This window comes from Squalius cephalus (assembly GCF_949319135.1).
Source record: "Squalius cephalus genome assembly, chromosome: 1".
In the NCBI taxonomy this organism is placed as follows: Eukaryota; Metazoa; Chordata; class Actinopteri; order Cypriniformes; family Leuciscidae; genus Squalius; species Squalius cephalus.
The window spans coordinates 13281616-13350689 of record NC_137122.1 but is presented as its reverse complement, the minus strand read 5'-3'; the positions used below and the strand labels follow the sequence as shown (position 1 = coordinate 13350689).

The 69074-nt window shown below is 37.6% G+C and overlaps 3 protein-coding genes across 4 annotated transcripts; 2 read left to right on the top strand and 1 right to left on the bottom strand.

Moving 5' to 3' along the window:
- Positions 1-412: 412 nt before the first annotated feature.
- On the top strand, positions 413-3454 carry LOC307155085 (uncharacterized protein). The gene is made up of 5 exons (XM_079865442.1): positions 413-566; positions 740-888; positions 1253-1297; positions 1741-1773; positions 2292-3454. The coding sequence occupies exons 1-5, from the start codon at positions 423-425 to the stop codon at positions 2569-2571; spliced, it is 651 nt and encodes a 216-aa protein (XP_079721568.1). The 5' UTR covers positions 413-422; the 3' UTR covers positions 2572-3454.
- On the bottom strand, positions 3389-6201 carry LOC307165978 (uncharacterized protein; the record flags this gene model as incomplete). Its single annotated transcript, XM_079884062.1, has 3 exons — positions 3389-3438; positions 4068-5031; positions 6169-6201. 3 exons carry the CDS (start codon positions 6199-6201, stop codon positions 3389-3391), a joined length of 1047 nt encoding a protein of 348 aa, XP_079740188.1.
- A 22090-nt stretch (positions 6202-28291) lies between these two features.
- On the top strand, positions 28292-54181 carry LOC307163844 (uncharacterized protein). Of its 2 annotated transcripts, XM_079880095.1 has the most exons (5): positions 28292-28762; positions 29039-29144; positions 49644-49791; positions 49880-49927; positions 52485-54181. In XM_079880095.1, the coding sequence occupies exons 3-5, from the start codon at positions 49746-49748 to the stop codon at positions 53027-53029; spliced, it is 639 nt and encodes a 212-aa protein (XP_079736221.1). In that variant the 5' UTR covers positions 28292-28762; positions 29039-29144; positions 49644-49745; the 3' UTR covers positions 53030-54181. The 2 variants fall into 2 exon arrangements, with proteins under 2 accessions (XP_079736221.1, XP_079736222.1); XM_079880096.1 differs by lacking the exons at positions 28292-28762; positions 29039-29144 and adding an exon at positions 49423-49543.
- The last annotated feature ends 14893 nt before the right edge of the window (positions 54182-69074 follow it).

Here is a 69074-nt window from a genome sequence, read left to right as displayed (position 1 = left end):
TGCTTTTCCACTGCAGTTAGTACCGCTTCAAAGTGGGTGGGACTGATCGTTATATAGTTGCCGTCTCTACTACCATGACATCATATCAGGGCCGGATTAACCATTAGGGCAACTGGGCACTTGCCCAGGGGCCCATGACATCTATGGGGCCCTGACAGGTAGGAAATACACAGAAATTTAATAAAGTTATCAAACTCTTTACAGTCTTTACTGCATAAACTGCATCTACGCGGGTTCACGCAGACTTTCCTCCCTCCCCGCTGAACGTCAGCGATTACTAATTCGTGAAATGCACTCCCGCTGGTTGAGCGCGGTAAAGTTCGTTTCAGATTCGATATTAGCCGGACATTTGTTCTATACGCCTTATTCAGCCTGCCGCCATTTTGATTCCAGAACGAGGCTGTGAGGGATAGAGCGTTCATATGGCGTACTGTTGTGTACCGGGATGCCGGTCATTCAGCCGTCAAAATAAAGAAAATACATCATTTCACAAATTTCCACAGGACAAAGAACTTCGCAAAACATGGATTGTTAAAATTAGACGCGACATTGGACCTAATTTTCAGGTAAGAGTACTGCATTGTTTATATAATATCAGTTCTAGATATTAGCCTGTTGGCTAAGCGCTAATTTCTATGTTTTAAGCAAGTTTACCTTCCTTTAAACTAATAAATTGCTAGTTGTTACATCATGATATTTTACAACAACAACTAAGTGCTAATATGTCCTATTCGTATAGATTACAAAGAACACAAGAGTGTGTTCCAAACACTTTTCTCCGGAAAGTTTTTCAAGAACATTGACTGGGATCAGGAAGCTAAAAGAAGGTTCAGTCCCGTCAGTGTTTACCTGGGCTCGACAGTCATGTGAAAGGACTTCCATGCGATCGTAAGTAACGTTAAATATGTTTTACAAAAGATATTATATAGAAAAAGTTGTTTAATAATTTGTGACAAGAGCTACAAACAAGCTACAATCGTCAATGCCGTTCAACGTTCATACCTTTTATTGAATTAAGATACACATTTTACCATAAACATAGGACCAAGTTTAGGTCTGTAATCCAATATTTACAACAGTTTCAAGCAGGGTTAAGGTCGTATTGCTGGTTCATAATTTATAATTAATGTGATAGCTTATTGTGCACACATTGTCAGAGGTAAAACCCTGTTTGACATCTCATAATCATGTACAGGATGATGTTATTATTTTTTTAGGAATTAATCCTGCTTCTGTTTCTGTTCGGCTCTAGACAAGGAAGATGTAATTTAGAGGAAGAACGTGAGGAAGATGAAAGGTGAGCAGAAATGGGGAAAATGAGTTGAATACTGTTTAAACTAAGTGGTTTTAAATGAACATGTAAATGCATTTCTGTCAGTAAATGTGATATGTAAACAGTATATTTCAAATAAAGACAAACAATTAATTCATATGTAGTATTGTTTTCCCCCCCGGTTTCACTGACAATGCTTAAACCTAGTCTCAAACTAAAATGTGTTTTTAACTCTTTTAAATGAAAGTATCTCTTAAAATATGTCAGTGCCATTGTTTTGTCTCAATATGCACAGCAATTACTGCTGTTTTTTTTTAAGACATGTTTATAAAATATACTTTTTTTTTATAAAAAGATATGTCCTAACTGAACTAAGGCCAAATCCTGGTATAGGCTAATCTAAACCCTGTCTGTGAAACCAGGCCATTATATGTATGGGTCTTAATGTTCTCTTCTATTCTCTGCAGTTCTTCTAATGATGGACCAAGCAATGAAGAATGGTGAGCACAAATTTATCCAAGAAAATTAATGTGTAATAAATGCATCAAGTGAACAATAAACTGGACATATATAGTCTAGACCAGTGGTTCCCAAACCTGCCCTGGAGTACCCCCCACCACTACACTTTTTTTTTTTTTTGTCTCCCTAATCAAACACGCCTGATTCAACTCATCAGCTCATAATGAGCTGATGAGTTGAATCAGGTGTGTTTGATTAGGTGGGAGACAAAGAAAACGTGCTGTGTTGGAGGGTACTCCAGGGCAGGTTTGGGAACCACTGGTCTAGATCAGTGGTTCTCAATCCTGGTCCTGGGGACCCACAGCTCTGCACATTTTATATGTCTCCTTTATCTGACACTCCCAGTTCAGTTCATAGAGCTCTTTCCTAACGAAATGATCTGAATCAGGTGTGTTAAATAAGGGAGACAAACTGTGCAGAGCTGTGGGTCCCCAGGACCAGGATTGAGAACCACTGGTCTAGATGATTAGATTTAACTTTCATCTCTCTGAATCTACAGTCATGCTACAGAGATGCCTCACCCCGATCATGACTACTCTGTGGAGCCCATGACTTCTGAGGAGCAACTTGTGGCGGCACGGGAGGAAATTTCTCGTCTATCTGCTGAGAATGAAATGCTCAAAAACCAACAGTTTGGTATACAACATTTCAAACGTAATCAAAAACTCGTCCAGTTTTACACAGGATTCCCCGACTATGACACTTTAGAAGCTGGTTTTTTTGGCTCTACAGCCCACAGCAGAGAGCATGGCCTCATGGGCTCAAGCGCAAAGAATTAGTGCAACCAACCAACATACACTGAGACTTGGATTCCAAGCACAACATCTCTCACTGTTTAATCAGTTTTTCATGTTTCTTTGCCGCATTAGACAGGGCCTTCTTGAACAAGATCTAGCTGTGCGTTTCAATGTTTCACAAAGTACAGTTAGTCGAACCTGTGTTACATGGGCAAATTATTTGTATTTTATGTTGGGGAGTCTGCCAATATGGCCAAGTAGAGCTGCAGTTGATGAGCTAATGCCAGATCATTTTAAGACTCTCTACCCCAAAACCAGAGTCATCTTAGACTGTACTGAAATTCGAGTCCAAACAGCCAGCTCAAAGGTACTGAACTCCGAAACTTATTCACACTACAAAGGCACTCACACACTCAAGTCTCTGGTTGGAATTTCACCTGATGGAAGCATGACTTTTGTAAGCAGTCTTTACACAGGATGCATTTCTGATAAAGAGATAACCAAATCATCTGGCATTCTAGATCTTCTTCAAGAGGGCGATGCAGTGATGGTGGACAAAGGGTTTTTAATTAAAGACCTACTGGATGAAATTCATGCCACACTAGTTATCCCACCGTTTCTTGGCCCAAGTGGGCAGTTCAACAATGAGGAACTTGCACGCACACAAAACATAGCTCGTTTGAGAATCCACATTGAACGGGCCATTCGACGAATTAAGGAATTTCACATTTTCGATCGTGTGATTCCTCTGTCATTGGCTGGTTCTGTAAATCAGCTCTGGACAGTGTGTGCTATACTCACAAATTTCCATGGTCCACTGTTTTGAGTGAACAAAGTTTTTTGAGTGAACATTTAAAGGTCACACAGACATAGTACACATGGATTTAGGTGAATTTCCTGTAACTATCCCTATAAGTGGACATAAGAATACACATTTTTACTGAGTATGTTTACCTTTTAATTTATCTTTCTTTGTAAAGACATTTGTCTATTAACATTTTTACATTTTGCATTTAAAATAATTATATAAAAACATATGAGAGAATATTACAATTGAAAATATAAATATTTTAAAACAATAAAGAACATTTCTGCATTAAACTTGACTGTTTGATTTGTTTGATCACATTTACACTGTAAAGTGGATAAGTAAAAGATGAAAAATCATGTACATTTAAAAATAGTTTCACAGACAGAAGTTAATGACATAAGGTGAGTATTTGACAAAGAATACAACAATATATATTTTAAAACAAAGAACATTTCTGCATTAAACTTGACTGTTTGATTTGTTTGATCACATTTACACTGTAAAGTGGATAAGTAAAAGATTAAAAATCGTGAACATTTAAAAATATTGTTTCAGACAGAAGTTAATGACAAGGTGAGTATTTGACAAGTACAACAATATATATTTTAAAACAAAGAACATTTCTGCATTTTACTTGACTGTTTGATCACATTTACACTGTAAAGCGGATAAGTAAAAGATTAAAAATTATGTACATAAAAAAAATATATATATATATATTTCTTGCATTTTATTTCAAGAAGTCCGTGGACTGGATCCGCTGCCACGTCAACTACTTTCCTGTCAGGAGAGGCTCCTAGATGTGGGGCATGATGATTAATTATTAAGCCACAAGGGAACACTTTGTTTCCAGTGTGTGCTTCATAATCTGCAGCAGCAACAGGTTCAAGTTGTATGCCTCTTTTCATTGCATTTGTTTGAACTGTTTTTTTAGCAAGCATGTTAGCAGCTAGCTTTTCAAAGTCTTTAACTCTACAACAGACTTGCTTGAAAGATGTTGATGTAATCCTCTCTGCACGTAGTCGATGCCAAGTGGTGCTGCTTTGGTCCCTCGTTCCACTTTCCAGGTGTAGTGATTCCTCTGGTGTAATGATCAAACCTCCATAGAAATCATGTTCTCTCTGGTTTAAAACAGTTGTGTAGGAGCATGGTTGTGGAGGCAGAGGCAGTGTAGGGTGCTCTTCAAAGGACACTGTCTTCTGGGGTAACTGGTAGGTTAAAACAGACCCGAAAGGTAGCTCACCAAACTCTGTGGAGACCAGTTCTTTCTGTTGCTTTCCAGCTGTTAATAATTTTAACATGTGGCTTCTGCTTCCTAATGTTTTTAGGTTTTCCCTCAATTTATCTTCAAATTCACCACAGGGCAATGGAAGAGGGACTGGGCAATAAACATTTGGGAGAATTCCAGCACTCGTTCGGTTAACTCTTTTGGGATTTGCATTTGGTGGTTTTATTTTAGAAATTGATACTCTGCTGATTGACTTTGGCTTCAGTCCTAATGTTCTTGATGGCACATGCCATGTTTGAGGCAAAGAGGTTTTACTTGCTCTGGGCGGTACAGATTTGTGCCCCATTTTTAGGTAGTGAGCCAGTGTGTACAGTAGCCCCAGTAAGTGGTTGCAGTGCCCCAATCCTGCTTTACAAGTGCAGTGGGTGTCTTGGATATATGGGCTTTCTGAAGACAGATCCACCTGCAAAAAAACAGCAAAAAACATTGTTAGTAAAAGTCAGTATTAGCACTGAAGGGGTGGATTCTTGAAACATTTCAGGACTTGCCAAATACCAGTGTTTTTCAGAGTAATAACGTAGGCTAGTAATACAATTCTGACTTCACTACTAACCCATGAACATTTCCTGTTTGTTTTTCAAACAAAGTTGAAGACACTTCAGTTCTAACCAACATTAACACGACTGTCATAATGCTATTATCCAAATGTGGAACTTTTTATAATTTTAATGGAGAAATTAAAATAGTAAAACAGGAAATGTCAGCCTGTTGCTATTGTTTACATCCCTGGAAATGGTTTATAAATACATTAAATTATACTGGATGTGTTTGTTTAAATGTATACAAGTACATGCATTTATATAAATAAAAATAATAAGTGTGTGTGGTGGGGTGTGGGTAATGGTTAAAGGAATAGTTCACTTTTAAATTGAAAATTCTGTCATCATATACTCACCCTCATGTTGTTTCAAACCTGTATGAATTTCTTTCTTCTGCTGAACAGAAAGGAAGATATTTAGAAGAATATCAGTAACCAGACAGTTTCTGGTCTCAGTATATTTTTTTCCTACTATGGAAGTCAATGAGACCAGAAACTGTCTGGTTACTGATATTCTTCTAAATATCTTCCTTTCTGTTCAGCAGAAGAAAGAAATTCATACAGGTTTGAAACAACATGAGGGTGAGTATATGATGACAGAATTTTCAATTTAAAAGTGAACTATTCCTTTAAGCTGATAGTTTATGTTTTGGAACATGATAACGTTAGCAGGTTTAAGCTTAACCTGTTTTTTTTCCCACTAACTTGTATAAACAAATGTACTTAAATTGGAACAACCACTTATCCATATAAATAACCTATATTCATATCACCTGTACACTCTGTTATGACTCGTTATACCCGAAACACCTGGTATTTAGTAACGTTATGAACCAACACAAAAAGGTTGAAAAAACAAACTTAAAACCTTGAACTTCATATGAACCATCCTGAACATGGAGGTTGCAGAACATTGCAAAAAACGAACTAAAACCTTGAACTTCATATGAACCATCCTGAACATGGAGGTCGCAGAACATTGCAAACAAAAATACAGAATACCTTCATGGTGTAAGGTACCTCGTTCTTTCGCATCGAGCGAAAGGACCGGGCCCTAACACTACAGCCTGCTTCGTTTCTCTTCACTGTAAACCACAGGTATCACATACATCAAATACTACAGTTAACTGTTTTTGAATTGGCTAATATTGTCATCACATATACAATCGGTACATACTTTCAGCATAATTTTACTAGCCCGTTCGACAATATTTTTTTTTCGGAATTTTTCATTCCGTGTTTCCCCATCCACTCCTCGGCAACTGACGAGAGGAAGGTCTGCACCTCGTCCACTGACCACGATTCATCCATTTCTTTTTTTTAAGTTTAGGCTATACTCTTTTTTTGAAGCAAATACTTTTAAAACAGGTTGGCCGTTGTCTACTGGCTATTTAAAACTAGCGGGTTTAGTGTCTCGTGTTGTAAATACAATGACGTTGGTAGAGATGATTCTGTCTGACCAATCAGTGATCTGCAGTGTTTTCACGTCACATTTTAGTATCGGTACGGTACGCTTGGAACCTCAACAGAGGTGGTACCATTTAAAGCGAGCTGAAGCGAGCCGTACCGTACTGTACCGTACCATGCAGTGGAAATGCGCCAAAGTGTGCCGTACCGAACCGAGCCGTACCGTACCATGCAGTGGGTAGCGCCAAAAGTTCACTCTCAAAAGGAGTCGACTCTGAGTCAATTTAATGAATCGTTTTTCCAATGAGTCATTTTCCTTTTCGTTGTGACGTCAAGACGAAAAATTACCAATTTGGCCGCACCCACTCAATGCGCGCGCAGACACAAAGGGAAAACTTGAAAACATCATGTCGACAACAAGACGCTGTGTTCTGAAGTGCGAATCAAAAGCAACCTTTTTTTTCACTGCCCAGGGACGAGCATGTGAAGAATCAGTGGCTAGAGTTTATATTTACAACTATACCACACAAGTATAGCCCGAACCTTGTGCTGTGTTCGCGTCATTTTAATGATGATTGCTTTACAAACATAAATGTGATGCGATCTGGGAAAACCCACCACATGGTGAAATTTTACCTATTACAGGTTTTGATATCATATGGAAGCTGGTATCAAGCCCTTTCCAAATCTGTTTTTATTTTTATCATAGCTTGTTGGTAGCAAAAGTTATGTTTATCTGAAGTCGGACGATCGCTATGATTTTCTGGAACGGAATTTTGAGAAAAACAGGTTTAATTAACTGTCACCGTCGAGACGCGTCCATCTCGCGATTGTTATAAAACTGCGTGACGTTATAGTTTAACCCTCTGAGGTCTGAGCTGTTTTCTGGGCCCTGGAGGTGTTCTGACATGCTCTGACATTTCTGGTTATTTCTGTTACTTGTGACATTTTCATGGCTAAAGTCTAATTACACTGTATTCAGCACAAACCCTGCTACAATAATATATCAACAGCATGTATGTAAAAGTTTGTAGTTTTGAGATAATGACATTTATGCGTGGTTTGTGAAAATACAAAAAAAAATTCTCACTGAAATAAGGCCATGAAACCCCTACTGATTATTTCTTCACAAGACTTTTGAAAGTTGTATGACGTAGCCTAGAATATTTGCTGCAAAACTATGTGAAAATCACCCTGACTGCTCATTCAGATTAGACAATATATTGATTTAAAAATTTTACGACGTGTTTTGTGTGAATAAGCCTTATGCGAAGGGGCGGATAACCTCATTAATATGTAAGGCTTTTCTCACCTGAGAAAGACAAAGAACCTCCCTAATGGCCCTATTAGGAGCTTATCAGGGCCCATCATTCTGAGCAACCTTGCACAATACTGTAAATGAGGAGATTTAAAAAATAATGGCTTTTAAATTGTTTGGATTTATTTACACAACATAATCCAAATAGACACAACAAATGGCAAAAAAGCACTTATTGAAAGACAGAGACCTTTGTGCCATTCCTAAAAACATTGTACATACCTTCAATTTCCAAGGTGTTTGATTTTCACTTTACCATGTTCATGTTCCAGAGACTCATGTGAATGTTGAAGTCGGCAGGACTCATCTGGGCCCTGAAAAAAAAGTGAACATACTGATATCAAGAGAAAGGTCTGCACGATTTTGGAAATAAATATTAGATTTTTCTGGTTAAAATTGCTTTTTAAAGTTCACAAAATACACACACACACACACACACACACAAATGTTTCCAACAATATATAGTAAATGAACACCAGGTTTGTTGTGCCTTGTAGGCATAGGCTATGCGCAGTGCTGGGTAAAATAATAATAAAAATATTTCAGTAACAACCAAGCTAGAGAAAAATATATTGATTATCATGTTACTTTAAATGTTTCCATTCGTTATGATGATATGAAATGAGATAATAGTAAAAACATGAAGCCGTTTGGTGTGTTTTGCTTTTCAAATTTTCAAATGATACATTCAAACGCGATCGCGCTGCAAAATCTGATACATTCAAACGCGATCGCGCTCAAATATAAAACATTATGGTTACCATATACATATCTACGTTTGACCAGATAGCCACAAACACAGTAGGCCTAACAGTAAACACGGGTCTAAATATTATAATATTCCCCATATATCTAGCAACAGTTCAACTGCAACGTGACATTTATGCAACAATAACAAACATGTAAGAATTTCTTACCTTAAATCTTTCTTGTCTTCAAATTGCGTTCTTCTTCTTCTGAGGTAGCCTAAATCCAATGTAAGCTCAGGCGCGTCTTTCAAACTCGACGAAAAGTGAAGTGAAGTGTTTTGGTGTTTTGTTGTTGAGGTAACGAGCGCGTTCGCGTTCCATGTGGAGATTTGCATGTGAATATCTTTTGCGCGAGTGGGCGTGGCCAAATTAACTGTAATGAGCAAGCGTTTGAGAAGCTGGACATCTTGTTGGTTTTATACAAATTACTTAAACAGAAAATATTTGTTTTCGTTTTGAACCCGATCATTTAAAAGTACACACTTAAATGTTTATAAAGGTGTATGGCTCATAAATGTGTGACAAGTATTCGCTGAGTTTTGTTTCAGTTTATAGACGTGCTCAAGAAAAAAAAGTTCACTGCGACGGAGAGGCAGAACGCACACCCTGTTTATATTCTTTATTTTACAAAAGCACAATGTTTTGATTTGATTGTAAGTGGACACATACAAAAGTAGAAATATCACAGATTCTTTTTTTATATTTCTTTTTTCTGTATGACCATAAATGACGGAGTAATTTAAGTTTATAGTGCTACAATGTGGAGAAAATCCAGCAAAACGCGCCGGCGCGTTTGCCGACCTCAGAGGGTTAAACAGGATTGGCGCGAAATGCGCACTATACACATTCACTGCACATGTATGTGGTTTATTTGAAAGGTAAACTATCTTTTTAGTGTTAAGAGACGGACAGGTGTATGGGATATACGGCGATTGTTTTTTTTTTCACCTCTGCCGGGCGTTAGAGAAAATGGTCGCATAGAATGCATTAGAGAAAGAGAGTATTTTCAGCTTGACACTATAAATCGCTGTTTTTCTGCACAAAACAAGGGAATTTTGCCAAGATATTTTCAGAGATAAGAGAAAAGATGTTATAGAATAATAATTTAATGGAAAAAAAATTGACAAAAAAACTGACATTCAAACTATTTAGAAATTTACTGAAAACGGCCCAGCGCGACATCCGACGGGTTTTCCCAGATCGCATCACAAATGCTTTCAAGTATGAATACGCGAGCCGGTTGCCTGTCACAACTGACTGGGTCATCTGACCAATCACCGCAGATTAGCGTCACGCAAAGGAGGGGTTTGGAAAAATGAGTCGTTGAACGAATCATTTGGGAGTCGGTGAGCAAATCGGGTAAAAATAATTGCATATTATAAGACAACAAAAGTGTTTTTTGTTATTGCATGCATGTAAAACTGTTTTTGGGGACTCCCAAAACAACATTAGGAACATTTTAAATGCCATAATAGGTGCCCTTTAACTCTCCACCCATCCATCATTTCCAGCTCAGATCTCCTGCAGTCAGACTCACTGTTTTGGACGATGTCCTGCATCTTCTTCAAGACTCTGAACGGCAGGTTGCCAAAGTATTGCGGCACATGAATCAAAGCAAGTAATGTTTAGGTATGGAGTAGGATTACTTAGGTCTTTCAATATTATGTAAAGTACCCTTAGGATCTTGAAAGGTGCTATTTAAATACAACATTATAATTAGCCTACTATTATAATTTGGAAGAGACTTTGTTACTCAGCACATAAAGATGAACTACTTACTGTGATTTCAGACTGTGTTGATGTGTTTTTTTTCCACTGTATGGATCTTCATGTGTCGCTTCAGTTGAGTTTTTTAATAGAAACTGGTTCCACACTGATCACACGTTTGCGGCTTCTCTCTGATGTGGATCCTCTCATGGGATTTTAGGTGTGATGATCGACTGAATCTCTTGTCGCAGTGTGAACACTTGTAAGGTTTTTCTCCAGTGTGAATTTTCTGGTGCCGTTTTAAAACGCGCATTGAGGTAAAAGTTTACACACTCAAAGCACACATGATCTCTCACACCAGTATGAATTTTCTGATGTGCATGTAAATAGGGGCAGTGAAAAACTTTCCACACACAGAACATGAATGGGGCTTCTCCTTCGTATGAACTGTCAGGTGTGTCTTCAGGTTTGATGCCACAAGAAATGTTTTCCCACACTGATCACATGTGAACGGCTTCTCTCCGGTGTGGGTCCTCATGTGAGCAGTGAGGTGTGCTGATTGTGCGAAACTCTTTTCACACTGATCACATGAGAACGGCCTCTCTCCCATGTGGATCCTCATGTGACTCTTAAGCTGTGATGATTGTGCGAAACTATTCCTGCACTGATCGCATGTGAACTGCTTCTCTCCAGTGTGAGATCTCATGTGTTCTTTAAGGTGCGTTGACAACGTAAAACTCTTCCCACATTGAGTGCATGTGTACGGCCTCTCTCCGGTGTGGATCATCATGTGACACTCAAGTTTATGCTTGCTTGTGAAACTCTTTCCACACTGAGTGCAGGTGAAAGATTACTTGGCTCTTCTTTTCTTTAAAAATGTCTTTTTAGTTTTTGAGCGACTCGTTTTTTCTCCAGGTTTGACTTGATGTTCCTCCTCCACTTCACTCAGTTCTTCACTCTCCTACTTCACTTCCTTCTGGTCTAAAATGAAATACATAGAGTTAATTTCATTTTAAATAAATCAAAATATGAGAGAAAAAAAATAAACGGCCATAAAGTGTAAACTATTAAATACATTTAATCAACAATTATCTAACATAATTACAAAAATATAAATACAATACAGCTGTATTGTACCAACGTTTTTATTGCTGTTTCATTTGTTTTACTAAAAAGTAATGGCTGGTCACATAAGACTTTTCCTTCCACTGAGTTCATGTGCATGTGAATGTGGGACAATAAAAATGTTTACAGAATCTGTAGAGATTTCACATACTCAAATCTAGTGTTAAATTTACCATTTCTTAAGCATTATCTGTGTCCGACAATTTTCACTCAACACCAGATATACAATAAATATAAAATAAAAGAGCTTAAATAATATTTAGTTTGACCTGATGTTGACAATCAATCTGAAATTCTCAAACCTCCTTTTCCTGAACATTTGTTGAAAGCCAAAATTTTGTCTGATGTCCTCAGAGTTTGTATGTGAAGTTTCAGCTCAAAATACCTCACAGATCATTATTTATAGCATGTTAAAATTGCCACATTTTGGGGGTGAGCAAAAACGCACAGTTTGTGTGTGTCCCTTTAAATGTAAATGAGCTACTACTCCCCGCACCCTTTCATGAAGTGGGTGGAGCTTCAAGAGCTCATACCAGTAACAAAACTGGACAATCTCATGCAGTGAAAATGTCAGAAACTGTCAAAAGCCAGTTCAGCCTTATATGTTTGAACCGGAGTCGGACAATGATGCCTACAGAGATGCCTATACAGTGATTCAGGAAAGTATTCACAGCACTTCACATTTTCCACATTTTGTTTTTAACAATACCCCATACTGACAACATAATTACATTTAAAATTACATTTATTATTAACATAATTCAACAAACATGATGAGGTGTGGGCAATCTGACCCAATCAGCAACATCGGCTGCACTTTATCCATCTGCTGCAACGGGAGGCCAGTTAGATGTCTGTATCTCTTCTTTAAAGGGTCATGAAACCCTAAACCAATTTTTCTGAGATTTTAACAGAGGTAGGTGTGTTGAACACCATAGAAGACAATGTTATAATCTGTAAAATTTAATAATAGGATATAAATGGTTAAATTTGAGTTTGTATCGGCTATTTTCGTCTTCCGGGTTTGAAATCTTCATCGAGTCCACGTCACAGGATGTGACGTTTTTCTGTACGGATCGTCCGGTGATGACTCATCGTTCTCTCATAATTATTAATGAGGCTGAGCCTTCATATCCAATGAGAAGACACTTCACTGAATTAATCATGATACCACGTGGATCTTTCCAAAGACAGACATGTCAAACTGTGATATCGCGTAGTAGATACGTTTGTTTTCATGGTGCAAAAGTTCCAGTGCATCTTTCCCCGCGATGCTGCCAGGGCTGGACTCTGACTGCGGGCGGTTGGTTGGCCGGCCATCAACCACGGGCACATCTAAACTATGTGTGTGTAGCAACCATTCAACTGGAGAATGGTGGACTTCAGCCTTGTACACCAATGCAGGTTTCGTCTTGCTAGTGATGCGGTCCCGAGGACTTTTCTATCGCTTCAGAGGTGTGTGTGTGTGTGTGTGTGTGTGTGTGTGTTTGTGTCTAAATGTAACCCTGACCGTTTTTACTTGCCTTTTGTTAAATAATCACTCGTTATTAAAATGTAGATATTTCGATAATACATCAACGCATGCTTAGTTTGTGCAAATTTATGTCACATTCATTGTCCATCTTTAGTGGGTTTAGGGGGCGCGTAGTCTAGGCTATTTACGGAACGTTTTTTTTTTTTTTTTTTTTAAGCAGAAAATTTATTATTTTCAAATATATGCATTTATAGTGTTAGTGTATATAAACAAATATATATTTTATAATGGCCGATATGCATGTACATGTATGTTTTAAATAGAATGATTACTGTAGTAGGCTATGTGTAGCAGGGCATTCAGTTACTTTTTAAGGACAAAAATAAGGTGTCAGTGTATTTCATTAGACTTTAACTTTGCCAGCTATAAAAAATCTAGCATTTCCTCACGTTTTACCACTGACAGTGACGGTCGATATGCATTGGCCACTGGCTTTGACCACACCCACTCCCCTCCCTTCTTCTCACAGCCACCACGCCCATTTAAGTTGCATTTTTCAAAAAGATTATGAGCTAGACTTGAGCTGAAAGAGGGGGGTTTCATGACCCTTTAAGGAAGCCAACCGAGTTGGTGTGTTCAGCAAGACCTAGTCTCTCAACTGTAAAGGCATGTTGGATGAGGTATTTCTAGTGGGGATGAGACACAGATGATACTGTGAAGGAGACGGCCACCCCATGAAGCACCTGCTGATCCTGTCTCACTGTTCTCAGTATCAGGTCTTCTGGCTGTCCTCTGAGGTTCAGCTGCTGTGCGGCTGCTTGAAGGAGGATAGTCCTCTCAGACCTGTCGTTGAACACTGCATATGTCTCCAACGATGCATCTCTTTTCGTAATGATCACCTTGCTCACTTTTAGCATGACTATACGGCTACTGACAAAACGGTCAACGTACAAGATGTCTTTCGTGGTACTCACAAGACAGGAGTTCTCTGGGGGTTTGGGCGCTGTACTGGCAGTCACAGCTCTCTCGTTCAGATCGTGCAATATAAGGAGGTGTTTCTTGTTGCAGGTCTTGCACAAGGCTTTCTGTGTGCATCTGGATGCGCGATGATTGCGGCCGCATCTCCAACAACGATTATTCTTACGAATCCAGGCCTCTTTCTGGTCCCTAGTCAACTCTTTGGAGTTGTGGCATCCATTAAGAAAATGACTGGCATAATCACAACAAGGGCAGGAGGCACGTAACTTGGTACTCTTGGTACCTGGCCGAGCTGGGCCAGGACTCGGAAGCAGACACTCTGTGTTCACTGTCTGCAGCCGGCTTCTCTGTACCCAGTAGGAAACTCATAGATCTCCCAGGAAGCTTGGGGTCGTGACGACCTTCTCGCTTCTTAGTAGTTAAAGGGATACTCCACTTTAAAATGAAAATTCTGTCATCATATACTCACCCTCATGTTGTTTCAATCCTTTATTGATTTATTTCTTCTGCTGAACAGAAAGGAAGATATTTAGAAGAATATCAGTAACCAGACAGTTTCTGGTCTCAGTATATTTTTTTCCTACTATGGAAGTCAATGAGACCAGAAACTATCTGGTTACTGATATTCTTCTAAATATCTTCCTTTCTGTTCAGCAGAAGAAATAAATCAATAAAGGATTGAAACAACATGAGGGTGAGTATATGATGACAGAATTTTCATTTTAAAGTGGAGTATCCCTTTAAGGAGCTTATACTCTAACCAGTCCTCAAAGTCGATAAGAGTGGGGACTGTGATCCTAGATGGGTGGACATATCTCTTAAAGCTGATCTGGAGCTCGTGGGGAAGTTTGCCTTGGAGTCTGGACACGTGTGAGCTGCATTCTAATTCAGATGCTCCCTCAGACCCTAACTGCCCCAACATACTCACTAATGAGCGTACATGCTAAGCGAAAAACTTGAATGCTTTAACGTCATCTGGCTTGAGATTGGGACCTTCTAGTACTTCGGCGATATTCCGCAGCACAAGCTTGTGGGGTTGACCATACATCTTCACAAGAGCTTGCATAGTGTTTGTATAGGGTCTCACAGAGTTACAGTAGGAATCTGCTACTAGTAGGATCTCTTCTAACTCAAAATGATCAGTCAGGATCTGATACTTAAAGCATTCACTCGCAAACACTGGCAGAAGGTTCTCTAGCGGGATCAGCTGCTGTCAGACTGGGGATGGTAGGCTTAGGGCCTCGATATATATCTGCTCCTGGACGTGCTGCATCTCAGCTCAAGGCGCCAATGCTGGGCATGTAGGCAGACAGAAGTCTCTATCGCTCTGGCGACGACTGCGTCTGGGACTAGGTGTCTCATCATCATACTGTACAGCTGTTACAGGCTGGGCTGAGTAGGTGTAGGACCTCTGAGGGGGGGCATGACGACTCTGTTCAGACTATGGGTGCTCTGGCCTGGGTGAAAACATTAAGTCTCCCATCTGCTTTGTCAGCTGCTCACACTGGACAGATCGGTCTAGAGGAACCTCACCAGGATACACTGCAGAATCTCTCTGTCTATGGACGGGCGGTGGCACATGGGTGGAATTGGTGTTACTGGTTGACGAGGAGTCTCTCTTCCTGTGGTTATCTGCTGAATCTCCTAGCATTTTCTGCCTGAAGCCCTTGCAGTGTGGACAGAATCTCAGGTAGAATGTGACTGCGAAGCTCATTGCTGTCTCTTTTCATCTCAGTCCACATAGATTTAATATCAAACAGCTGCTGATCTTGGAGGGGGAGCTCATCATACTCTGGCGACGCATCTCCAGCTGGATCTGGCCATACATCTCGTAGTAGTAGATCATCTGCATACGGTGACTGACTCTCTGGAGAAGATGATCGTGACACACTCTCAGCCGTGGGCGGAAACTGAGGTAATGCTCTCTTCATATGTGCTGAATCAGAAACTTGATAATCTGCTAGATGTGCAGGTAGCCTTATTTGTCGTCTAGGTCGGACAACAGGAGTACAATAAAGTACTATTGTACAATGTTAAATAATTATTCTGAACATCGCCACAAGGCGGCGCTAGTAGCACGTAAATGCCGCTCAACTGAGCATGCCATATGCATGTGATAAGCTGATCATCATGTGGTAATAATCATTTCCAAATTTGCACATGCATCCAATAATAACATTGTCCAATACATAAATGTTTAGCCTCAAAGTAACACAAAGAAAATATCCAAAATACACTAAATAGAAAGAGTAATTCAGGCAGAATGATGCTAATCGACTACTGATTAGACTAATAAATATAAATTACTAGTTTCTTGGTATCAACAGGAAATATTTGGAAATATAAACTTACTTGACATGTATGCACAACAACTCAATATAAATTTTTAACTGAATCATAATCAAACACCTATGGATGATCTACAATGAAGCTGCCCAAACTTTCACACTCTAACATGCGCTGCATCTTCTCTCTATACCAACGGTTCAGCTTCAGTACAGGTGACGCTATGGTAACATCATGCGCTGTGATTGTTCAGGATCATCCAGGACATGTAAGGGCATCTGGGCCTTTTGTGCATTTAGTTTTACCAATGGGGACAATCTTGGAAGGATGAACAAATCATGTTTTTAGTCATCACATTAAAAATAACATTAAAAATGGATAATATTTTGGGATTTGAAGAGCTGAAAAAAGTGTGAAGGACTTGAATGTCCTTGATTAGTGCTTGAATTTTACTCTCAAATGATATATGAACCCTGAAATGAATAAATGTAAACACATTTGACTATTTCTGCCACAATACCATGGTTACGGTTAGCATTACTACATTACATTCATAGTGAATATTGGTGATTTGTGGACTTAAAAGCCTTATAACTTAAAACTTCATGAACTTGTTTGTTCAAGGCACAATGTTTCTCCTGTTTTCCAAGTCAGTGCCCATGATTTGGTTTCCTAGGTGTGTATGACATTCTTCTTTATGACAAATACTATCGGAGTTATATTAAAAAATGTCTTGGCTCTTCCAAGATTTATAATGGATTATAATGAATTTGCGTGTTTTTTTATTTATTTTTCATTGATCTGAACCGACAAATTACAGATTCCTGCTGGTTGAACAAGAGTTAATATATATCAATCAATCAACAAAGTGTCCTGTGCTCACCACACACCGGCTATAGGTGGAGAGGAGAGATTTGGCTATAGAGTGATGTGTGTCTAACTTACACAGAAGAGACTTTGTTGCTCAGCACATGAACATAAACTACTTACTGTGATTTCAGACTGTGTTGATGTGGTTTCTCCACTGCATGGATCTTCATGTGTCTGCTGTGAATCCTCTCATGTTTTTTATGATCTCCTGACTGAATGAATCTCTTGTCACAGTGTGAACACTTGTAAGGTTTTTCTCCAGTGTGGATCCTCTCATGTGATTTCAGAGTTACCGACTGAATGAATCTCTTGTCACAGTGTGAACACTTGTAAGGTTTTTCTCCAGTGTGAATTCTCTCGTGCCGTTTTAACTTGTAACCTGTAGTAAAAGTCTTCTCACACTCAAAGCACATGTACTCTCTCACACCAGTGTGAATTTTCTGATGTCTATGTAAATGTTGCCGCAGTGAAAAACTCTTTCCACACACAGAACATGAATGTCGCTTCTCCTTCGTATGAACTCTCAGGTGTCTCTTCAGGGCTGATACCTGACGAAAAGTTGTGCCACATTGATCACATGTGAATGGCTTCTCTCCAGTGTGGATCCTCATGTGAATCTTAAGATTTTCTTTGCTTGAGAATCTCTTTTCACACTGATCACACATGTAGGGCTTCTCTCCGGTGTGGATCCTCATGTGTACTTTAATCTGTGTTGATTTGGTGAAACTCTTCCCACATTGATGGCATACATGCCGTTTCTCTCCAGTGTGGATCATCATGTGTCTCTCAAGAATTTTTTTTTTTGTGAAACTGTTTCCACACTGAGTGCAGGTGAAAGATTTCTTGGCTCTTCTTTTCTTTAAAAGTGTCTGTTTAGTCTTTGAGCGACTCAAAGGTTTTTCTCCAGGTTTGACATGATGTTCCTCCTCCTCTTCACTCAGTTCTTCAAAATAATTCATTGAGAGAAATATAAAGTGAAAGGACATGAAAGTGAACCCTGATGTAATGGTAGAAAGTAGACAACTGTTATAAAATATTATAATTTGATGCCTTTTTATAAATTGATTATATGTCCTTGGAACGTTCCATGAATGAGGTAAATTTATCTTCCAATTATTTTTAAAACATTATAGGCATGAATCCCATGTTTCTTTAGCAAGAACTATTACATATATGTGATCAATGACAATTATCTAACATGATATTAACATTAAAATATACAATACTGCCTCATGACTCATGCTCCTTAGTCAGTGCACAAAGGAACAAAAAAAGCACAAAGGAACACATTTTTTTTTTATAAAGAGCTCATGCTCACCAAAGCTGAATTTGTCTGATCAAAAATACAGTAAAACTTGTAATATTGTGAAATAGTATTACAATTTAAAATTACTTATTTGAATATATTTCAAAATTTAATAATTTATTCTGCGCGTCTCGTGTGTGCAGTTTGCGTGTATGTGCGTGAGCGACTTTAGGTGTGTCGTTGTGCATTTCATATGTATTTGTTTGAGCACTGACGTTGACGAGTTAACCCCTTAGGTATCGAAATCTGGTACCGAAAATGTCATTTTTCGATACTCGATAGTATCGAGGCAATTAAAAGTATCGAACTCGGTACCCTGCCCTAATTTTGACACCAACTTTGAGATTGATATTTATTTTACTGAAAACATTTTTATTATTAATGGCCGTTGACACTAGACTTTTCCTTGCACTGACAAAACATTACTCACAAAACTGCAAGGCCTGTCATGATTATTAAATAATCGTTTGATCGCGATTAATTGGTCTAATCGCGGTTATTACAGATTAGTGTAATTATTGCCCACTATTAGAAGACACAAGCTGTAGTACCTGCAGCACTCTTCTACCGATCTCGCTCTGAACCGATGACACTGAGCAATTATGCGCATTACATTCAAATGATATTGCCCTGTTTATTTCTCCATCATTTTGAGTTAGAGCAGCGCAATTATTCAACAAAGATGGATTTAATTTCAAAGGCGAAAACGACAGCACCGATCTGGGCACGTTTTGGTTTTACACCCGATGATAAAGGACAGCCGAAAGATGTTGACACGACAGTGTGTCGAATTTGTAGGAGAGAAATACCACCGAAAGCCCCCAACACCACAAATCTTAGGAATCACCTGAAAGCACAGAATCACCCCACAGAGTTCGCAGAAGTTTTGAAGTCATCCACAGCCGCTAATGCTTCCATTTTGATTGATTAACTTTATTAATCCCAGGAGGGAAATTTAGGTGTCACAGCAGCACAACCATACAATGAATAAATTAAAACAACTTTAAAACAACATTCACAAACAACACAAGACTCATTCTCCAGTATCAAGTCGCAAAGCATTGTGATTATATACAAAAACATAAATCTTTAAAAGTATGTCATCTTGAATAACAGATGAGACCACAGAGTCATAGAAGGTCTTAAGTAGTACATGACTTACACCAAAGGACCTCAGTCGCCTTTACAAATGAATACGACTTTGATCTTTCTTATTGATTTGTATCGTGTTGTCAGACCAATTGAGCTTATTATTCAAATATACACCCAAATACTTGTAAGTTTTTACAATCTCAACTTCTGACTCTCTTATTTTTACTGGTACCACTTACTGAGGAAATCTACTAAAATCAACTACAACTTCCTTTGTCTTACTAGCATTTAGCCTGAGACCATTTTTCTCACGCCAGTCCATAAAACTCTTTAGTACAGTAGCTCCCTATATTCACTCTCATCATGGTCCGTTACACAGCCAACAATTGCAGAGTCGTCAGAAAATTTCTGAAGGTGACAGGATTTAGAATTATACTGGAAATCTGACATATAAAAAGTGAACAAAAATGGAGCTAAAACCGTTCCTTGAGGGAATCCAGTGCTGCACTTCACTACTTGAGACACAGTCCTGCATCCTCACATAATGGGGTCTATTTGAAAGATAGTCAATTATCCAATTTACCATACCATGATGTACTCCAGCATTTTCCATCTTACTTTGTAGTAGTGAGGGTTGAATAGTATTAAACGCACTAGAGAAGTCAAAGAAAGTGATTCTGACAGTACTGTCCGAGGTCTCTAAATGACTTAAAGATTTATGCAAGAGGTATATAAGTGCGTTGCAACCCCAACACCGGTTTTATAAGCAAAATTAAGTTTATCTAGCCTGGCAAGTCAGACCTACATCAAGATGTTAGGTCTGGAAACTCACCATAGACGCGGTTTAATCCGAGGGGCGGGATAAACGGCTGTCTTTCAAATTCCCTCTGCACGCAATAGGACAGCGCTTCGACCAACCAGAGCGTTTTCCCAACAGCGGAGCTTAGTTAATAGATTCAACTTTTGCCATATCTGGCCGGCAAAACGACGAACACATCTTCCTTTTTTTAAGAATGACTTAAGTGCCGTTCTTTGCTCTTTTCTCAAAGAAAAACTTAACTCCAAGTCCTCCAGAGTCGCGGCCAAAGCCGATTCGAAAGACCGGTGTTCTCCATCAGCAGCCGTCATTCTTTGTTTTCAAGTGGCAGCCGTCGCAACTCTGTCATCATATGTTAAGCCCGCCCCCGCCTACTCTATACACGACGTGATTGGCCTGACCCAATTTAGGTTTTTGCAGCTAGAAGGTCTATTGAGAGTTGCTAGACCCCCCTGGCTGCGAAATACATTTTGCTGCCGCTAGGGTGCGTCTAGATTTCTAGGCTAAAGTTTATCCACAGCACTACCTAGTACTAGTCTCTCAAACACCTTCATTAACCGTGACGTTAAAGCTATTGGTCTATAATGTGAGAACTCCTTGGGATTTGTTAACTTGGGTACAGGTACTATGCATGATGTCTTCCATAAAACAGGTAATTTCTCCAAGCGCAGACTCAAATTAAAAATATTGTTTAACCACCCTGCAAATCTGATCAGCACAGGCCTTAAGGACTCTAGGATTAATGCCATCCGGACCTTTAGATTTATTTATATTAATTCTCCTTAACCCAATTCTTACTTGTTCAACTGACATAGAAAAGCCAGGAATATACTCACAAATGGGAGAAATTAGAGAAAAGGATGAGCTAATAGCTGGGGGTAGATATAGTGGAGAGCTCTGTGGTAAACTACTTAGTGGGAGATTTTCAAGATCATCATAGACCCTAGGGCTGGGTTTCGATTCAAATTTCAAGAATCGATTCGATTCCGATTCTCAAGATCTTGAATCGATTATCATTATTCAATTCGATCCGATCCGATCCGATCTTCGAGATTTAGATAATGGTTTTTGAAAAAAGCATTTTTTTCCAGCTGTTACCTGAATTACAGGACTGTAGTTATGCAACATATTGATACTATTATTATAGACATTCAACTGCAAATTAATGGAGTATTGGTGGTTGTAAAGAACAATCCCCCTTCCAGAGTGATACAACTGCTTTCACAAACTTGCACTGGTGTAGACGACCGAGGACGCAGAGGTATATCAGCAGCAGTAGACCGATTATTTAGACGCGAACCTGATGTAGGCCTATTATTAAAAATGACATTAAGAATTTTCCAAAAAGCTGCTACAGTTCAGATGCAATTGCACCTTTATTTTTTATTTTAATGATCAACATTTAGAACACATTTGTTCTAAGCCAGTGCAAATGTAAACAGATTGTTGGTTACTGGCTTCACAGTAAACAGACAACGAGATGCGCGGATGGGCTATTATTTCAACCGCATCACAAAACTCATCCGTCCGCACCAACGTTTTTGACCAATTTTCAAAACAGCACCCGCCCGCCATCCGCTTAATGTATGCATATATTTTTTATTTGATTGGTTAACCGCCCGCCACCCATCCGAAAATATAATTTTTCGTCACGTCATCCGCCCGATCCACGGTTTATCCGCGGAGTCCGCGGCTGTAACCGCCAACCGCGCATCTCTATCAGAATGTAAATAAAATTTGAACTTACAAAACCTTTGCTTTTGTCAAGCTCGTTCTCTGCATTGCTTCTGAACCCGAAATGGTGCCAGATCGCAGCTTTGAGCGTTTCTGGAGTTTTCAAAGCAACCGCTTGCTTGACGTTACTGACGTTGTTTTAATGTCCTTCCACCTCGCGCGCATGCGTGAATTCAATTACGCGAAAAGTTAAAGTTCACGGGGAAAATCGATCCTCTGAGTTACGGATCGATCTTTAGAAATTAATATGAAAATCGATTCAGAATCGGTGAATCGATTTTTTTCAACACAGCCCTAATAGACCCAGCATCAAATCTATTAAAAAATACATTTAATCCATCTACCCATGTCTGACCAGCAGGGGCAATATATTTCCTTACTTTATTTTCATGTCCAGACATCATATTTAGATCTTTCCAAACCCCTCTCACATTCTTTTGTTGTAGTTTCTGTTCTGTTTTTAACTTAAAACTCTCTTTCCCCTCTCTAACTTTAACTTTTAGTAACCTCTGTACTCTCTTTTGCTCATCCTTATCACCCACTAGAAAGGCCCTCTTTTTCTCGTTTAATAATACTTTTAACCCTCTGGGGTCTGAGGTGTTTTCTGGCCCTGGAGGTGTTCTGACATGCTCTGACATTTGTGCTTATTTCTGTTACTTGTGACATTTTCATGGCTAAAGTCTAATTACACTGTATTCAGCACAAACTCTGCTACAATAATATATCAGCAGAATGCAGGGTTTTTCCTGCATAGAGAATTATGAGGCGGCCGCCTCCGTCAAATTTCGTGCCGCCTCCGGCTCTCGACAAAACTCGGACAGACAGTCATGGTCAGATACACTTTTTCCACCGTGACGGTTCTGTTGCGGTTACCGCTTGTGTCCATTCTCAAGCCGTATAGTTCTGCTGCTGCGCGCAGTGCGCGGATAAGTAATAAAAACATTCCATTCCAATTAATCGAGAGTGGATGACAGATAAATAATTTTGTGTTGAGTTTAATAAAGACACGGAACTCTCATCACGGTAAAACGCAATGAACGTGCGTCACTTTACTTTCGTTTTCAACAACGTAATTCTCTTTGTGGAAAACCAATCAAGGAAAACATATCAGGAGGACTCGACAATAACACTTGTCTGGGACCATATACTTTGTCCGGGACACGTGTGTTTTTTTCTTTCTTTCTTTTTTGAAGGGAAAAGTGAGAGAGAATTGTAGCCCATCCGGACAAATGCCCTGATTAAAAAAAAAAATTTAACATAAAAATATTCTGAATCACCGAAAACGTGAGGATGATTCTGTTTTATTTAATTTAATGTAAGTGGCGATTGATAGCCTATAGTTGATAATAATATAGGCCTACCTAATGTACTGACGGCAGGGTTTCTGCAGGGTTTGGTCAGTCAAATTTAAGACTTTTTAAGACCTTTTTATGACCATTATGATTTAAATTTATGACCTACACGAATTATGAAAAATTCATTAAAATTCCTTTTAAATTTTTTTTTTCTGTGTATGTATTATTTAAATGCCTAAAGACAGCTCCAACGCCTTCTTACCCGGTATGCAATATGCTTGATACTGATTATTTGCAATGGGCTTGAGCCAACTACTCGATAATTATCACGATAAATGTCAAATCTTTATTTCTTTCAAGTTTAAAGGCAGACTGTTGCTTCTAAGTGAAAGTTGTAGAAACCAGGGCTGCGTTTCCCAAAAGCATTGTAAGCCTAAGTTGATCGTAAAAACGATTGTACGACTGATCTTAATATTATGGTCTGTTTCCCAAAAGCATCGTAGCTTAAGTAGCACTTGAAAATCTTCGTAGATCTACGAGTGCTCTGGAGTAATCGTACATCCCCAAGTGCATCGTAAGAAGACAGATTTATGAGGACACCTGCAGGACAACCGGCAGATTACACCTTTAACTTTATTCAAATGTATGTGATTATAATATAAGTTTTTGATTGTACTTTATTTTACACTTTATTACTCTTTTTTGTTGTTGGTTAAATTAATGTATAAATTAAATAATTAAAAAGGTCAGAAAACAAACAAAAAAAAATAGAAATAATTTAATCGAATAATTTTAATCAAAATTAAATGAATGAACAAAAAAAAAAAAAAAAAAAATCCTTTAAATCTGTTAAAAATTGCATCTTTGTTTCGCTCTATCTCCTCTAAAAGGACATTCATTTCATCTTTTTGAAAGGTATCTTTTCGTGTGTGTTTTTTTTTTTTGTTTGTTTGTTTTTCAGCCATTTTGTCAGTGCCTCCGCCTGTAGGTACTTTATATAGACTTGTCTTGATTGCTAATCCACAACAGATGACAATTATTAGGTTAAACATTCAGAATACGATTCCATATAAGGTTATGTTTCAGCACTTCACGAATGGACAGCGACTCTTAAGTAGCACGTAGAGCGCGTTCTCGCGCGTTCATGTTAAGTGCATTTTTGGGAAACGCTCGTGGAATTGCTGCGAGCGTTCGTAACTTTGCACGTAGAAAGCGCTCTTAAGAGCTAAGATACATCGTTATCGGGAAACCCGGCCCAGAGCGTTAATTGTGGTTTTAAACTAACTTTACTCTTTATTGTCAGAAAATATAATGACAAACACTTGCTAAAACAGGTGAACATTTCACAAATCTGAGGTCTAGGACATTCAAACATTTGTCGTTTGTCCTTAACAAAATAAATATCTTTATTGGGAAAATAATTACTTAGTTTCTGCATGTGCTAATAGGGGTCAAGTCTTGAAACAGGTTTGTGTTGCCTAACTTTGATGGCACGTATCTTGTTGTAACTTGAAATGTATGAAAAACAGTAGCCTAAATACATTATTAAATACTGTAAATATTCCATTAGTCCTTTAATACATTATCAGCACTAATAATATAATAAAATTCAATATGTATATCCCACATGGTGCAGTTAATATTACTAGGCTAACGTTAAAGTAATCCATGCTAAATGATGGGAGATTGTAGACGGAAAAGCCTTCTGACTGTATCGTTGTGCAGAGTTTCTCCTGTTGGTCAGCGCTGTTTCATCTGCCTTTAAACTGGTTTAAATCACTGAGACAGTGTGTTCTTCGCTGAATTCAAGCACTTCTCACTGGATCTTGTGACCGAGACCGATCAAAGTAAACGCATCAGTTCTATAGAGCTGGTAAGTCCCGCCCCTTCCGCTAATCCCCCTGGACCTCTTGGTTGAAAAATCGTCAATGCAAGTGAATGGGAGAAAATAATTATTTTCTGGTCCCGTTTGAATTTTGCCATGAATGTGAACATATGTTGTCTGTGAATTTTTTATATAACTTTTCGTGTAAAGAATGCTAGAATTTAGCGGGTAGAAGTTTGATACGGTTAGACTTTGTGTGAGAGCACTTTGTGGACTACAACTCTTCGCTGCTTTCGACGCGTTTGAAACGTCAACACCACTAGCACACGAACACTAGCTCACGGATCCCGCTAAACATGGCTGTGTCTTTGATGCACTTCATCGCCTTCTTTCAGGGAGAGGACAAAATCGTTGAGGTTGGTGAAAACCACGGGTAAGTCAACTTTATGGGGTGACGTCACATAGGCGACATGTAGTCTTTCTCGTTATGTCTTTTCCACAACTGCTAGCCGAAGAATCATACCATATACTGTCAAACTCGTAACATGAAAGATTATATAAAAAATTCACAGACAACATATGTTCAATTCATGGCACAATTCAAACGGGATCAGAAAATAATTATTTTCTCCCATTCACTTGCATTGACGGTTTTTCAACTTTGAGGTCCAGCGGGGTTTTACGGAAGGGGCGGGACTTACCAGCTCTATTGAGCTCGCGCTGCGCTGCCGTTTGGACTTGGAGCCGAGCGGGTAAATGGTCCGTGTGGCGTGCGTTTCAAATGAGCGTTCCGCTTTTGTCGCATTTAACCTGTGCATTTAACATGCCGCCAGCGCATTTTCAGGGGGAAAAGGCAATGGTAGAACCAACAAATGAACGAGCATATAAATTTAAGACGTGGCTAAATGAAATTTATGACCTTGTATGGAAAATCCGGACGTTTTTATGACTTTTTATGGCCTAAAATTCTTATTATTAAATTTAAGACGTTTTATGACTTTTTATGACTCCGCGGAAACCCTGTGACAGTAACAAAGTTGCGCTGTTGAGGCTCATGCTGTTATTTATAACATATTATAGTTAAGAAACAATATATAGCCTAGGCTACACACGATCAGAGTGATGTTTTCCTGAATGCCATCAAGATTGAAACCAGACTGATTTCATAACAGTTCAATAAACAAATAGTTAAAATTAAGTCACTTACATTTGAGACGCAATGACTGTTTTTGTTCTGTTTCAGCAGCGAAAAATAGTTCCAAACAAAGATCACAGCAGAACCATAGCGAATCTCACAGCAACACTCAGCCATGTTTCATTACTGAATGATTCAGCGTTTTGAACGAATCGGTTGAGTCAAAGATTCAATTACCTATTCATAAACTGCCTCATTCTGAATAAATCAGCCGTTTGAACGAATCGTTTGAATGAATGACTCATTGACTCGCTCATTAAGACGGTCGCCTGCCGCCTCCTACTGGCGGTTTAGTTTCAAAGTATCATTCTTTTCAACATTCCCTATTTGTATATTCAAAAATATTTAAAATAATCTAATTTAATACAGTTATAATTTTTCAATGTAAATTATTTCATTTGATTGGAAACAGCCTAATGTCTTATTATTTTAATTGAATATATTGATCAAATTTAAGACTTTGAAATGAAAGATGGAGCATACATTTAATAAAATAAAACCTTATAAAGCTACAAAAAATTATTCTGTTTTCAAACAGTGATGTAATGAAACATTGGCAATTTAAGGTCGAATGGAGTAAAGCCTCTGTTAAGGCTATTAAGGAAATGTAATTTTGCCAAAAGAAGAACTTTTATTTTAAATAAATGTTCATTTTTAATTAGCCAACTTCAGTGTGATATGTTACCATTTTTTTTGTCAATTTGGAGTGCTGTCAATACAGAGAACAACGACAAAAATCGGTGTTAGCGTGTTATCCTCTTTTTAAAATTTGCACCCTGTTGACTTCAATGGGGCAAGTTTTAAACCTGCTTTTAGCCTCTTAACATCCTTGATGTGTCATTACAAGTGCACAGAAAATGTGAGTGATTCCTTCAGAGTGAACACGGGTGAATCTGACTGCAGTAGATGTGAAAGATATGAATAAAAATGATGTTATTTCAGCCAGCGCACACACCTGTATTTTCTTCCTGTTTTCGGTCGAAGTCCATAGTAATCGATTGTCGAGTTCACGCGCGTGATCATAGGTAACTAAACCTATGCGTGTGAACTCGACAATCGATTACTATGGACTTCGACCGAAAACAGGAAGAAAATACAGGTATGAGCGCTGGCTGAAATAACATCATTTGTATTAATATCTTTCACATCTACTGCAGTCAGATTCACCCGTGTTCACTCTGAAGGAATCACTCACATTAGCTGTGCACTTGTAATGACACATCAAGGATGTTAAGAGGCTAAAAGCAGGTTTAAAACTTGCCCCATTGAAGTCAACAGGGTGCAAATTTTAAAAAGAGGATAACACGGTGTAGGCAACACAGATTTTTGTAGTTGTTCTCTGTATTGACAGCACTCCAAATTTACAAAAAAATGAGCTCAATGTTAAAATTGACCGGAGTTCTCCTTTAACACTGACAATTTGAATAATTGTAATGTGATCAGATGCAGATATCTAAATCAAAGAATATGGGTGGTTTGCGGGTGGATTATTTATTTAGTGGATTCGGGTGACTCAAAGTGCACCAGATTAATGAATTTATCTTTAAAATGTACAAAAATTTCTTCCGGGGGGGCATGCCCCCGGACCCCCCTAGAGGTACCAACCTCCACCCACAAAAATAATGCCAAAAACACATTAGGCTACATGAAGATCTATGAAAAATAACATTTAATTACCTTATTATTAAAATACATTATTAGGTTTTACCACCTCCGCCTCATTTTGAGCCAGGAAAAACCCTGGCAGAATGCATGTAAAAGTTTGTAGTTTTGAGATAATGACATTTATGTACATATTCATCCAACAGTACATTACCTCACAACTGACTGGACACTAGTGTTAAAGTGTCTAGAGACAAGATACACCCATGAGAACCATACTGCTGATACCCTTTCAGAAACTCTCAAGTGCATTGATTAGATGAGAATTTCTATTCCTGTATAACCACTGATAATGGGGCTAATATTGTGGCTGCAGTGGGCAAACTTGGCTGGCCATGGCTAAATTGTTTTGGCCATAATCTCCACTTTTCTGTTACAAACGCCATAGCAAGTGAGAAGGATTGGGAAATAGATGAGAAAAAAATGTCCTGCATAGCCACTGATAATGGGGATAATATTGTGGCTGCAGTGGGCAAACTTCAGCCACATTTACACATAGCCGGGTATTTAGAGAAACGAATAATCTGCGTCTTCCCTTCGTGTAAACGGGGCCTTGGCTGGCCATGGCTAAATTGTTTTGGCCATACTCTCCACTTGGCTGTTACAAATGCCATAGCAAGTGAGAAGGATCGCACCGCACGTGCCCTAGGACTCTGCAGGAATCTCGTGAGCATGTTCAGTATGAGCTGGATAAAAAGAAGAGACCTGAAAAAGGCACAGACAGAGGCCAACATTCCTCAGCACAATTTAGTTCTGGTGAGTGAAATATTTTAATATTAAAATATTTGTATTTTAGTATAAAGTAAATTTATCTTTTAAAAGATATATTATAATCCTCAAACCAATTTTATATTATATTAGTTTCAGATACAAGTTTGAGATTATATATATATATATATATATCTCAAACTTGTATCTGAAACTAATGTTTTTCATATATTACTAGTATATTCATATATTAGGGTTAGGGTAATTTTTCCTATACGTAGTTAATAATTATATAAACTATAACAAACATGTAATTTCCTTCAGGATGTCTCTATACACTGGGGAACGAAACAAAAAATGATCGACAGAGTTCTGGAGCAAATACCTGCAATCAGAAGTGTCCTGATTGATGACAGAAAACGACCTGGCAGTATGTAACCTTCCTTGAGTCCATTAATGCAACACTGAAACCTGTGGTTGATTTCTGTCAGGGGAAAAGTATGTTACTGTGTCTTCAGTGAAGCCTGTGCTGGACCTTTTAAAAGATGGCAGGGCTCGCAAAATTTCAATATCGCTGGTAGCCCTTCGGGCAGGCACTCTTCAGATTTTGGTAGCCCGAAATGAATTTTACTAGCCCAGATAAAAAGACCATTTTTAATGTAGAAAATTGGTTAGGAGTCAAAACAATGAATCAAAAACTTTTTCAAAACACAAAATATCAACAAATATGCATCTGGTTCTAACTGAACTGAAATGTGTGTGACCAGTATGGAACATGAATCAGTCTGTGTGTGTGGCTCAGCCTCCAATGAGAGTATGATAAAAAAAAAAAAAAGTAACACTTTAGTTTAGGATCTAATGCGCACTATTAAGTTTCATTAACATGCAGATGGCAGTGTTTTATCATCACGGAGGTCCCGAATGTGAGGTAGGCTAATCAGGAGGGTTCAGGGGCACCCCCGTGAAAATTTTGATTTCTCGGATCTACATATGTGCATTTCAAGATGTTTTGAAGGCAAACAAGGGATAAGAAATAGCTTTAAAACAATGTCAGTGGGCAGTAGATTATTTGTCAATACTTGCTCTCACTTCTTATCCATCACTATTTCTTTTTCTCTCAGTCTCCTCATCTTGCCCCGTCTCTTCCCCTCCTAAAGCTGAACTTTTTTAATTTACTGAAGGCTACAAATTGTATATTAATTCTCAACAATCTTGTGCCTAACATGAAAACAGCTTTGTTAATGCTCTGTTAATGTCCCCTCACAATGACAGTAAACTAATTATTAGTCACGTTACATAGGCCTATTTTCAGTTCAAAATGACGAAATTCGACAAAAGTATATTCGTTTGTCTCACTATTGTCGTAATTTTGTCATTCGTTTCACATTTATGACCTAAAAAAGCTGTCAAATATGAAATGTTTAGTTTAGTTACTTACATCTTATCTCGCACTTGACCGTAAACTGAAGCGAGTCGCTCTGCTCAAATTCGCGCTCAGCAGCTTCTGTGTATATAAAGCCCGCCTACTTTGATTTGATTGGTCATCTCAAATAATCTGACATTGACAGACCAATGAGACTCAGGTGAACAACACACACACACACACTCTCTCTCTCTCACACACACACACACACACACACACCTACCAAGCCATTAAGGACCAGGATTGGCCTGTTCTGTTCTGGTCATAGTTTATATTTGTGATTCATTGTTTCTGTGATTTACAGAATTGTATAATTTGTAAAATATAATTATATATATAATTATATATTTATATATACAGTGAGGAAAATAAGTATTTGAACACCCTGCTATTTTGCAAGTTCTCCCACTTAGAAATCATGGAGGGGTCTGAAATTGTCATCGTAGGTGCATGTCCACTGTGAGAGACATAATCTAAAAAAACAAAATCCAGAAATCACAATGTATGATTTTTTAACCATTTATTTGTATGATACATCTGCAAATAAGTATTTGAACACCTGAGAAAATCAATGTTAATATTTGGTACAGTAGCCTTTGTTTGCAATTACAGAGGTCAAACGTTTCCTGTAGTTTTTCACCAGGTTTGCACACACTGCAGGAGGGATTTTGGCCCACTCCTCCACACAGATCTTCTCTAGATCAGTCAGGTTTCTGGGCTGTCGCTGAGAAACACGGAGTTTGAGCTCCCTCCAAAGATTCTCTATTGGGTTTAGGTCTGGAGACTGGCTAGGCCACGCCAGAACCTTGATATGCTTCTTACAGAGCCACTCCTTGGTTATCCTGGCTGTGTGCTTCGGGTCATTGTCATGTTGGAAGACCCAGCCTCGACCCATCTTCAATGCTCTAACTGTGGGAAGGAGGTTGTTCCCCAAAATCTCGCAATACATGGCCCCGGTCATCCTCTCCTTAATACAGTGCAGTCGCCCTGTCCCATGTGCAAAAAAAACACCCCCAAAGCATGATGCTACCACCCCCATGCTTCACAGTAGGGATGGTGTTCTTGGGATGGTACTAATCATTCTTCTTCCTCCAAACACGTTTAGTGGAATTATGAACAAAAAGTTCCATTTTGGTCTCATCTGACCACATGACTTTCTCCCATGACTCCTCTGGATCATCCAAATGGTCATTGGCAAACTTAAGACGGGCCTTGACATGTGCTGGTTTAAGCAGGGGAACCTTCCGTGCCATGCATGATTTCAAACTAGGGATGCAAATTATCGATTAATTCATTAATCATTAATTGATTGACCTTATCGATCGATTAACGATTAACTGATAAGCGGCTATTTTCCTGAGAATGTAAATTTATCACGGTATCAATAGTGTCTTTAACATAAAAAGCAAAATATTGCTTATAGGCTACTGAATAAAAATGCATGTTATATTGCTCAATTGATGTTTTATTGTAACAGTTGGGATACGGTACAGATAATGGCATTTATGTAGTTTAACAAAATAAATTATGCACAGAAAATTAAAATGCATAAAAAATAATTGTGCACTGGCTCACCTGTTGCATGTGAAACATTAAGCAACATAAAATACATTTTTAATAAAAATCTACATGGGTAGGCTTAGCCTACAATATTAAGCCTACATATAATAATCTATCTGTTAAACTACTTGAATTAAAAACTTGAAACATTAGCAGCAGCAGCATTTATAATCCCCCTTGGTCTGAGAATTTGAGAAAGGTAACAGTAAGATTACTAGACCTGGAAACTTCAAATATAGAACTGAACACAACTTAAATCATCCCTGAGGGAAGGTGACAGTAAAATTAGAGGGTGTCCCTCGTTTACTGTCAGTGAAGTGTGACCAAATTCCGATTTTTTGCTCACATGTGACATCAATCCGATGTGTTCTATGACAGTGTAAACAGGAAAAAAAATGCATGCATTCGGATATATCGAGATCGGTTTCAGGCCTTTATATCGTTTTTAGCTCTTATACACAGCCACGTTAAAAGTGATCTTTAAGGTGACATCTAGTGTTTATTACATTCTATGCACCAGTCTGCGTACACGTCACACACCAGGATGCGCGAGCGCCCTCAGATCACTTGGACGTGGCTGTGAGCTAAAAACGATATAAATACTGTTCGTTTTCTCACACACACCGCTCGTTTCGTGTCATGGGGAATTGTTTAATTTGGACGATGGGGAATTGTTTTAATTTGAACTTCTCTGTGCATGCTCTTTGAGACAGTGACCACAGACCTGCATTAAATGACTAACAGACAAGAACGGTTTGACCAAAAAATATCAAAATTGAAACTACTGCGGAAAAAAAGACACCTACATCTTGGATGCCCTTGAGGTAAGCTAAAACATAACAAAATTTAATTTCAAAGTGAACTATCCCTTTAAAGCCAATATTTAAAGCCAGTATGCTCCCACCAGTCCTGAGATCTCTCTCACACACAATAACTGAAGCATATGCGCAATGGTGGCACTTTTCGTCCTCCTTCGCCTCAAATTTGAAATGCTCCCACACTCCACTCCGCTTTGACCGCCTCATGTTTGTTTTCTTTTTGCCGCCTCAGGTTAGTGTCGGGTTTCTCGCCACCCGCGAGAATCTCGTGTCATGTCCGCAATGTTCAATTAGCCGACAATTAATTTAATTTAATCGAGTAAATTCTTGTCGACAATTAATCGATAATCGATTATCCGTTTACATCCCTATTTCAAACCATGACATCTTAGTGTATTACCAACAGTAACCATGGAAACAGTGGTCCCAGCTCTTTTCAGGTCATTGACCAGCTCCTCCCGTGTAGTTCTGGGCTGATTTCTCACCTTTCTTAGGATCATTGAGACCCCACGAGGTGAGATCTTGCATGGAGCCCCAGTCCGAGGGAGATTGACAGTCATGTTTAGCTTCTTCCATTTTCTAATGATTGCTCCAACAGTGGACCTTTTTTCACCAAGCTGCTTGGCAATTTCCCCGTAGCCCTTTCCAGCCTTGTGGAGGTGTACAATTTTGTCTCTAGTGTCTTTGGACAGCTCTTTGGTCTTGGCCATGTTAGTAGTTGGATTCTTACTGATTGTATGGGGTGGACAGGTGTCTTTATGCAGCTAACGACCTCAAACAGGTGCATCTAATTTAGGATAATAAATGGAGTGGAGGTGGACATTTTAAAGGCAGACTAACAGGTCTTTGAGGGTCAGAATTCTAGCTGATAGACAGGTGTTCAAATACTTATTTGCAGCTGTATCATACAAATAAATAGTTAAAAAATCATATATTGTGATTTCTGTATTTTTTTATTTTTTTATTATGTCTCTCACAGTGGACATATATATATATATATATATATATATATATATATACACATAAATATTTATATATATATATATATATACATAAATATTTATATATTTTATATTAGTTGGGTATTAGATATTGACAGTCTTTTTTTGTGTTAAGGTAACTTCATGGTGATTGTTTCTATTATTTATATTTTCAAATTTCAAATTTGGCGTCAAGGCCTGAACAAAAATGCTATCTTGGTTCCAAATGCTGTAACTCTTGATTAAAATTGAAGGGAATATGATGTCTGATGTCAGGAAAGCATGCAGAATGTTATCTTCACTCTTACATCCAACAACAAAACACCTGAGTTGCTTACGAGACTTCTCCAGCCAGGAGATAAACATGGCGGACTGTGTACAGCTCACTCAGGGCAGTGTCTATGCTAATGCATTTATGTTCAAAAACACTAGGGGTGCACAATATATCGGCTGATATGGTCATTTTTTTTACACATCGGTATCGTTCCGATGTCAAAATAGGGCCGATGTGAACAGGCTGATATTTGACGTGTGAAGTTGAAAATGAAGTTGACGATGCTGACTCGGGATCTTAGCAGTAGTGAACGCGCCTGAGAGAAATACACATTTCATACAGATGCCATAAGCAGAGAACAGTCTGTTTTCTTTTGTTTTGAATTGTTCTGTTTAAAAATAGATGTTTCAAGCTTTCTATATATGTCTCAGGTCTGTGAGGCAAGTAGGTTTCGGCTCATTTGAGACGTGCTTCAGTTCACACGCCGTCGCCTCCATGTCCTGATTAAATATTTTCTAATATTTACTTCTTATTTATTTTTGATGAAACATTGATCAAAATTAAGATACAATTAATACAAAACGAAATTAAATTTAAAGACAGGCTTTATGCTTTCTGTTTGAGGTCTCTGTGAAAGTTTTAAAGCGGTCTTTTAGTGCCGCTTTCAGACGTGCGTAACAGAGAACTGTCCCGTCAGTAACATTGTTAACGCAGTCCAGTGCGACTTTTTTTCCCTCTTCATGACACATTTTTGATTGATCGTTTTTTGACTCGTAGATATTTGAATATATTGCTTGATATTTGATACCCGTTCGAATTTGATTTTTTCTCAAAAGTGACAGCACGTGTGATTTGTGGATTACTGATAAGCGCGGGTGGAGAAACAGGCGTTTATTTATTCATTCTCAGTGTTGAGAAACGTAACCTTCATGTGTTACGTTATTGTGTTAATAATAACTAAAGTAGCCTACCTAATTATGTTACATATTTATTTTGTATGAAAACTAGCGCGTTCGTTACTTATGGATTAAAAAGTAGGCTACCGTTGTATCAGTGCTGCGCGAGCTCTCCCTCACAAACACGGACGCGCGCACACAGAGAGAGAAGATAATTGTAAAATGAAAAATTGACGGGCTAAGTTTAAATTTTGTTCTTGCTTGTTTTTGTTTTTTTTCTATCAAAATGTCAGAAAGCATTTTGTATTATCCATCCGTGTTTTTAAAATTCGTTAAATGACGGACGTTTTACTGTTAACACAGCCCATATGTCGGATTCGTCTTATAGCCTACTTGTTATTATTTTTAGAATAAGTGATTCGTTATGCTATTATTGGACTCCTGTCTATTCATTGTCAACTGTTTTCTATAAATATGTTTGTATTGGCTAACATTTATTCAGCTAATGCGTGTCCTGTTTAAAATGTGCAATGTTCAAAGGCAAAGACAGCACGTCATAAATAGAAGCCCTTTTTCCTGTGGTATTTAGTATCATATTTGGATATTGGAATAATAAATTAAGTAGCCTATCTTAATTGTACACAACGTTCCTGGTTTTTTTTTCCTGTTTTCTAAGGGTTTCTTAATTTTAGACAAGTTGACCAGCACACATTATATGCAATGCAATATAATGCATGTGTGTCGTATGTGTGACATATTTTGCATACAGGTAAAGGTGCCCAATATCATTCATTTCTAAAGTAAAAAAAAAAAAAAAGTGTTTTGGAAAATAGCTCTTTATTTGATAATCATTAAAATTTGTTTTCTATACAGAGATATCGACATCGGTAAATATCGGTATCGGCCATAACAGCAATATTAATATCGGTTATCGGTATCGGCCACAATTTTCACATCGGTGCATCCCTAAAAAACACCAACCTCTTTGTTCTTCAGGATCTTCAGTGCGTTTCATTCTGCAGGGTTCTGGATCACTCATGTTCTCAAATCACTCAGATTTCAGCTCTTCCTGATGCTTTGATGCTCGTCTTCACTTGTAGCTGATGGGAATTTACAGCATTTATTGGGGAATTACAGTAGGAGGAGCTTCACTGATTATGTAATTGCAGTGGGAGGAGCTTCACTGATGATGTGACTGATGTGGGAGGAGCTTCACTGATGATGTAAATGCATTGGGAGGAGCTGATCTGCCAAAATCAAAAATATATCAGTTACAGAGTTTGTCTTTTTTTTTTTTTTTGCTTTTCATTTATTGCTTGAAGCTTAAAGGTCCAATGCGCAACATTTCATGTTAAAAATACCCGTTTTTCTAACCCATACATGCTTAAACAATTGCCTGATGGGCTGAATGAGCCCTTCTCTGATCACTGCGATTGCCTCTATAATCCTGTACAGTAAAATAAATAAGAGGGATTCGGGACGGAATTTGAGACTGGGCGTGACGTCATGCGCGTTCACTCTCACCTGGCTATGTCTGGCAGGTTTGTGTATTCGCCGCCATTCTCCGTATCAGCGAAGACAACTCGAGCGACACAACTTTAGTCAACTTTCGACAAAAGTAGAAGATGGATTCAAAGAGAACGGCTTGTAGTTCATTCCGTGCACACCTCTGGTTGCAGTTTCGCTTGTCGCCAGTCGGGGGCATAGTTCTGCAAAAACTCAGAGACTTGCGCAATGCACCTTTAAAGTACTTTGATAGATACCACAGCAAAAACAACTGCCATTACTACTTTGTTAAAATAAAGGAAACAAATATATATATAATTTATTTTAACTTCCAAATATAAATAATGGCCATAAAACATTTCTGTATTTGTAGTCAAAAAATACCCTCAGTCTGCTGACACTAATGAAATGAACTTAAGAGTGTGAATAGGAGATCTGAAGACATCAGCATAGTAAATGAGGTGAAAACAAGAACTATTGTCATGAAATAAAGAGTGTTTTCAGCAGATCTGTTAATATTGATGAGCCTCAGACTATCAACACTCATTCAACAAGACATTCAGGATCATCAGCAGATCATCTCACTTTATTCACTTTATAGTGTTTGCTGTTAGAAACACATTATTTGAGTCAGGATACATGTGACCCTGGATCACAAAACCAGTCATTATTACTCTTGCTCGTCTACAGTCGACATCGGCCGAGTCACCTAACCCTAAGTTAACCTAACTAGCTTCCTTGCATATTTTTTTTAGAGTGTTTGCTCATCTGCAATTTGTCTATGAGACGTTTCCTGTCAGATGTTAAATAGACATCAAGAATGTCTTTAAGATGTTTATGATTTAGAATGTATGTAAAACTGACTTTTTAAAGATGTTTATTCGATAAACATATTTAAAAAGTCAGTTCAAGATGTCAAAGAGCGGCTCATCTGGAAACTGCTGTGTACATCTGATAAACCTTGAACCGCTCTTTAATAGACATATGCTATCTGGTATATTAATTGCAATAAAGTAATTAGATTGTTACCATATTTTAGTTTTATACACAGAAACTGACAATGGCCATAAAACTGAAAAAAAGAGAAGCAGCATTATTTAAAGGGGGGGTACAATGGTGTTTCATGTATTCAGAGTTGTTTACAGTGTTAAAGAGATAGATTCTCATGCTAAACATGGGCAAAGTTTTAAAAAAATATTTTGGACGAATAACGGAGAATTTCTATGCTGAAAATCTTACTTCCGGGTTGGTACAAGTTTCGGCTGGTTTTTTTTAGATCGTGGATCTAATGACGTAGATCAGAGTGCAACTCCTTATGAGCATTTCTCTCGGAAAAGCTCGCCCGCGAGCACGTCGACTAGAGGAGAGCGAGACCGCGCACATCAACGCGCTTCAACAGGAAATCATCGGCAGCGCTGCATAGGATTTGTTCAAGAATGTCTCCAAAAGAGTGTGTATTTGGATGTGAGGGAAAGCTTACCTTGTTCAGTTTTCCAAAGAACCCAGTGTTACAGGAACAGTGGATGCCGTTTGTTTTTCCGGGGCAGCAACGGAGTGTAGGAAGTGCGGTTATGTGTTCTGGTCGTTTCAGTGACGAATGTTTTATTAACAAGGCTCAGGTCGACGCTGGATTTGCAAATCGTTTGCTATTAAAACGTGGAGCGGTCCCAGTGATAAAAGACCCCATTCATGTAAGTACAACTGGATCAGATTTCTGTCTTTTGCTGGAAAGCTACCGCTTGACTCTATAGCTCCGCCTCCAGGACCTCGGCTTTTTCCGGAGAGAATCGGAAAGCTGTATTTTTCTTTTATAAATTTAATAAAACTAAACACTTTTTTGAGATATTAAGGATGCACTACTACTCTATAGGTACTCAAGATTAACATGAGATTAGGTGAAACTGTGCATGTTATGTACCCTTTAACACACCCAGTTTCAAACTTCATACAATTTTTAGGCTATCTGATATTATATCAATTTTATTATATTTATCATTTATGTATCAGATTTGAACTTTCCCCACGTTCATTATTCATTAAAGCAACAATATAAAGCGTTTATAATTATCTGTACTATATATTTCAATTTTTAGCAATATAATCTGCAAAAGATAAATGTCAACTAAGAAATATAAAGGTACAAATTTGAATGACAACAGCACAACTTGAGATCTATTCCCATCGATTCCCCTCAAAGATCTCAAACTCGACTTGACATTCAGTAGTTCTCACACAAATATCGAGACAATCACACGAAAACAAAATCGCTCAGGTCTGAATGAACTCCACATATTCTCCTCATGCTCGCTGCTGCTGCACTATTTCAGTAGGAGGAAGACGCCAGAAAAGAAGCACAAGTATCGCTGTGATCGATGAAAACAATACAGAAATGAGTCAGTCGCTTAATCAAACTGTATAAAGTGTGTTTGATTGAGTGTAAATATGAGAAATACCGTGTCCTGCTCTCCTCACCTCAGAAGACTCAACGCTGAAACTCAATGAAGGAAGAGACGGCGCGCGCGACCGGTGACGTCATCGGCCTCCAACGCACGCCTCGTTCATCGTATGTCCCTAGTCTCTGTACTGTGAAGTCGCTAATGTTATTGGTAGACTGCACATATCTTTACAAAATACCATGATATAACTAAATAATTTTAACTTGACTAGGAATTAGGCTCAAAATAAACAGTATGCTGTTGGGAGAGTGTGTTTATATTACCACAGCAGTGTTCAGTGGATGAAATAATTTACTAGATTAACGATTGATCAATCAACAAATTAAACTCACTCATACTGTCAATAAATGACCTAAACGTCATTCGAATTTGACAAATAATCAATTTTCTTGTCCCTAATAGTCAAAATAATGCAGGGGAAACTGTAAAATGAACTGCAGCAGTGCTAAACTTGCATCATACAATTACAACATTCGAACTATAAATGTATGAATTAAACTCACTGAGACTGTCGACAGTTTCTTTGCCATGCATCATTTTATTATATCCATGTGGTTACAGTCAAATCATATAAAACAGTGAAATCGCCCTCAAACTCTTCTGTCTTGCCTGCACTCGAAAGTCTTCTTTTCTATTGGTTGTCGCTCGCACAAATCGCTTCTCATTTGCATAAAGTTGAAATTTCGGAACTTTTATCGCGTGTCTTGTGTCGCTTGACACGCCCACATTCTGTCACCAATGGTCATTGTTGCTCGTGTCGCCGGAAGTCGCCAGCACTCCATTGAAATGATTGAAATGATATTACAGATCTTTTGTAATAACATCATAAAATAAGACATTTTCATCACGCGAAAAGCCCGACGTGACACTCGTTTATGGCTAGTTCACACTACAGGATTTTAAGCCCGATTTAAAGGAGAAGTTCACTTTTAAAATGAAAATTCTGTCATCATATACTCACCCTCATGTTGTTTCAAACCTGTATGAATTTCTTTCTTCTGCTGAACACAAAGGAAGATATTTAGAAGAATGTCAGTAACCAGACAGTTTTTGGGTCCCAATGACTTCCATAGTAGGAAAAATATATACTATGGAAGTCATTGGGACCCAAAAACTGTCTGGTTGCTGACATTCTTCTAAATATCTTCCTTTGTGTTCAGCAGAAGAAAGAAATTCAAACAGATTTGAAACAACATGAGGGTGAGTATATGATGACAGAATTTTCATTTTAAAAGTGAACTTCTCCTTTAAGCCCGATTTACAAGTTAACTAGCTTGCCGTCAGGTTGGCCTGTAATCGCGTGCAAATCTGCGGGTGATCCGCGCTCGCCAATCAAAGTGTGAAATACTTAACGACGCATCAAAAACGCTCGCTGACACATCGCCGAAGCCAGACAAATATCTAGCATGCCAGATATCTGGAGCTGTCGGCCGACTCGATAGCCCGTGGTGTCACGTGTCGCGACGAGCAACAGCCAATGGTCAGCTTGTTATGACATTACAAAAGCCTTTTGTATTTGTAGCCATCATTGCCAAACCACAACAGGCAGCTGCTTTTTCATTATAATGTTTTACTCACCTCCAACTCTCTCTGACAGACAATCCCTGCTGCCCGCGCGGTGTGCTTAGCCATCCTTTCACACATATTCTTTTTTTTTCTTTTTTTTGGGGGTTCTAAACAGATCATTGCGCAAACAATATATATATTGTTATGTTACTGGATTTTAATATGAAATCTTCTGATAAATCCCTCAAATTGGAACCTCTCCTAAATGATTTACATGTTTCAAAGGTAACTGACAAAATTGAAATATCTATGGACGATCTTTTAGTTGCACGACTCCAGAAAGACCACGCCAGAGAACTTCATAAAGCTAAGAAAACGGAGAAGAGGAAGAAGAAGGACCAAACTCCCACGGAACGAGCTGACCTATCAAAGCAGACAAATGAGGATTCTCAGGCAGATGGAGAGATTGCATAAAAGATTACTTAGTATCGTTAGGGGAGTTATGTTAGAGAATCAGTTTAAATGTCCTAATTGTGAAATATCCTGTTTACAGGAGAAGTTTGAATCACTTGATACAAACTTGCCCTGTGATAATGTCTTATAGTTTAAATGTCACTGCTTGCAAAAGAAGCTTGCAGCGCTAGAAGCATGTTGCAAGCTTGCTTTGCTACCACAGTGTTTGTGTTTTCCTTTGATCTCTCTGAATAGGTTCAGTGGAACAACAGGTGTTGAGGCCATGCCTGCTTAGTTGACCTTTTAGCACGGTTTAGGAAGAAAGAAAGAGGCCTCCTCACAGTTAGTGATGAGGCGAGAAGCAGGCTGTGGTTTTAACACCTGCAGGCCAAGAAACGGTCAAAATGTATATTAAGCTCTTTAGCGTAGGTGGCACATATGAGATAGCCTATACACACATGTTTATTGCATAATAGCCTTAAGACTGTGGAATATTCCAAGCCAGTTATTTTATTATGATAATAATTATTTAGGTTATATTCATTATCATTAGTAAAGAAGTCGTGTGTTTATGCAAAGCGTTTCAATCACGCAAAAAGACAGGCGCGACTCTCGTTTAGGTGTCGAATTACGCCTCTGTATGTTGTTTTGCATTAAATATGATTTAAAGCACAGTAAAGATTTTATAGATAAAATAAAACATACACAAACCTGAATTTCACAAAGGAAATGCACCAAATCTGCGACGCTGAGAAGAGGACTGTTCACTGTTGTTCTGGAGACTGCGTTCAAACGGCCCGCGCTCACTCAACCAACCATTGAGTTGTCGTCATGTCAGAGGGTGGGGGAGGGGTGAATTGTTTTAATTGAGTAAACGTACTAAATTTTAAGAGTGTGTTAAATATATTAATAATATTGATTTGAATTAAGTAATATTTTTGTTTCTTGAAACAGATCAGTTTAATTCAACATTCTCAAATATTTTGATAGAAATTTCACAAATATATTAAGTATATTCACAGAAATAATTGGTTAGTCAAATACTAAATCATTTTATTGAAAAAAACTTAAATATATCTGTAAATTTTAGATAATATTAGCTGTTGGATTTTTACTCAATTATTTTGGTATGTTTAACTCAAACAATCAAGTAAACGACATTCAGAGATTTTATTAAGTTAATAAAGTAAAACATTTCTGTAATATTTACTAAGCCACACAATAATTTTTTACAGTTTACCCAAACACTAAATTGAAAATTTTTAAACATTGTTGCTCTATTTGGATGATATAATAGTCTTCTCCCCTTCTTTTGAGGCCCACATTGCCCACCTGGACTTGGTTTTCAGCCGCTTGGAGAACAGAAATGAATTATAAAATCTACAGTTCATTCAAACTGTTGGTGTTAAAATGGGCCATAGTAGAAAAGTTTAGGGAATATCTTGCCGTGTCCTCCTTTACTTTCTTCACAGATAATAATCCATGCTCTTTTGAATAAGGCAAATCTGGGTGCAGTGGAGCAACGATGGTTGCCCAGCTCGCAGGCTTTCAGTTTGAGATTTCAGTTTGATGTCACAGTTCTGGGTCTCAGAAGACTCTTCTTCTTTTTTTTCTTCTTCTTCTTCTTCTTCTTCTTCTTCTTCTTCTTCTTCTTCTTTATTGGCGGCTTGAATTAGCGCCATCTATTGTGGGTCTTGGATCAGAGACTCATTTTACTGCTTTTTTTCATGTGATGCATGATAACGAGGATGTAAGCACTTTATTTCAATTGCAAAAAGTACAGAGAAGGCATGTTTATGATATACAGCCTTGTACACAAAATATACAAAATCTATTAACAATGTGTTCAATGTCAATGAGAAAATGAAAAATGATTAGCTGAAAACTGAAAAATAAAAAAGACGACGAGGGTAAGATATTAAACTATACATCAATTATATTGTACATATTAAAATTCTTACAAATACTTGCTTTCATATTTACTGAAGTTTAAGGCCTACTTGTAGTAAGATGTATTTGAAATTCTTTCAGGAAAAAAAAAAAGGTTTGTTAATGATAAACTTACATTTATTTGCCAAGAAGATACATAAAATGTATGACAAATTAAGTCAAATATTTCTGAGCTGAAGTCACAAGATCATCTGAAACAACAGTCAAATATGAAATGTAAATATTAAACCTCTGGTAGCTTAAGTCTGAAATAAAAGGCAAAACAAAAGATGAACTATTTTAATCTTACTGAAAATGTCCTCATAGCAATATCAATGATTGAAGCATCAGATCTGCTCTACAATACTTGATTTGCACATGCAGCTGTAAACGCACAGACTTTATTATTTTATTTTAGTAGAAGCAACTGTTTCCAGTTGAACTCCTATAGCTGGTGTTTCGCTTTTAAACAGAAACATGTTTAATTGTTCAAGAACAGAACAACTCATGTTAATACAAACACATGATTCTGAACCTCATCAACATGAGATTCATCAGTTACTTTAGAGTCTAAAGTTTAGACAAACTTGTCAATTAAAGACAAATATTCATTTTTATGGTAACACTTTACAATAAGGTTTATTAGTTAATAACGATGACAAAAACAATGAGCAATACATTTGTTACAGTATTTATTAATCTTTATTAATGTTAGTTAATAAAAATACAGCTGTTCATTGTTTGTTCATGTTAGTTCACAGTGCATTAACTAATGTTAACAAATACAACCTTTTTAATAATGTATTAGTAAATGTTGAAATTAATATTAACTAAAATTAATAAATTATGTTCAATTCTTAGTTCATGTTAACTAATGTCCACTAATGAACCTTATTGTAAAGTGTTACCTTTTTTACATAAAAGTATGGCATTTTTAGCAGTTAAGCTGTTTTTTTTAATGCACTGCTGTACAGTTTGTCAAGGTGTAAAGTGTGCAAATAATAGATAAAGAGATGCATTTTACAGCTGTAAATGACTTGATTTATTTCTGACATTCAGCTTCTCTGTCTCAGTCTTTATTTATTTAATCTTTATTCGCCTGTTTCTCAGGGTTTCTCAATAGAATTGCCCAGTGTTTATATAGTGCTGATAAGACAGCTAGTAAATACATGAACACACTTTAAACTGTGTGTGTGACAACGATTAAGATGTTTACATGAAGGCTTTACAGTCCGATTGAGGCGTCAGTCGATTATCACTGGATTATCAGCAAAATGAGTCACAGTGACCCAAATTTCAAAATTGAGATATCCTAGTCAAAGTCATACCTTGAATGGTTGTAAATATATACACATTTGAATTATGGTCGTCTGCCCTCGTTTTCCACTTGAAAGCCTGAGAAAATCACTTTTAAAGCTTTTTGCCCGTTTTTTGTTGATATCTTTAACTATGTATTTTACAGCTTAATTTGACCAAAGACATTAATATATATATATATATATATATATATATATATATATATATATATATATATATGCTATTAAACCAGACTGAAGCTCAAAGTATTTTAAAGTTTTTATTTAAATGAATAATTTAAAAGGCACTTTTACTAAAATTGACTAAAATCAGAAAAAGATTGAACAGAGGTGCTACATTCCTGCTTGAGAGAGAGGGTGTGTGTGTGTGTGTGTGTGTGTGTGTGTGTGTGTGTGTGTGTGTGTGCGCTAGTTGTCAATAACAGTGTAACAAATTAATAACGGAGATACCAACAGTTAAATATTGGGTTAAAATAAATTAAACACATTGTAATTGATTCTCTTTGCAGATAAATACACTCACACAATAATTGCACTCACTCACATCCATACACAATAGCTTAAATACCACAGGGCCGTCACTGCTGTCGCTTTCATCACGTCTCCAGATCCAAGAAAATCACTGACTAGCCTTAGCCACTCTTGCTGACCAGCAGCAGAGCTTAGGCAGAGACAATTTATATGAGACATGCCACTTCCTCAATCCTCAATACAACTATATAAGGAAAACCCGTAACGGTAAAGATGCCGGTTGTATGCACATGTCCCGCCCCTCCCGCTGGAAAGCCAATCATCTGCTTTTAACAGTCACCAGCTGACCACTAAGGAGCGAATGTAGAGTGACGTGACATAACTGCCATATTCAACCTGTGCTTTCGCGCTGTGGCTGGCGCTGAGCCAAAGACGGACGCGCTCAGCACTTGTCATAGGCTATATCACAACTGTTCAGTGTTTTAACCACATAAAGTTTATTTTAGGTTTCAGACATTTAAATACATATAATTGTTTAAGTGCATGGCACAACACCGGCATTCTGGATAGAGACGTAAATGAAGTTTGGTGTCATGAACGTGAACCCTTGCGCATGCGTAGTAAAGGTATAACCTGTGGGCAAAAAGGCATTTTAAACCTTATTTTGGGGCAAAGTCATCAAACTTTTTCAGTGATTTTTATCATATTTTACTGCTGTTTCTATACATGCAGTTTTTATGTCCTGGTGACCAGTGAAAGTGCAGTTCTGACTCTCTGCCCATTCATTTAGATAGGAGCCTGGTCTTGTTAGTCCGAAATAGCTGCCCGGAGGCGTTGCCAAGATGGCGGCCGAGTGGCACGACTTGCCTAAAAGGACTTTGGCTTAGGTTAGAAGCCTCCAGCGAGTTCAACGCTTTTGGCGACTTTTTGGCGACTTTGCTCTCTTTTGACAGTGACATTTCTCAAATTAATAATATTTAATCTTTCTGAGGAAATCTGCTAGCTTGTTTACACATAGCGCTACGAGTCTGACAGGAGGATGGCTGGACCAATCGCGTGCCGGTCAGTCGAAACGGGGCTTCCCATTGACAAATGATCAGCGTTTGTGTACATTTCTAAGCTTTTTGATTGGTTCTATACAACGTGTAACACCATATTTGGAGAGCAGAGATAGTGACGTTTCAGGGGATACCCAGGAAATGCTCAGAGCAGAGGTGACGAGAGGAGTTGAGAAAGTAATGTTCATTTCCAGCGAATTTAGTAAAACTTTGTAAACTTTAATAGTCATTTAAATACCTTTACTCAATTATCTGGACTACGAAACTTTGGGAGATTATTTTTGAATGTCTGTTCTTTGAAATTAGAAAATAAATTAATAAATAAAATAAATGTTTTTCCACATAATCGGCCCATATCTTTAAAATGGAACGTTGCGACTTCCGACTCATTTCGCCAGAGTGGGTCACAATTTGCTTCTCTGGTATGTAGATTTCGGCAGTCTGTAAAAATATACCTCAGATTTCTTGTCAAATCTATTTATACAGTCAATCTCAAAGCTCTTTGCAATTTTAGATGTGCTGTGTGTGTTTACGGCATTCCCGCTGAAAACCAATTGTGCCACAGTGTGTGTAACCACAGTCACAGGTGTAGGCCGACAGTGACGTCACACGCATACACACTATATGTAAGGAATAATTGTTGACGGGCTGTTGAATACTTGATGCACCTGATGGTGATGCGACGACGAGGTGAAGCTCTACTTCTGTGATCTGATGGGCTCAAATCACTGCACAATTCACAGAATTGGTTCACTATATGCTACTGTATTGTAAATGTTTGGTTTATGCTGAAGTGTTTGAGATCAGGCTTTTAATGGTGAACCTTTTTTTTTTTTTTTTGTAATCAGGCTCTCGAAATTTGGATTTAGATTTATCGGCTAGTTAGTGGCTTTCATATGTAAAGAATTATCGGTTATCAGCATCGGCCAAAATTAGCATTATTTAACATGAACTCATTTAATGTTAATTTCAACATTTACTAAGACATTTTTAAGATCCAAAATTGTATCTGTTAACATTAGTTAATGCACTGTGTACTAACACGGACACAGATATCTTATTAACTAACATTCACAAAGGTTATTGCTCTCTGTTAGTTCATGTTAGCTAATGCATTAACAAATGAGACCAATGCACATTTTCTAAGAGAATTGTATTTACAGGAACATTTCAGCATGTTAAAGATACGTAAATATTCTCAGGGTGGGAATGCATACGGCACACAAACACAATCCTAGTCAGTATCACATCCTTTTTCCCATGATTAACAATTCTTCTTTCCAAACCCACATTTCTGCCACCTCTTTTTTCACTTCAGTTCCAGTCAGCCCTTTTTACTCACGTTGAGGTCAACATGGCACTGAGGTCAGACAGATCACACCACATCCGCAAAATGTCTGATTTTGAAGAAATTTGTGGTACATTTCTGGAAGAAACCGCACAGCACTCTTAAAACATCAACTTGTGCCCTTGACACAATTCTAAATGGGACTTTCCCTTAAAACTGCAGTTGTAAAGCCCCTACTGAAAAAAGAGCAATCTGGATAGCAACATATTGAGCAATTACAGACCGATCTCAAATCTTCCTTTCATAGGCAAGATCATTGAAAAAGTTGTCTTCAATCAGCTGAACAAATTCTTAATCTCAGGTGGATCCTTTGACAATTATCAATCTGGTTTCCGACCGCACCACAGCACAGGGACAGCGCACATAAAGATAATAAACGATATTCGCTTAAATACTGATTCAGGCAAATTATCAGTGCTGGTACTACTCGACCTCAGTGCTGCATTTGACACTGTCGATCATAACATACTTCTTGACAGGCTGGAAAACTGTCTCTGGCTTTCTGGGATAGTCCTAAAATGGTTCAGGTCATACTTAGATGGGAGAGGTTATTATGTTCAACCTACATGCTCCTAATGAGCCAAATAATGAGAAAGAACCAAATTGCTTACCATAGCTATGCAGTCGACACACAGATTTACTTAGCCCTATCGCCTAACGATTACAGCCCCATTGACTCCCTGTGCCAATGCATTGATGAAGTCAACAGTTGGATGTGTCAAAACTTTCTTCAGTAAAACAAAGACAAAACTGAAGTCATTGTGTTTGGAAACAAAGATGAAGTTCTCAAGGTGAACGCATACCTTCACTCTATGGGGTCAAACAACTAAACATCAAGTCAGGAATCTTGGTGTGACACTAGAGTCAGACCTTAGTTTCAGTAGTCATGTCAAAGCAATAACTAAATCAGCATACTATCATCTGAAAAATATTGCAAGAATTAGATGCTTTGTTTCCAGACAAGACTTAGAGAAACTTGTGCATGCTTTCATCACCAGCAGGGTGGATTATTGTAATGGACTCCTCGCCTTCCCAAAAAGACCATAAGACAGTTGCAGCTCATACAGAACGCTGCCGCCAGGATTCTGAGCAGAACCAGAAAATATGAACATATCACACCAGTCCTCAGGTCTTTACACTGGCTCCCAGTTAGATTTAGGATTGATTTTAAAGTATTATTACATATATAAATCATTCAATGGCCTAGGACCTCAATACATTGCAGATATGCTCACTGAATATAAACCCAACAGATCACTCAGATCACTAGGATCATATCAGCTAGAAATACCAAGGGTTCACTCTAAGCATGGCGAGCCGCAGCTGGAACCAGCTTCCAGAGGAGATCAGACGTGCTCCTACAATAGTCACATTCAAATCCAGACTCAAAACACTTCTGTTTAACTATGCATTTACTGAATAAGCACTGTGCCAATGTTCGTCCGATTTTTATTTTCTGCATCCTCCTTTTGATTCTAAACTGAACTCAAATGGCACTGAGAATTGGATAAGAGACAACTTTTTAATTAATTATTAAATTATTTTAATGATACTAAATCCCACAGGGAAAAGGGGGTTTTCTACTTGTGACGTGCTGTCTTTGCATTTGAACATTGCACATTTTAAACAGGACACGCATTAGCTGAATAAATGTTAGCCAATACAAACATATTTATAGAAAACAGTTGACAATGACAGTAGATTTTTTTCAAAAATTAACTTGAAAGGTCTATTTTTTTTTCACTAAACTTAATTTTACAATTAATTCAAATCTATTTTTTTTACTCTTTTATTTGCACTAAAACCATGCCAATCTGCAAAACAATCATGATTTCTGCATAAAATCCATTTTCACAGTTAATTAGGGATGTTTTTAAGGAATAACCACATCCACTTTTAAATCCAATATGGGTTTATATATTAGTTGAAAATGTCTATTGTCTGAGTTGCAAGGTGTCAGGTCTGATGATAAAAGGCAACGCATGGGTGAATGGAAATGTTATGGAAACGTCAGATGAGGGATGAAATAGAGATGTTCGCAAACTGGCACGGACCAACGTTACGAAATGCTGTGAGTGATGTATCAAAATGTGTATTTCTTATTTTATTTTATGTTCTAGATGTTCTGTAATGTGTTTATTATTATTATTATTTATATTCATTCATTCATTTATTTTATTTTATTGTTTTAATGTTCAAACAAATATCAATAACTATAAATAAAAAAATAGATATTTTTTATTTATTATTTCTACACTGTTAAGAAAAACCTGTGAAGTTTACGGTAAAAAAAAAAAAAAAAACGGCTGCTGTGGTTGCCAGTATTTTACTATGAAAAATATGGTTGCAACCTTTCCTTGGACTTAAATTTACAGCAAAAAAAAAAACCGAAACAAAAAACTTAAATGTTTGGTAAAAAAAAACATCTGCTGTGGTTCCCAGTACTGTACCATAAACAACGTTTTCACGGGACAACCCTTAAATTTCATAAACAATAAAAGTTATGATTCAATTTCACTAAAGTATTAAAATCTGCTTTCTACGTTTGTAATATACCGATAACCACCATAATAATAATAAAATAAAAATGATGATGGATGGATGTTCACATACCGTATAGAACCAAAATGGTAATTAACTGGAAATGTTACAACTTCTCATCCCAGAAAATTTCAACGACTGATTAAACCTGCAGTTTACTGGTAACATTTCAGAAATCACCTACTGACGCAGAGAGACTAAACATCCATGAATCAAATATAAGCAAAGCTGAAGTTTCGAGATGAACTGGACCTTTCAAGATTTAACAGGAAATCCTCTTTCAAGGAAGAGCATGTGACTTCTGCAAACACACACTAAAAATAAAGCTTCCAAAAAGTGAGGCTATTCCATTAAACCTACTGTAGGGCCTCTAACTTTTGACATTCACTTTCAGTTGCCCTACCCATAATTATATAAATATGGAGCAGCGTTACTGACCGAGACACAACAACGCTCCACCAAAGAGACTGAGACTGAGAATTTGCGACTCACTAAAATGTCTGCAAAACTACAAGTGAGCCACCAGGGACACGATGAAAGTGGTAAGTGCATTTTAATATAAAGCTTGTGGTTTTTCTAAATATCTGTGTCTGTTTGCACTGCATTAAAGTTCATTTGTTTTATTTGCAGATGAAGACAGTGACATGCCCACTAACGAACATGAACATAGTGGAAATGGTAAGTGTATTGCAAAAGTTGTTCCATATATGAAGAGTTCAGATGCAAAAGCCTCTAAGTGCCATCTGAAATTTTTATCAAGCTTGTATATTAAATTTCAGTAATTTCACTTAAATTGCAATTAATAGGTAATTTTCATTGCATCTGAACTCTTTATATGAAGAGTTCAGATGCAAAAGCCCCTAAGTGCCATCTGAAATTTTCTTCTAATTTTTATCAAGCATGTATATTTAAGTTCAATAATCTCACTTAAATTTCAATGAAAATTACCTATTAATTGCCATTTAAAGGTCCCGTTGCATGCGATTCCATGTTTCAAAGTTTAGTTAGTGTGTAATGTTGTTGTTAGAGTATAAATAATATCTGTAAAATTATAACGCTCAAAGTTCAATGCCAAGCGAGATATTTTATTTAACAGAAGTTGACTACAAAAAACGGCTGGATTGGACTACACCCCTCTACATCTCATATATAGCTTTAGTGACATCACCAGAACCGTGTTTAGACTAAGCTCCGCCCACAGGAACACAGGCGTATTGATGGCGAAATGTCAACAGACGGTTGATGTTGATCTATAATCGGATACCGCAAAAGTTTAATTCGAAGTTGTTAGTTTGTTCTGTCCATTTCACCACGGACTGTTTTTCTAACCTGGGATAATATCAAGCAGACTTCTCTCAGCGTTTCATACTGACGAAGGGCGCAATTTCAACTATATTCCAGCAAGCGGTGAGTAGTGATTTAATATGGAAGTAGCGATCACTCTTCACATCGTTCGTTTCTCTTAGTAGGATGAAAATAATCTTACTTAAACTGTGATTAATATACAGAAAGCGATCAAAGAACAATCCCTTTCCAATCACCCAAGCTGTCAATCACACAGCGCGAGTTTATCTGGACTCTTGCCAAAACTCGTTATGAAATCAATGACGCTGTTACACTGCACAACGAAGCTCTTACTGTATTTATATGCCTCATGTTTGCATTGGTGAAATCATTAGTGAGAGTGCAGAAACTGCGTTGCAATGATAAGATCTTTATTCACGCGATCAACAGGCTGTCATCTGCTCAATGCTCATCATCACTGCAATTTTCTATGTGATTGAAATAGATCTAAATACTTAAAAAACTTCTCACGATTCGTTAATCCCGATAGCTGTAATAGTAAAAACGTATAATAGCTGTAATAGTAAAAGTTTTTTCAGATAGTTCCACATGTAATGCCAGATATTTCATATGCAAGCATGTCAGCCAATCACAGCAGAGGGCGTTTACACTGAAGTCTCACAGCAGACACGCCCCTTCAAACAGAGTGTTCAAACCAGGGAATGAAATCAGGCTAGGAAATATGCCTTTTACTTCTAAATTATAACAATTTTTGATCTAAAAAACATACTAACATTATAAGGGCACCCCTGGAAACATGATAAAATAATAAAAATAATCCATGGAATGGGACCTTTAAGTGAAATTACTGAACTTAAATATACAAGCTTGATAAAAATGATCATTCTAGAAGAAAATTTCAGATGGCACTTAGAGGCTTTTGCATCTGAACTCTTCATATATTAAGATAAAAAAAATAAGAAGGCATTTTAATTGTTTATTACAACAGTTTATTAGTAATTGTCACACTCCGCACAAACACTTGGATATGCGTTAAAATCTTGTGTTTATTTGTGATAATATTAGCCCTGTACTATTATTGTCTAACCTGACATTTAACAAATTGCTTTGTTCCTTTTTTGGATAAAAGCGTCCTCTAAATATGTAGCCTAATAATAATAATGTTGATTATTAATATTCTTATTTGTGTTTATAACTATAAACAAGTTCACTTAAGGCAGTAATATGTTTATCATAAAATAATTCATCAATGTTTTATTTTTATATAACCTAACCATTTACAGTTTTGGAAATGTGTTTGTGTTATATTTCTTTTGTATAGGCCTATGTGAAGTCTTTTTTTGCTTATTCTATTATACTGAGCTGAAAAAAACAACAACAAAAAAACATGGACTTTAAAAGATGCAACTAAATGTCTTTTTTTTTTTTATTCTGGAAATCATTCATTTAGAAAAATAAAGTTTAAACACAATGCAATGGATCCCGCAGCTAAACAGTGGCCTGGTTGAATCCGCCGGCACAGACTGAGGGAGGGCCACAAATCCGTGAGGACAAACCTGTGTTAACGGATTGGGAAAGCGTGGGCACGGTTTATGAATTTGTGGGTGCAGATTGCAAAAACGGAAGGCACGGTTTACAAATCTGAGAGCACGGATTAGGAACTCGAGGGGACGGTTTATTAATCTGTGGGCACGATTTGTTTAACCGAGGGAACAGTTTAAGGATTCGTCAGTACGGTTTATAAGGGGACGGATCGCAAAACCGTCGTCATGAATTGTTTTTTTTTTTCTCCCACAGGTGACGTCCCGGGCTCCGTAAAAAACAACTTGTTGTAATGTTCAGGGCAAAAGGGTGTACATTTACATAGGAGCTTGTTTTTGTTTTGTTTGTCTATTTACACTGCGTTAAAGCTCATCTGTTTCATTTGCAGATTTAGAATCTGATATACCTTCTACCAAACAGCGGCAGAACAGGGGTGAAGTCGATGAGATTACTATAACAAAGTCAAAAGCACAAGAGACATCATTGGTAAAGGAGGTCATAGGCATGGTTGACACATATGACAGAGAAGCAGATGCCAAAGCAGAAGGCATTTATGCTGAACAAGGATCATATGCGTCATCTTATGAAGACAAACCAGGGAAGAGAAATCCCAAGTATGGATACAAAGCAGAAGCAGGATATGGACGAGCTCGTGCTGAATACAGTGTTTTTGAGGCAGAAGCCAGAGGCCCTAACGCCGGTGTTAAGGCTGAAGCCAGTCTGACTGGAGTTGAAGCAATGGCTCGAGCTGAAGTCTTCGCTGCAGAAGGTAAAGCTGGTCCAGTTGCTGCGAAAGTGGGACTTGGATTTGACACGGGTGCATCTGTTGGTGTGGATGGGGTGGAGGTCAAATTCCTGGGAACTGGAGTCTCAATTGGCCCCAAAATGGGTGTATCTGTTCTGGGTTCAGAAGTTTCATGTTCAGTCATGTAGTCGTAACATTTTACTACCAAACCATGAAGACAAAAAAAAAAAAAACCTTATTTTTTAAACTGAAACCAATTTTGATGCAGAATTGGTAATGTTATTGAGCTATAAATACACAGAATTATAATTTAACAATATAAAATTACTGTTTTATTTTAGACTTTATAATTCAACAAATTTTGTATTTTCATTTAAGAATAACATTTTGTTGTTGGTTATGCATGAGGTTTTCTCACTGCTTTTCTCTTCAGTGCTGTCATTCCAGCTTTTAAGATAAAATATGTAAGTCTGTCCACTGATGGCAAGTTTGAAGAACCCAAGTGCCGTTTCATTGACATGAAAAGAACTTCAACAAAACATCTAGTTAAAGAACTAAACTTGAACATGGCTTGGCTTGACTTGGCTGGTACGCAGAAAAGGAGAGCAGAGGCCGTTTTTAATGAATGGATGTTGTTACGACCGCAGCCATAACACAATTGAGGACATCACAACACAGCTCGTTCAATAGGGGACTTATTACAAAAAGAACTATTGTAGGAGGAAAATGAATCGGGGTAAACACAAACAACAAGAGAGCACACAGAACCGCCCGCCGAACAGATTTGGCTGCTTAGACTTCTTATCCCAAACCTACACGATCCACAGGTGCAGACAATCAGTTCCTGACAAGACAAAGACACAAACAATAACACTGTCGCCCCCTAGAGGACAGACAAATCATTACACAGAACAAAATCACAAATACATGCACATGTGACAGATGTCAGTGGAGAAGAGGCTTCTCTACACCGAATAAAGCGCTTTTGTGAGGAAACACCTCATCATTTAATGAATCAACAGCCTGCTCGCTAATCTTCAACATGTTTTACACTAAACAATACTTTTATTGGGAACAATGTGTAGATTTTACTATATGATAAAAAGGTTATTTTATAAGGGAAGGCAGAGAAGGGAGTAATTTATGGCATTACCAAAGTATGTAATAGGAAAATTGAGTGATATTGTATTTTGTATAAAGAAAGTAACAAATACCGATGTTTTCTTCCTGTGGCTGTCAGGATTTATGATGAGATTTGAAGTGTAATGAGTAATGACTATTATAATGTATGCATATGATGCTGATATTATGCATTTTAATGAATAAAGACAAAATAATTTAAATAATATTGTGTTGTTTAATTAAAATAAAATATCAAGTGTTGTGTCAACTTCTGTGTCCCTAATGATAATGATATGATGCTTTTTAATGAATGATGGTAAAATAATATATATATCATTTTAATTAACTAAATATGTATTACATTACAATTAAGTTTTTATGGTAACCTTAAATGTAGTTTTTTGCACCCTGCAATGACAAGTACTTTTCAGCTAATAGAGATATCCAGGCTTTTTTCCGCACATTCCTCAAACAATGCAGTCATGGATTTTCTGAGGCATTAGGCAACGTCTCCTCGGTTAAATGATGAGAGAAACCCCAACACGCATCTACAAAGGGACGGATGGCCCCACGAAACGTGGACAAACGTTGATACAACATATCAAAGGTTGGCTTGCTCATCTTAAAATTTCGGATCAACTTCTCATTAAAGCTCGCCACAATATGCTCCCACCAGTCCTGAGATCTCTCTTGCACACAATAACTGAAGCATATGCGCAATGATGATGGCCCTTTTTTCGTCCTCCTCCGCCTCAAAATTATGGTGATGTTTGCATAGGCTTCGCTTGCATCAAGCATATTTCCATATATCCTACAGCAATTACACTGGCTTCCTGTCCACTATCGCATACACTACAAAAACCTTCTACTTGTCTATAAATCTCTACATAATCTAGCCCCATCTTACCTATCTGATCTTCTCACCCCATACACGACCTCACGCACCCTTCGTTCTACTGATACATGCCTCTTATACGTCCCTACATCTCGCCTCCGCACCATGGGCGACAGGGCGTTCAGCGTGGTAGGCCCCAAACTGTGGAATGCTCTGCCACTTGAGTTGCGCCAATGCACAGGTTTATCCACTTTTAAAACTAAATTAAAAACCCATCTTTTTAGCCTAGCTTTCCTGCAGTCCCATAATTTGACTTGATTGATCTGATTTTACACCTTGTGCGCAGTGTATTTCTGTGTCTTGTGTGTGCATGATAATATTTTAAACCCTGTATGTTCTTTATGTTTATGTCTTTATATTTCCTTGTCTCTGCCTATCCAAACTGTACAGTGTCCTTGGGTACCTTGAAAGGCGCTTTTCCAAATAAAATTTATTATTATTATTATTATTATATTTCACGTTCGTCCATCTGTGCAAAAAACCCCTTTAAGCATGCACAGTGTTTCAGATAGTATGGCAAGTGTAAACACATGAATCAGATATGGGTCACAACTGAAAAACGTGTAAATGGACGATTGAAAAAATCGGATAAAGGTAACAAATCAGAATTGGGCATCAAGACCTGCAGTGTAAACGAGGCCACAGTGTTCTCACACCCGTAGCGCGTAATACAGTATAAGTCATTATAATCAGTAATCATGTCCTCAATTAAATAAAACATTACCAATCTGATAAGTTCTGGTCCAGTCACACTGGTAAAGTTGATCGATCAGCTTGGTCATCTGCACGAATTGATAAGGTAGTACCGACATTATAACCTGTCATTATTGCTTTGAGAGCAGATGTTCCAAATATGGTAATGAGCGTGACATTTGATGGGGCGTAAGGTTTTTTGACCAATCACAATGCACTGGATCGCTGGCCAATCAGAGAACACCGTGCTTTTCAAAACGATGAGCTTTGTAAAAATCAACGCGTTTCAGAAAGGTGGGGCATAGAGGAGCAACAATAATGTACGATATGTGTAAACTACTGACTTTTTTAAACCCAAAACTGCGTAGACACCTTGCATTAAAGGTGATCTAAGTAACTTTTTTACCTTAACTAACAGCTTCGGAGTCAGTGGAATGGTTATATTACTTATTTCGGGTTGAATGGTGGTGGTTTCGCACCCCCCTGGTGCCAGAGAGCGGAAAAAACTCACTTGCAACTTTAGGGCGGCGGGTCGGCGGCCTCGCCGTCAGGAAGTATCGCGTGATATCAGGGCTGCGTTCAGCCCCGACAAAACATTGCACAACGTTTTTTAAACAGAAACGGTGATGCGTTGAACACACTGTTCTGATGACGCAAGAGTTGCAACTATGGCAGCTGAGAAGGCCATTCTTTGTGTTCTTTGTGAATAATTTTCTGAGCCTGATGAAGTCGGTATAAATATGTTTTTAAAACTACAAAATATGCCCGATGTTACAGTTACTGCACTTGCCGCCCAGAACAAAAGAGAACATCCCAATCGAGTGAAGGGATTGTAATGCATAGATTTAAATATTGGGGGGGTTATCTCTCCCCCCCCCCCCCCCCCCCCACAAATTACGCCCCTGCCTTTAACCCTTTCTTTAAAAGAAAATATCTCCCTAATATATCACTGTTTTTCTGCAGAGATACTTTATAGATGAAATTAACTAATTTAATAATTAATTGATGATCTTTACACTGGAACTGAATTAAAACTGAACTGAAGAAAAATGATACTATTTTCCTTCTAGATCTGCTGTACAGATAAAACAAATGTTGTCACATTATTTTCCTGTTATCTCCGTAAAGCTGCTTTGAAATGATCTGTATTGTATAACACACTATATAAATAAAGGTGACTTGACTAGAAACAGATTTTACTAATTTACTCTGTATTAATTTTTGTTGTTGAAAGTATTTATGGTCTTCTGCTGTTGTCTTTGTCATTTATTCATATGTATTAGGAATTTTGTACATGCACTTCCAGTCAGACTGGACAGACAGAAGCAGCATTATTACCTTTCTAAGGTGACTGACTCCACCCAAGTACTTTTTTATACTTGCAAAAAAGAAACAGAGCCATAATGAGCCTCGACATACAGGTATGCCATTTCCTTATAAACTCTCTCATTATTTTTGTTAAATGAAATGTAAATGTGAGATACATCATCAGTGAGTTTCACTATTATTCTTTGTCATAAAACCACATCAGAAATAAATCTGTAAAATCCAATTAGTTAGACTAACTTAAAAAAAGCATGCAGACCAATCAATTAATCTTAACTTGGGTTTTCTGAGAAAACAAAGCATAGTATGTCAATAGTACAGATTACTAGAATTTTACAATTAAGTTAAGACGTGAAGTTAATTATAATCACTTTTGGATTTTACAGTGTAAGATGTATAAATAAGTGCTTTAGTTTATATTTAGTTTAAGTTGTACTAACAGATGTTGGTGTAATTTTTTTATTTTTATTTTGCATTGTCTGCATTTTACATTGCTCATGTAGATTTGACAATGCAGATTTCTTAAACTGCTTTAAATCATTGAAATCCTTCTGTTCAGTTATTCAGTTTTATGTATTTCAGGAGAGCAGCACATTTACCTATATGACTATGTGCAATGAGGAAATAAATATCCAGAGAATGACCCACAAAAGTTTACTACAAACACATTGTGCATCTAGATTCTCAGATAGCAATCCACCATCGAAACGATGTTGAATCAATATTAATGTTTCAATGTTAACCGCATTGAACCAACATCACTTTTTTGTTTTTGCATAAACTTAGCAGAAGTTCTTTTTGACAATCAACAGAGGTTTAGATGTTTATATTTTATTAAAAAAAATAAGTGAAAATTGAGTGTTTCCTTTAGATGGCTTGGCTTTTTGTGTAAATTTGTGGTCTTTGTAACACAGTTACACATAACACACATATTTGTTGTTAAGAATACCAGAAACAAAGATGATCAGGTGATATAGTTTTCCAGCATCATAAAGTAGAATAATCCCACTAATCTTATCCCAGACATTCTGAACTTTGATTTGAAATATATTGTGGGATTTCTCACAGCATATGATGGTTGTTTGCTATCCGAGTTTAGACTGTTAACTAACCGACCATAAATGTACACATTTTATTTACAGATCTACGTTTTGCTTTAGATCTTTAGAAAGGGCATTCTAATTATTTTCATGTAAAAAAAGAAAGAGGTTTTCTGGGGTTGATTAAGTTTCCACACGCACACAGAAAAATGTCCTCCAGTAAGACAAACAAGAATGTTCTGCTTATTAGAGTTGTAGTAAACCAGTTCTGAAAAGTTGTACTGATAAAGTAAGGAATCAATATTTAGGACTACTCCACACATATATGTGTATTTTTATAAAAACAATTGTGTCAACGCAAGTATGTTTTAAAAAGAAATCTATGTTCACATGAAAATGCAAAAACACGCGCTGTCAAGAACATGCCAAACCAACAGATGGCAATATAACCCTAACCTTAAAGCCATGTTGGCCAATCAGAAGCCTGGAAAAAAGGTAATTACCGGTTCTGGAAGGCTAACAACATCTTGTCATAAGCAGTGACCCGCATAGTTTTGCATTCTGACGTTGTTATAAGCAGTGTTTGGAATAACGCTGTTTTTTCAGTAACAGGGTAATCTAACTAATTACTTTTCCCATCGTTACAACGCCGTTAACATTACTGGACGTTAAATGCGGTGCGTTACTATGCATTGATTGAATAAACTCTATTAGACATTCTCTGATAAACTGTGTAATCCGAACGCACCCCTGGCTCGCACAGCTAGTGAGGAGGTGGGTTAATAACGAGGTAAGCGATTATGATTGGCTAAGGCAGAGTCATGTGTTTTTACACACATGCTAGCACACGGGCCACACACACACACACACACACAAGCAAGCTAAACAGAGAAGCAAGCGAGTCAGGAGCAATCCGATGAAAAGTTGGCATTTTCAAGGTGGAGATATACTACTTCAAATTCATTGAGGTCAAACAAAGGCAAGAACTTTTCATTTCTAACTTATTTGTACATGTATAAGGGTGCTTCTGTGCTTTAGTGAAGACATAAACTTGAGACCTACTGTACATCTTGGACAGCAAGTCCAATCTTTATCATGCTCAAGGATTATATGACCATGTGAATTTGTGAAACTATTTCTTTATTACAAATTTGCTAAATTCTGTTCATTTCCTTAAGGCAACAATACTGAAAGAACTGACTGTGTTTTGTTATGTGATATCACACTTTCACTTTGATTGATGGCGTGGCATGGCTGGTGCTCAAGCTCCTTTAATCGCTATTAGTAAAGTGCCATTTCGATCATATTGCGGTGCGATTTTGCCCTACCCCAGCAGACATCTATGCACACCACTGCTGATAGTGATGCTTGATGTTTTCTGTTGTTATGTCTCACTGTGGTGACACACAAGTCCATTACAATTGTAATGTAAATCTTTTGTTTCATACAGTGATTGTTACCCAGGATCCTGCTCATAGGAAAAGATGGAGCAGAGATCATCCTCCTGCGAGTAAATACGATCACATAAATCAGAATACCATGATGAATAAACACTTCGAACACAGTTCTGTCCTATATATCCACCTGAAGACTTCAAGAACCTAAAACTACAGATCAACATTACATGTTCAGTGCTGCTTTCTGTGTGATGATACTGGCAGTGAGAATCATTTATTAGATAATAATCAGTTCAGTGATTTCTCACCTAGAGTTCAGTGCGCTGCCATCAACCCATTTCCATCTGCCCTCCACTTGACTCAAACCAATCCAGACTCCAACATTACCAGTCCAGAATACACTCTTGTTAACAAACTCCTAGGAATGTTACACCACAGCACATTTATACATAAACAGACAATATCAGCTAAATGCACATACATGAACTCTTTCATACTCACTAGTTCATTTTCATTGTTTATGATGACCAGATCTGCTCCTCTGTCTCCACAGTCTCTTCTGCTCTCATTCCAGCTCTTCGACTCGGAGGAAAAGAATTAAAGACTGGACTGATAGAAAGTCTATCCATCTACAGTATAAACACAACCAGTTCAACTAGCTCTTTATTTCAGTCTTCTCCAAACTGAATAAGTTACAGAATGTCTATTTACACTAAAGTTACATGTCTTTGTGAACTGGTATCTGTTCCTGGACCTACTGATCAGTTACACGTAGTGCATAGAAATTACTAGAATATAATTTTTTGTGCCACTTGAAATTACTATTTAACAGCATCTAATGCAATTTGTACTTAGTGCAAAGAGCCAACAAGTTGTATGATCACATGTAGCAGTTTTCCAAATTAGATTGGTGGAGTTGTTCCTTTGGATTTTAAAATTGACTTGCATGTCTTAAAGGTTAATTTATTTTTATTTGTATTTAAGTCACTTAAACCTAACACAACAGGAATGCACATACAATTAGTAGACTATATGGCAAGTACACGTCATTTTACACTTTAAATGGTTTTTACATTATGGTTTATTTAGTAGAAACCTTTCATGTGGTCCATATTATGTGTACTAGAAATACACTTGCTTATGAATACTAACCATATCATATTCCTGCTGTGTAGCATCTACTAAAATGACCAGAGATACGCACCCATGTTACCAAGACTCATCTGAAGATAGTTTTTCTCCCACGTTAGCTGGTCTCTCTCTCTTGAGAGATTCTCATTGATGAATATGAACTGGTTTCTCTCACTGGTGAGGTTGTCGTTCTTGGATATGAACGTGACACACAGCTCTATGATAGTAAATAGTAACAGTATGTGATGAAAGGTATTCTTAAAGGAGAACTCCGGTCAATTTTAACATTGAGCTCATTTTTTTGTACATTTGGAGTGCTGTCAATACAGAGAACAACGACAAAAATCGGTGTTGCCTACACCGAGTTATTCTATTTTTAAAATTTGCACCCTGTTGACTTCAATAGGGCAAGTAGTAAGCCTGCTTTTTAGCCTCTTAACATCCTTTAAGTGTCATTACAAGTGCACAGAAAATGTGAGTGATTCCTTCCGAGTGAACACGGGTGGATCTGACTGCAGTAGATGTTAGAGATATTAATAAAAACGAAGTTAATTCAGCCAGCGCCATAGTAATCGATTGTCGAGTTCACGCGCATAGGTTTAGTTACCAATGATCACGCGCGTGAACTCGACAATCGATTACTATGGCGTTCCACCGAAAACAGGATGTAAACAAAGGTATGAGCGCTGGCTGAATTAACTTTTTTATTAATTTTTATTAATATCTCTAACATCTACTGCAGTCAGATCCACCCGTGTTCACTCGGAAGGAATCACTCACATTTTCTGTGCACTTGTAATGACACTTAAAGGATGTTAAGAGGCTAAAAGCAGGCTTACTACTTGCCCTATTGAAGTCAACAGGGTGCAAATTTTAAAAATAGAATAACTCGGTGTAGGCAACACCGATTTTTGTCGTTGTTCTCTGTATTGACAGCACTCCAAATGTACAAAAAAATGAGCTCAATGTTAAAATTGACCGGAGTTCTCCTTTAATAATCTCAGTACCTGTGAGTTCAAATGACTGGATCCTCGTTGCGTTACAGTCTTTGATCTCTCTTTCAAATTGACCTCTTGTAACATCAACATTTTCATAGATATTATCGATGCTTTTCTCATGTTCTCTGTACATTTCCCAAGTTTTTCTATATTTCCACTTACACTTTCAGAGAGTTTCGGTTGTCAAGATGCCAACAAACAGTTTCTCTCCTGCGTTGTGTTCCTCATCTGTTTGTGTGGACAGTGTTTATGCAGAAAGGAACTGTTTTTGAGGAATATGTATGCATAAAGGAACTTTACATCTCACTGCAGAAATGTCTGTTTGTGTTCATTTATTTCAGTTAAAATGCATGTCACACAATCATTCATTTTCACCGTGTTGAAATGTTCAGGTTGTTATTGGTAGTGATTGGAAGATTGGGTCATTTTAATAACTCTCTCGTACAATTGCATTCGATCTTTATTCAAGTAATTTCCTTCATTTGAGAGGCGTTAAATGTTATATTTGCAATAGTCAAATGCCTTGAAAACGTCTTCCTACACAAACTTGATCATATTCTGAATTAGGAAATTGTAAGCTCGCGCTCGATCGGCCCAAAGTCTGGCGTCCGACCAGCGCGGAAGGTCTTTGCGTGTTACTGTCCTTTTCTCGAGGCAAAGTATTTTTTTGATTAAATGCAATACATTTGAATATGTATTCTCTCGTTATTTCATCTGACTCCATAAATGAAAAGGTTTTAATGATATCTGTGGATCATTGATTGTAAGTGAATGTTTGACTATTCCTTTTAACTCTTTAGTAAAATAATGTCAAAGTCAGTTAGAATAATCAAATGTAACAATTTATTATGTCAGGTAAATGTATCATGCCAATTTCATAATCATTTAGAAGATAATCGTTACAAAACATCAAATTCTCTGGAATAAAGAAAAGATGCAAACCCAACATTAAGAAATAGACATGAGGCTGAGAGATCTCTCTCTCTCTGTGTGACCATTTGCTAGGAGACCACCTTCCTTTGTAAGTCAGTTATCCATAAACTCTTAAAACCTTATTACCTTTTGTGTTACTTATTTGGGAATGAAACATTTGTACCAGTCGCACTGTGACATTTTAAATGATACCAAACATGAAAAATACTCAGTGATGATCATTTACATTAAACTATACATTTTTTGGGTGAATTCAGGTGATCATCTGAAAGAGGGGTGAGAGAGGTGTAGATTAGGATGACTCGGAGGTGAGACTTTCGTCTCGATGGTGCAAGAGGAGGAGTTCAAATGCTAATTTCCAGAGAGGTCCTTTGTCCTCTCAGGATCTGGTCACTCTTTAAACAGACTGTCCGGCATTTTGTAATTCTTACAAAATCAAGATCTAAGACTGCCAAAAAAGGATTGTGACAGCTCGAGAGACGTCTAGTCTCAGTCCAGTCTATAGGAAATAGCCCCCTCTTCGGATCTACACTGCAGATATGACACGTGTAAAGATATGCTAAAGTAATATTGTCTATATCAGGTCATTTTTATGATCTATATACTGCATCCAGCCACCAGAGGGCGATCAGAACATGTGCAGCACAGTTTTTCTGAACAGACAAATCGCATGTGAAAATCAGACTGAACTCTCTTGTTGGTGTGAACAGAAGTTAATAGATACCAATCAACCGACAACATCTCCTGACGCTCAACGTGGCTGTTAGCAACTAACTTAGAAGAGATTCTGTTGCTCAGCACATAAAGATGGACTAGTTACTGTGATTTCAGACTGTGGTGATGTGATTTCTCCACTGCATGGATCTTCATGTGTCGCTTCAGGTGAGTTTTAGTAGAGAAACTCGTTCCACACTGATCACACGTGTGCGGCTTCTCTCCAGTGTGGATCCTCTCATGTGTTTTCAGATTTGATGACTGACTGAATCTCTTGTCACAGTGTGAACACTTGTAAGGTTTTTCTCCAGTGTGGATCCTCTCATGGGTTTTCAGACTTGTTAACTGACTGAATCTCTTGTCACAGTGTGAACACTTGTAAGGTTTTTCTCCAGTGTGAATTCTCTGGTGCAGTTTTAAATGTTGAGCTGTAGTAAAAGTCTTCTCACACTCAAAGCACATGTACTCTCTCACACCAGTGTGTCTTTTCTGATGTTTATGTAAATTACACTGCAGTGAAAAACTCTTTCCACATTCAGAACATGAATATGGCTTCTCCTTCGTATGAACTCTCAGGTGTATCTTCAGCTCTGATGCCTTAATAAATGCTTTTCCACATTGATCACATGTGTACGGCTTCTCTCCGGTGTGGATCCTCATGTGTACTTTAAGATATGTTAACTGCGTGAAACTCTTCCTGCACTGATCACATGTGAACGGCTTCTCTCCAGTGTGGATCCTCATGTGAGTATCAAGCTCATATTTGTATATGAAATAGTTTCCACACTGATCGCATTCATGTGGTTTCTCTCCAGTGTGGATTTTCATGTGCCTGGTGTGATGTGTTTTTTGTGTAAAACTCTTCCCGCACTGATCACATGTGAATGGCTTCTCTCCGTTGTGAACTCTCATGTGAAGTTTAAGATTTTGTTTGTGTGAGAATCTCTTTTCACACTGATCGCATGTGAATGGCTTTTCTCCGGTGTGAACTCTCATGTGACTCTTGCATGTGAAACTCTTTCCACACTGAGTACAGGTTGTAGATTTCTTGGCTCTTCTTTTCTTTAAAAATGTCTTTTTAGTCTTTGAGTGACTCAAAGGTTTTCCTCCAGGTTTGACATGATGTTCCTCCTCCACTTCACTCAGTTCTTCACTCTCCTCCTCCACTTCTCTCAGTTCTTCACTCTCCTCCTCCACTTCTCTCAGTTCTTCTCTCTCCTCCTTCACTTCACTCAGTTCTTCGCTCTCCTCCTTCACTTCACTCAGTTCTTCACTCTCCTCCTTCACTTCACTCAGTTCTTCACTCTCCTCCTTCACTTCTCTCAGTTCTTCACTCTCCACCTTCACTTCGCTCAGTTCTTCACTCTCCTCCTCCACTTCTCTCAGTTCTTTACTCTCCTCCTTCACTTCACTCAGTTCTTCACTCTCCTCCTTCACTTCACTCAGTTCTTCACTCTCCTCCTTCACTTCACTCAGTTCTTCACTCTCCTCATTTTCTTCCATCAGGTCTGCCATGAAAGGAAAAAAGGTGTAATTTCATGTTCAGTACATCAAAGAGAGAAACATGAAGTGAAAGAACCCAAAAATGAGCCCTGATGTAATAGAAGGTAGACTCATTTTAAATGCAAGGTCCACCCAAATGGCCCAACGTCTGAATCCAATGGTGTGGTAGGTTTTCTGTATGCTTTGACTTTTCGGTGTGCAAAGTAATTTAAGTCCAATAAGGTATTTATGACTCTATTTTTCACATCCTTAAATTTAGGTTGTAAAGCCAATCATTTAAGTAAACATTTGATTATTCTGTTTAACTCTTTATATTTTACTCGTTCGTTCAGAGGTTAATGTCACTTACAGTTTCCCACCGACCATTAACATGGATCTCACAAACTCATCAGTCTGATTATTAGTCTGAGGTTAGGGCTGCTCGATTATGGCAAAAATTATAATCATGATTATTTTGGTCAATATTGAAATCACGGTTGTTTAACAAGATTGTTGGTGGGTGATCAAAGCCTTATTTCATGATATGGGTCATTTTAAATGTAAATTTTTACAATTATTGATACATCAGCAAAAACTTGTGGTCGACCAATATTGGTTTTGTGATGGCCGATATCTTGGAGAGCAGGGTGGCCAATTGCCGATATTAAGCCTATATATATATATATATATATATATATATATATATATATATATATACATATATACACACTGCATGATGGGAAGACAAGAAAATAATCTCAATCCATTGTCTCAGTTTCTACACACAGTGCAGTGCTTATTTATCAACCCTGTTACCAAAGTTATTGTAAGAATAGTAATCTATATAACTATATATTTATATCAATAACTTATGTAATTTATGAGAAAAACAACTTTATTAGTAACAATATCCTGAAAAAATCCTGTCAGCCATTCTGGAAAAGTTCATTTACTTGATAGTTTGCTGTTTAATGCTTAAAAAAAATTATATATATTTTACATGTTGTAAACTATATTGAAAAATGTCCAACATTTTGGTGACATGGTTGCAAAAAATTTCAAACCAGATATATAATAAGTGTAAAAGAAAGGAGCTAATTTGACCAGATTTTTAGTTTGACCTGATTTTGACAATCAATATGAAAGTTTCTGTTTATCTAAATGTGCTGAAGAGTGTGAATGTTTCTAACATGAATGTTCTTCAGCATCATGAATGAATGAAGAATAAACACCAACCTCTTTGTTCTTCAGGATCTTCAGTGTGTTTCATTCTGCAGGGTTCTGGATCACTCATGTTCTCACTGTCCTCTTTAATAAACTCAGACTTTGCAGATTTCAGCTCTTCCTGATGCTCTGATGCTCGTCTTCACTTGTAGCTGATGGGAATTTACAGCATTTATGGGAGAAATGCAGTGGGAGGAGCTTCAATGATTATGTAATTGCTGTGGGAGGAGCTTCACTGATGATGTAATAGCTGTGGGAGGAGATGATCTGCCAAAATCAAAAATATATCAGTTACTGAGTTTGTTTTCATACTAATTGACACTTCTAAGCATTTGTGTCTATCTAATCATAAATTACGGTAACTGATGCTCATTCAACTGGAGTCTGTCAGTTCTTTAAAAATCCCTCTAGAAGTCTTGAAAATAAACTTTATTATCCAAGTAACAAAGCCAAGCGCTTTATATGTGTGTTTTAAGCAGTGAACATGAGACTAAGGGCTTCACCATATTTGAGCATTTCCATCCCGGCCAGAAATAGGCAGCCGGAAGTGTTGTACGTATAACCAGCAGGATATATATATATGCAAAAGCACATTTGATCAAACTATGAAAAATATTCAATAACTTCACTGTAACACACCAAATTCAGTTCACACATCACTGCTATCCTGCTGGTTATACAGTACAGGTCAAAAGTTTGTAAACGTTACTATTTGTAATGTTTTTGAAAGAAGTTTCTTCTGCTCATCAAGCCTGCATTTATTTAATCAAAAATAGATAGATATCATTTTTGATCAAATAAATGCAGCCTTGATAAGCATTAGAGACTTCTTTCAAAAATATAAAAAAAACGTAATGTGTCCAAACTTCTGACCTGTACTGTATAACCAGCAGGATAGCAGTGATGTGTGAACTGAATTTGGTGTGTTACAGTGAAGTTATTGAATATTTTTCATAGTTTGATAAAATGTGCTTTTGCATATTTTATACCAAGTGTTGTAGTATGACCAGAAGGAGACCATTTACATCTAAACTGAATTTGGTGACACTACAGTGTTTAACATTGAAGTTAATGACTACTTGGGGTTTTTGCACTTTGCAGACTTTGCCTTAGGACGTGTCTCTCCGCTGCTCATAGAGATCATTTGGAAATAGCTGGCATTTGTGTTTGAACAAAGTTTAGCTCAAGAGTTATTGATCCGGGAAGTTCAGATCTGTGAATATATTGCCAACTTTACTGAACTTCATGAACGGCTCATTGCTAACGTACGGATCTCTGAAACACTGCCAGCGGGAAATTAAACAGGACGTGTTTGTCCGAGCTCACAACAGGTGTTGTGAGGGAACGCAAATATCTTTGCGAAGGAACGTAAAAGTTTTGAGAGGGAATGCAAAGTTTCTCGGGGAACGCAGAAGTTTTGCAAGGGAATGCAAAAGATTTGACTATTTTTCCCTCCCATGACAAATATTTTCCACCATGTCCCTTTAGGTACTCTGTAGAAATGAGCTTTAAGTGTCAATTCACAGGAGATCTGAAGACATCAGCATAATAAATGAGGTGAAAACAGGAACTATTGTCATGAAATAAAGAGTGTTTTCAGCAGATCTGTTAATATTGATGAGCCTCAGACTATCAACACTCATTCAACAAGCCATTCAGGATCATCAGCAGATCATCTCACTTTATTCTGAGTGTTTGCTGTTAGAAACACATTATTTGAGTCAGGATACATGATAAAAGCCTGTAAAACTGCTCTATTGAAAGTCAATACTGTAATTTATCACAATATGACATGGATAAAACATCAATAATACAAAAACATGAATGACACTCAGGTAAATAACTACACCATTATATATGTCCACATGAATCTAAACATTGTTTGATTTTCTCAAAGCTGCATTAATTGCAATACAATTATTAATCATCATTAGATCAGTTCTTATTAAAGGGTTAATATTAAGTATTTAGAGCTATCTGTTCAATATATTTAAATTTAAACAACTAAAGCTGCCATAAAAAAATAGCAACACATCGATTCCCATCAATTCCCCTCACAGATCTCAAACTTTAACTCTTGACTTGACATTCAGTAACAGTTCTCACTGCAAACATCGAGACAATCACACAAACGAACACAAAATCGCTCAGGTCTGAATGACCTCAACGGCCGTTGAATGCTTGTATCTGATTGGTTGACAAACGTTCTAAGTTGTGCAATTATTTTCAGGGAAACGCACGGCTAAAGTAGTTTCAGGCAGGTCTTGACCGCATTACAGTTCTATATCACTTTGTGTAGTTAACTCTAATAACAGAAAATAGGATACAATTCATAACAAGAAAAAGAATGACAGACAATTTTGATTTTCCGGAAGTAAATTTTTATATTTTAACAACTGGGCGATGGCAGTATTGGATAACCAGATGAAAAACAAATAAACGGAAGAGGACATCAAAAGCAGAAGGCAACAACAAAAGACATAAAACAATCAGCGAAGAACAGCTAGACAGACTCGAGGGCGAAAAACATGAAAAAAACAACAGCTTGACCTGTCAATGTGTTTAAAGGAACACTACACCATTTTTTGAAATAGTGCTTATTCACCTTCTTTCATTCATTTAGATAGGTGGGCAAATGCATTTTTGTCTCAGTGCATGCATTGTTTTAGTTTGACAGGGTCGGCACTAGCTTAGCTTAGCACAATGAATGGAATCCTTTGTTGCCAGCTAGCATGGCCTGAGTAAAAGTGATATAATTTTTTTTAAAAACCCACCTAATTACTTCTTGTGGCCTGCGTATTCACAACAAGTACAAATAGCGATGCAGATTAACACTAGGCGATTTCCTAGGCAGATATTGACTTGGGACTATATTAGGGGGAAGCACAGGCGAAGCACTGCTACTTGGGCGCAGAGATATCACGCCCAAGTAGCAGTGCTTCGCCTGTGCTTCCCCCTAATATAGTCCTTAATATATAAGTCAATATCTGCCTAGGAAATCGCCTAGTGTTAATCTGCATCACTATTTGTACTTGTTGTGAATACGCAGGCCACAAGAAGTAATTAGGTGGGTTTTAAAAAAAAATTATATCACTTTTACTCAGGACATGCTAGCTGGCAACAAAGGATTCCATTCATTATGCTAAGCTAAGCTAGCACCGACCCTGTCAAACTAAAACAACGCATGCACTGAGACAAAAATGCATTTGCCCACCTATCTAAATGTAGGAAACAAAGTGAATAAGCCCTATTTCAAAAAACGGTGGAGTGTTCCTTTA

Coding starts and splice junctions, on each gene's coding strand:
- LOC307155085 (XM_079865442.1), top strand. CDS start 423: ATGGCGTACTGTTGTGTACCGGGATGCCGGTCATTCAGCCGTCAAAAT. Junction 889..1,252: donor GAAAGGACTTCCATGCGATC/GTAAGTAACGTT, acceptor GTTCGGCTCTAG/ACAAGGAAGATGTAATTTAG. Junction 1,774..2,291: donor GGACCAAGCAATGAAGAATG/GTGAGCACAAAT, acceptor CTGAATCTACAG/TCATGCTACAGAGATGCCTC.
- LOC307163844 (XM_079880095.1), top strand. CDS start 49,746: ATGTCTGCAAAACTACAAGTGAGCCACCAGGGACACGATGAAAGTG. Junction 49,792..49,879: donor CCAGGGACACGATGAAAGTG/GTAAGTGCATTT, acceptor TTTTATTTGCAG/ATGAAGACAGTGACATGCCC. Junction 49,928..52,484: donor ACATGAACATAGTGGAAATG/GTAAGTGTATTG, acceptor TTTCATTTGCAG/ATTTAGAATCTGATATACCT.